Source organism: Zosterops lateralis, assembly GCF_965231275.1.
Source record: "Zosterops lateralis genome assembly, chromosome: 2".
NCBI lineage: Eukaryota > Metazoa > Chordata > Aves > Passeriformes > Zosteropidae > Zosterops > Zosterops lateralis.
The window spans coordinates 1,754,771-1,826,586 of NC_139763.1; the positions used below are offsets into that span (position 1 = coordinate 1,754,771).

The following is a 71,816-nucleotide window of genomic DNA, read 5'->3' on the forward strand; positions in this document are numbered from 1 at the left end:
CCCAGAGAGGGGCAGGGGATGTGCCCAGAGAGGGGCAGGGGATGTGCCCGGAGAGGGGCAGGGGATGTGCCCAGAGAGGGGCTGGGGATGTGCCCAGAGAGGGGCAGGGGATGTGCCCGGAGAGGGGCAGGGGATGTGCCCAGAGAGGGGCTGGGGATGTGCCCGGAGAGGGGCAGGGGCTGTGCCTGGAGAGGGGCAGGGGATGTGCCTAGAGAGGGGCAGGGGATGTGCCTGGAGAGGGGCAGGGGATGTGCCCGGAGAGGGGCAGGGGCTGTGCCTGGAGAGGGGCAGGGGATGTGCCTGGAGAGGGGCAGGGGCTGTGCCCAGAGAGGGGCTGGGGATGTGCCCAGGAGGGGCAGGGGATGTGCCTGGAGAAGGGCTGGGGATGTGCCTAGAGAGGGGCAGGGGATGTGCCTGGAGAGGGGCTGGGGATGTGCCCAGGAGGGGCAGGGGATGTGCCTGGAGAGGGGCAGGGGATGTGCCCAGGAGGGGCAGGGGATGTGCCGGGAGAGGGGCAGGGGATGTGCCCGGAGAGGGGCAGGGGATGTGCCCAGGAGGGGCAGGGGATGTGCCGGGAGAGGGGCAGGGGATGTGCCCGGAGAGGGGCAGGGGATGTGCCCAGGAGGGGCAGGGGATGTGCCGGGAGAGGGGCAGGGGATGTGCCCGGAGAGGGGCAGGGGATGTGCCCAGGAGGGGCAGGGGATGTGCCTAGAGAGGGGCTGGGGATATGCCCAGGAGGGGCAGGGGATGTGCCTGGAGAGGGGCTGGGGATATGCCCAGGAGGGGCAGGGGATGTGCCCAGGAGGGGCAGGGGATGTGCCCAGGAGGGGCAGGGGATGTGCCCGGAGAGGGGCTGGGGATGTGCCTGGAGAGGGGCAGGGGATGTGCCCAGACAAGGACAGGGGCTGTTCCCATTGCGGGACAGGAGTTGTACCCGCAGAAGGACAAGGGCTGTCCCCCGAGCAGAAGGACGGGGCAGGAGCTGTGCCCGTGGAGGTGCAGGAGCTGTGTCCGCACAAGGACAGGGGCTGTACCCGCACAGGGACAGGGGCTGTGCCCGCAGTGAGGGGCCGGGGCAGGGGCTGTACCAGAAGGACAGGGGCTGTACCCGCACTGAGGGGCCGGGGCAGGGGCTGTACCCGCACAGGGACAGGGGCTGTACCCGCACAGGGACAGGGGCTGTACCCGCACAAGGACAGGGGCAGGGGCTGTACCCGCAGTGAGGGGCCGGGGCAGGGGCTGTACCCGTGGAGGGGCAGGGGCTGTACCCGCACAGGGGCAGGGGCTGTACCCGCAGTGAGGGGCCGGGGCAGGGGCCGTCCCCAGGGGAGGAGCAGCAGCCCAGTCCCGGCCCCGCAGGCACCGCCCCGTCCCCCGGCCGTGCCCGGCTCCGCTCCGCAGCTCGGGCCGGTGTCCCGGGCAGCCCGGCATGGCGGAGAGCCCGGGGCGGCCTCCGGAGCCCGGCGATGTCCCTCGGAAAGGCGGCCAGGACGGGCGGGAGCCCCCGGACGGACCCGCGGAGCTGCCGGAGCCCCCCGGGGACAGCGGCCACCCCCAGGGCCCGGGGACACCCAGCGGGGCCGGCCCGGGGGACCAGGGGACGGTGATGGACCGGCCAGAGGGCTCCGCCAGGACACAGCCCCACGGGGAGGCGGCGGCACCGGCGGGGACACAGCCCGGGGGGACACAGCCCGAGGGGACAGCGGGGACAGAGCCTGAGGGGACAGAGCCTGAGGGGACAGAGCCTGAGGGGACAGCGGTGGCTCCGACGGGGACGGAGCCCGAAAAAGCGGCCCCAGGGGGGACGGAGCCCGAGGATGTGGCGGTGGCCCCGGCGGGGACGGAGCCGCAGGTGAGAGAGGCCGTGAGGGAGGAAAACCCGGCGGAGAGAGAGCCCCGGGGGACAGCGGGGACAGCCCTGGAGGGGACAGAGCCCAGAGAAGCAGAGGGGACAGTCCCGGTGGGGACAGAGCCCGGGAAAGCTCCGAGGGAAGAAGCCCCGGCGGGGACAGAGCCTGAGGGGACAGCGGTGACAGCCCCGGCGGGGACAGAGCCTGAGGGGACAGCGGTGACAGCCCCGGCGGGGACAGAGCCTGGAGAAGCAGAGGGGACAGTCCCGGTGGGGACAGAGCCCGGAGAAGCTCCGAGGGAAGAAGCCCCGGCGGGGACAGTCCCCGAAGATGCGGCACAAGAGGCGGGAACGGAGCCCCAGGACGCTGCGGGGACACCCCCAGAGGGGACAGGCCCCGGGGATGGAGTGCGGGGGGAAACCCCAGCGGGGACAGGCCCCGAGGATGAGGGGCAGGAGCCAGTCCCAGCTGAGGGGACAGTCACCAAGGGTGAGGGGCAGGAGCCGGTCCCAGCTGAGGGGACAGTCCCCAAGGGTGAGGTGCAGGAGCCAGTCCCAGCTGAGGGGACAGTCCCCAAGGATGAGGGGCAGGAGCCGGTCCCAGCTGAGGGGACAGTCCCCAAGGGTGAGGGGCAGGAGGAAACCCCGGCAGGGACAGTCCCTGAGGAGACGTTGGGGACAATCCCTAAGGATGAGGCGCAGGAGGCAGCCCCGGCTGATGGGACAGTCCCTGGGGAGGCTTTGGGGACAGTCCCCAAGGATCCGGTGCAGGAGGAAGCTCCAGCAGCCACAGTCCCCAAGGAGGAGGCGGAGGACGAAACTCCAGCAGTGACAATCCCCAAGGATGAGGCGCAGGGGGCAGCCCCGGCTGATGGGACAGTCCCCAAGGATGAGGCGCAGGAAGCAGCCCCGGCTGATGGGACAGTCCCCAGGGATGAAATGCAAGGGGCAGCCCCAGCAGCGTCAGTCCCCAAGGAGGAGGCTGAGGAGGAAACTCCAGCAGTGACAATCCCTAAGGATCCGGTGCAGGAGGAAGCTCCAGGTGATGTGACAGCCCCAGCCCCCGAGGATGCGGTGCCGGGGGCAGCCTCAGCAGCGACAGTCCCCAAGGAGGAGGAAACTCCAGCAGTGACAATCCCTAAGGATGCGGTGCCGGAGCCAGCCCAGGCAGGAACAGTCCCTAAGGATGCGATGCAGGAGGCAGCTCCAGCAGCGACAGTCCCCAAGGATCCGGTGCCAGAGGAAACCCCGGCTGATGGGACAATCCCTAAGGATGAAGTGCAAGGGGCAGCCCGGGCAGTGACAATCCCCAAGGACCCGGTGCCGGAGGAAACCCCGGCTGATGGGACAATCCCCAAGGATGCGGTGCAGGAAGAAGCCCCAGCACTGACAATCCCCAAGGATGAGGCGCAGGATGAAGCCCCGGCACTGACAGTCCCCAAAGACCCGGCGCAGGATGAAGCCCCAGCAGTGACAGTCCCCAAGGATAAGGCAGAGGAGGAATCTCCAGCAGTGACAGTCCCCAAGGATGAGGCAGAGGAGGAATCTCCAGCACTGACAATCCCCAAGGATGAGGCAGAGGAGGAATCTCCAGCAGTGACAATCCCCAAGGATGAGGCAGAGGAGGAATCTCCAGCACTGACAGTCCCCAAGGATGAGGCAGAGGAGGAATCTCCAGCAGTGACAATCCCCAAGGATGAGGCAGAGGAGGAATCTCCAGCACTGACAATCCCCAAGGATGAGGCAGAGGAGGAATCTCCAGCACTGACAATCCCCAAGGATGAGGCAGAGGAGGAATCTCCAGCACTGACAATCCCCAAGGATGAGGCAGAGGAGGATGCTGCTGTGCCAGTCCCCGCCGAGGGCTGTGCGGAGGATGCTCAGAGGAGCCGCGGGGCAGCACAGGGAGCCTCACCCTCCCCGGGGCTCCCCCCTGGCGGCCCCGGGGGCGAGGAGGAGGGGGAGACAGAGGCAGAGCCGGGCCCGGGAGCCCCAGCAGGGACAGGAGCCCCCGAGAGCCGCAGCCTGAACGGGGAGCGGCACCGGGAGCGGCACCGGGAGGACGGGGCGGAGGAGAAGGATGAGGATGAGGATGAGGATGAGAAACAAGAACACGACATCTCTCTCTTCGTTAAGGTAAGGCTGAGGGGAATCTCCGGGGGGAATCTCCTCCTCCAGTTGTGTCGAGGCGCATTTAATTAAATGTGGCTGACGTTTATTTTGGTTATTAACGCCCCAAAATGAACCTGCCCCCCCCCACTCCTCATCCCTTGTTCTCCTTGTGGGTTTTCAGAGCTCCAAAATGCAGGAAAAGGGGTTCTCATCACAAGGGCTGGGAGGGAAGAACCTGGGAAATGTTTCTAAATTGTTTAACACGAATTACGGGGGATATTTAGAGAATTGTCCTAAATTTTGGCAAGGCTGGGTTCACAGTCAGTAAAGAGCTTCCCTTGGACTTGTCCAGTTGGTGTTTGAAGGGAAGATTTGGGTTACAGGGAAATGGGAAAAAAAAATAAAATAAAATAAGGGGGTGGGAAACTAATTTCTTGTCCAGTTGGTTTGATGGGAAGATTTGGGTTACAGGAAAATGGGAAAAAAAAAAAAAAAAAAAAAAAAAAAAAAAAAAGGGGGGGGTGGGAAACTAAAACTAATTTCTGGTATTTTATTGAGTAGAGCTTTAGACCTTCCCATGCTGTGCCTGGAATCCCAGTAAAATCCCTGGGATTTGCCATGGGAGCAGCAGCCATCCACTGAGCCTTTATCAGATGGGGATTTTCCGTGTGTGGAAAGCAGCTGGAGGGGATTTTTTTCCCTCTTTTCCAGCCCCTCTGGACTAAAATGTGGATCAGGGTGGGATAAAGATAAAGCTGAGGAGATAAACCTGGGGAGGCAGGAGGGGTTTGGGATCTTCTCCTCATCCTGAGCTGGCTGGGGCTGCTTCTGCCAGCCAGAATTCACATGAAAATTAAAATTAAAATTAAAATTAAAATTAAAATTAAAATTAAACTTGGTGCTTTCCAGTCCATGGGAGAAAAACATTGGCCAAAATGAAAGGGCAGCCTGGAGGATAAAACCATTTGTTGTGACTCCAGGAAAATATTAGGATTCCAAATATTAGGACTCCAAATATTAGGATTAAGCCTGGGCTTTGGAAATATTTGGGAATTAATAAAGGCAGAAGGAGAAAGGAGGAGCATTTTTGTGACGGGTTTAATGTTGGTAATTTAGGAATGCCTAGAGAACAATCCAGCTGCTTTTCTAATTATTTCTGCATTACAAAGCTGGAGTATTTTACCTCACCTGGAGCTGGATTTTTGTACTTGGGATTGGATTCGTTTTTAGTTAGAGGTTGAGGAATGAGTTTCTCTAGGAAAAAAAAAAAAATAAATTAAAAAGTCAACTGCAGAGCTCAGGATCTCTACAGGCACCCAAATGGCCATGGTTGGATAGCTCAACACAAATCCAGAGAAATATCAAAATAAATCCCAAAATGGGGAGAAAATGCTTGAGAAAACAAGGCAGGAATAGTGCTGGAATAATTCCTGCTAGGGAATATTATCCCAGCTCAGGCCAACATTAAAATGTTTTGTGTTGTGTCAAGGATAACGTTCCAAGGAGCATCAGCCTCAGGAAGAAAAACAAAACATCAGAATTCCCCCGAGGCTTTCACTGGCTGCTCCCAGATTTCCATTTGCCCATGGAACGATATAATTTATTTTCTTTAGATAACAACGCCCATTATTGCAGGTATTTCAAAGGTAAACGTTCCCAAAGGTCATCCAGATGTCCTTTCCTTGGGAATTCTGTGTCCCTGGTGCCTTTGTGCTCTCTCTGCTCTTCAAGGGCTTTTTTTACTCTTCTGTAGCAAAAGGCTTTTATTGATCAGGAAACTTCTGTAAATGTCAGATTATTATTATGATTATCATTATTTATTTATTTATTTATTTATTATTATTTATTTTTTATTTTTATTTATTTTTTATTATTTATTTTATTTAGTTTTTAAATTTTTTACACTATTATTATTATGATTATCATTATTTATTTATTATTTATTATTATTATTATCGATTTTTGTTTTTTATTTAATTTTTATTATTTATTTTATTTATTTTTAAAATTCTTTACACTATTATTATTATGATTATCATTACTTATTTATTATTTATTTATTCGTTATTATTAATTTTTATTCTTTATTTAATTTTTTATTATTTATTTTATTTATTTTTTAATTTTTTACACTATTATTATGATTATCATTATTTATTTATTATTTATTTATTATTATTGATTTTTATTTTTTATTTAATTTTTTATTTTTTATTTAATTTATTTTAAATTTTTTTTACACTATTATTATTATGATTATCATTAATTATTATTTATTTAAATTTTTATTATTAAATTTTTTATTTAATTTTTTATTATTTATTTTATTTATTTTTTAAAATTTTTTACCACTTGAATGGACCTGAACCCTCACTAAAATCCACTCCCTTGATTTTAAGCAATAGAACATTTTATCTAAGACTCAACAACTCATTTCTAAATTGAAATCATTATCTAATTGTGTACAGATGGGAAACTCGACAGCATCACAACTGCAGATTTCAGAATTCCAGAGATTCCTGAGGATTCCTCTGTACCACAAACAACCCCCAAGGCCTTGCTCACCTCCCCAAACAACATTTCCTCCTCAGTTTTCAGGGTGAAATGGCTTTTAGTCAAAGCTGACCGTGAGCACAAGGCAATAGATTTTACCCAAGGAAAAGCAGGGGGGATTTATCCAGTTTGGTGACATCCTTGGTCTCTAAATCATTTTATCTCCATGCAGAGGATGATTTAATTCCCATCAGAGACTGAAATGACTTGTCTGCAGCAGAATTTTCCTTGCACCACTCCTGAGATATCCCTGAGTGATTTTACACAGAGCAGAGTTACAGAAAGGGCTGAAAAATGAGAAAATGAGACAGGAAAAGCTTTGCTGGGAGAACAGAAATGGGAAGAACTCAGATGATGAAGCAGCAACTGAATTTTGAGTGCTGTAGGTAAGAAATCCATGGGCAGCAGGAGCAGAATTCCCTGGAGCACCTGGATTTCCATCCAGGGGAGTCTGTGCTGCACCTGCTGCTTGGTGTAAACATTGCAATTGTCCTCACAGGGCTGTTGATGCTGAAAAATCTTGATTTTTCCTCCTCAGTCAGGGTGTGACTGGGGCAGGTGAGTGTTATACAGCCAATAGTTGTTGTGCTGGGCCCAAATCCAGGTGGGCAGATCTTTGTGGGGCCTTTTTTAGTGCAGATTCATCACAGGAGCTCAATATTTCAGTGAAATTAAAGATTTCTGTGTGCAGAGTTCCACCAGCTCCACACATTGGGTTCTGCTCCCTTCTCCTCACTCCCTGATTTTATCTTTCCTTTATATATCCTTTATAATCACTCCCTGATTTTCTCCTTCCTGAGCTCCACTCCTTGGGCCTTCTGCAGGATCTTGTCTCAGGTGCCACATGAAAAAAGGTTAAACCTTAACTTCAAAAAACCTATCAGGTTTTTTTGGTTGTTTGTTTGTTTGTGGGTTTTTTGTTTGTTTGTTTGTTGTTTTTTTTTTGGTTTGGGGTTTTTTTTGTGTTTTTTTTTTTTTTTTTTTTTTTGTTTGTTTTTTTTGGTTTTTTTTGTTTGGTTGGTTGGGGGGTTTTTTGTGGTTTTTTTTTTTTTTTTTTTTTTTTTTTTTTTTTTTTTTTACTTGCTCCCCTCCACCATTCCTTTGAGCATTTTCATTTGCATTGTCAGTGAGACCTTTCTGCTTTTTTTAATTGAGGAGTTATGAAACTTTTGGGCTGGGGACAAGGTGGGGACATCGAGCAGGAGTCCCACAGGGGGAACAATTCCTCTTCCCATTGCTGGAGTCTCCTTTGGTGTGGAAAAGCAAGAAAAAAGGGAGAATCCCTGCCTTCCCCTCTCTCAGGGCAGCAGAAGGGCTCAGAATTCCCTCCTGCTGCTCCCACACAGAGGATCCCTGGCCATGGGACTCCCTGCTGTTGGATATTGGGCAAGGGAGGAGGGAGACATTTCACAGAAATGGGTGAACAGCCAGTCCCAAACACTCCTGTGGGATTTGTCATCCTTCCGTGATTCTGATTTGGTTTTGGAAAGCAGAGGGGAGGAAGAGAGGGCCTAAGAAAGGAACAATCCTTCTGGAGCCCCCAAGAGGAGGGGGCAGCCGGGGGGTGGGTCAGGCTCTGCTCCCAGGGAACAGAGACAGGACAAGGGGGTTGGAATATGGAAATATGGAAAATTCCAGGTTCCCTAATGCAGCTTAAGAAGAACTGGCGTTACAAATTCCGTTCAGAGCTCTCCAGGTTGTTGGTTGTGCTGGGGGCACCGTGAGCAGCAGCTTTTTGGGGGTGGGAATGAGATGGGCTTTAAGGTCCCTTCCAACCTCAACCTTTCTGTGATTCTGTGATTTCAAGAATGGCTGAGGGAGCTGGGAAGGGGCTCAGCCTGGAGAAAAGGAGGCTCAGGGGGGACCTTCTACAACTCCCTGCCAGGAGGAGCAGTGAGGGGGTGTCAGGCTCTTCTGCCATGTCTCAAGAGGAAATGGCCCTAAATTGTACCGGAACAAAGTTTTTCCCTATAAAAATGGCCAAGCCTTGGGATGAGCTGCCCAGGGAGGTTTGGAGTCACTGTCTGGGGGAGTGTTCAGGAGGAGGCTGGAGGTGGCCCTTGGGGACAGGCTTTGGGCTGATGCTGGTGCTGCTGGGGTGGCACTGCCTGATCCTCAGGGGCTCTTCCCACCTTGGCCATTCCATGGAATCAAAGCCAAAGGCACCTGCACATCCACCAAATCTTCAGGGGGCCACAACTCCCAATTCATCTGCTCCCAGCCTCAGCCCCTTGAGGGCTGTCAGGAGTCTCCAGGATGGTCCCTCCCATCCAAAGCTCAGCTTCCTCCAAAGCCAAAGGGCTGAGATGAAGTTCAGCTGAGCTTTGGAGTGACAGGCTGGAGGTGGCCCTTGGGGACAGGCTTTGGGCTGGTGCTGGTGGCACTGGGGTGGCACTGGGTGACCCTGAGGGGCTCTTCCCACCTTGGTGATCCTGGGATTTAGACAACTTGACAGACCAACATCCTTTCCCAGACTGACATAAATCAACAGACAGAAATCAGTGATCAGAAAGTTGTTTTTGTATGATTTAGTCAGAATCATGGATTGGTTTGGGTTGGAAAGGAGCCTTAAAGCCCATCCCATTCCACCCCTGCCATGGCCAGGGACACCTTCCCCTATCCCAGGTTGTTCCAATTCCTGTCCAACCTGGCCCTGGACACTTCCAGGGATAAGGGAACCACAACCTCTTTGGGTAAATATTTCCTGGAATCACCTTTTGCCCGTGCTTTGGAAGTGCTAAATCTCCCTCAGGACTCTGTTCATTCTCAGGGCTGATCTCTGTGGTTTGACGGTTGGTTTTAGGGAAAAGAAAGAAAAAAAAGTAAAAAGGAAGGAGGAAAGGAAGGAAGGAGGGAAGGAAGGAAAGGAAGGAAAGGAAGGAAGGAAAGGAAGGAAGGAAGGAAGGAAAAGGAAGGAAGGAAGGAAGGAAGGAAGGAAGGAAGGAAAGAAAGAAAGAAAGAAAGAAAGAAAGAAAGAAAGAAAGAAAGAAAGAAAGAAAGAAAGAAAGAAAGAAAGAAAAAGAAAGAAAGAGGAAGGTGTTCAAAGCTTCCTGGCCCTATTCCTATTTTTATTCCCTCCCATCTGAGAGCCCACTAAAGCCCCACACCATGTGTTCTGCTGTAAGCACAAGCTTAAAGGCGCGTGCTGTGTAAGCCCTTCATTAACCAGGGAACCCTTTCCTGATCCAGGCCCAGGGCACTGCTGGGATTTGGTGCTGCCTGGAACCAGCAGAGTCTCCTGATGAGATCAGCCAGCTGCCCAAATTCCGCCCATGGGGCCTCTGCTCCTGAATTTTGTCTTTATAAAACCTGCTCTCACTGTGGTCAGCACAGAGCAGGGCCAGGGGTGGGAGTTTTCCTTGGCTCTTTCTGCTCTCAGTCCCTGAGTTTGTCTGAAATTTGTCACTGTTTGGGACACGAAAGAACCACACACTCACTGGTCAGGTTGAAGTGAGGAAAGAAGGGACAGTTTATTATGATTTGGAGTTTAAATAGGATTTGGAGTTTGATCAAGGATTGGAGGACAGGAGGAACACCTCTCTGACCTCAGTGGTCCAAAGTCCATTACAGAGAAATCCATTACAGAGAAATATGAAAACAATCTACATTGTTTTGAGAAACTCCAGAATACGTAAACAATCATCAGAAGGCTAAAAATTAGAGCGACAGAAATTAAACTTCAGTCCCTCAATTTTGTTGGGGAGCCTCAGCCTTCCCCAGGAGCTGCCCTGGGAATGTTCCTCTGGATGTGGGACATGATGATGGTGGGGCTGGCTGAGCTTCAAGGGCTCTTCCAAATATGATCATTTTGGGATTATCCTGCAGCTCTGCCAGGGAGTTTTCACTCTCTGTCTGTTGAATTTGAGGCTGGATTGATGTTTTCTGTAGAGGAATAACAAACCAGTCTAGAGAACTCATGGCATTCACAAATATAAAACATTACAATGTGGGGGGTGATTTTTCTGGGAAGTGATTTTGACCAATTACTTGGAAAATATAACTGTATTAAAACCAAATTATTAAAAACATCAGGGGAAACTGTGGAAAGGGCCTTTTTTAAATAAAAACTCGTAGTAGAAGGTGTCCCTGCCCATAGCAGGGGGTTGGAATGAGATGATCTTTAAGGTCCTTCCAACCCAAACCGTTCTCTGATTCCATCAGGGTGATTTTTATGGAAAAACCACCTGCCAGTGTTGTGTGGACTGTCCAAATCCAGATTTATGGCTCTCTGTGAGTTTAAATTCAGCAAAGCAGAGGTGATAATGGAAGTTCTCAGTATGCCCAGGATTTTTCAGGATGTTTTTTCCTGGTGATGCCACCTGGAATTGCAGTTTTATAGTTTTTAACCAGAGAGAGAGAGAGACCCCTCCTCTGCAGAGCTGGGAAAGGGAATCAGGCAGAGAATGGAAAAAATCAGATTTTATGAAGGGGAAGTGAATGCCCTGGGAAGGTGACCCAAAATCTCCTTGCTGAGATGATAAAATGTCCCTCTGTGATAAGGCCCTGCCTGCATTTCCATTTGCAATATCTGATTATTTCCTGATTAAAAAAAAAACCAAACAAACCTCAGCTCAAGGGACTCCATTCCAGTTGCTCTCAATGACAGCACTGTCTCAGCTCATTAATGAAAGATTTTATTTTAATTCCTTCCTAAAAATCCTGAGTTTCTCCAAGAAAACAGCTTGGCCAGCCTGGCACTGCTGAAGGACAAAGGTGGAATTTCCCTTTTTGTCTCATTTCTCTCCACAGGCTGAAATTTGAGCTCATGTAAGAATATTGCAAATATTCAGAAATGGAGTTGTCAAAGAGCAGAACAGGAGCAGTGAAAGAGAAGCTTTCCCTGTTCCCTGAGTTATTCAAATGGGGCAGCCACAAACAAGTTAAACATTGACTTTCAGCTTTCAGAATTCCCATTTGTGTCTTGGTCAATCATTGACATTTCCCCGGTGGTTGCTTTGGAAATGATTTTTAAAAGCTCTTAAAAAGCATTTTGTAAATATAAAAAAAAAAAAAAAATAAAATCAGTTTTTTTCATAATGGGGCAGATTATTATGGGAGGTGAAAAAAACCCCCCTCCCACTCTTTTAATATTTCACTTTTACCTCTTGATTTAAATTAGGAATATTGTTGGCAAAGTATTTTCTACCTGAGGCTGCACAAAAGAGCTTCTTTACCTGAGTATTTCTTATTGATTTATTTACTGGTTTCCAGCAGAAATCACAGGTATTTTATACATATAATTTCTATATATTGTTTTGTTTATATGTATTGTTCACCTGTTTGGTTTACAATACCATTGGTACACAATACCATTTATATTTATAATTTATAGATATGTATATGTATATATAAATGTATAATTTATAGATATAATTTATCATTTCAAATTTTTTACTGGATTTATTACGCATAATTTATATAAAAAATTTACACACATATAAACTCAATATATGTATCAATTTATACATATAATTTATATTATATATATAATTATATGAGTTTTATATATATTATATATGTTTTATATATTATATGTATTTATATATATTATGTGTATATATATATTATATATATTTTTATATATTATATGTATTTATATATATTCTATATATATTTATATATATTATATGTATTTATATATATTATAGGTATATATATTATAAATATATATTTATATAAATATATATATATTTAATATATATATTTTATATTATTTTATATAGCTTTTCATTATTTTTTAATACAGCTTTTATATTTAGCTCGAGCCAGCCCAACTGTGTTGCAGGGTCAGTACAAATGCAGTGTAAAACAGGATGTAGCACAAAAATACTCTTTAATCCGTTTTTCCCAGCCCCTATAACACATCCAGAAATATAAAAACCCTTTTGTTGAAGTAATTCCCTGTAAGAATTTCCGAAGGCTGTGAGGGTTTTTTGTCTCCAGGTCGAGCTGGCCCCTGGCCACGTTATTAAATGGGGATTAGGAATAGCAGGGAGGGATTTGAGCATAATTCCTGTAACAGGATAAATGGTAATAGCATTGGGGCTGCTCGTGACCTGGGACTGTTCCCAGGGACACAAACATCAGCCCTGAGGAATTCCCAGCCTGGGGAACTTTGGGAATGGCTCTTGGGACATCCAAACCACTGACCTGGAACTGGCTTTGCTCTGATTTCACCTGGGTTTGCTTAAAGGGCTCAGAGGCTCCTTCCACTCCTGACAAGGGTTTGAAAATAATCTTGAAAATTCAGACGAAAGATTGGATGAGGATTAAAGGGAGTGATCAGAGCAGGGCTTGTTGGGAAAGATGGGACAGGAAGGACTTATGAATACGATTTTATGGTAAGAAATACTGCAGATGTAAAAACCTGTGAGTGAAATAGGAATGAAAGCCAGTTTGGAGATGTGAGCACGGCAGGCAGGAAGACGGGGATGAGCTGGAGACAGGAAAACAAAAGACACAGGAATGTTGCCTTTCCACCTTGGCAGAGGCATCAGGGAACAAGGGCATGAGAAAGGAGTCTATAGAGTTTAGAATATAAAATGACATGGTGATGTAGCAGTTCTCACAGGCTGCAGGCAAAGTCTGTAGGTTTTGTATCTCACGCCGGTTGGTCACTGTAAATTAGAATATTCAACACAAAAAGAGATAGAATGGATTGGAACAAGGGGATCACTCTTCTCCTGGGTCTCCTACCCTCTCCTCTGGCCCTCTCACCCCTCTTCCCTCACCTCTCTTGGCCCATCCCCTCTCCTCTCTCTCACCTCTCTTGCTCCTGTTTTCTCCCCACGTTTTTCCCCTGCTCCTGCCCCGTTTTTCCCCCTGAGCTCTCTTCTCTCTCTCTCTCCCCATTCTCTCTTTAGGGCTTTGCTCCAGCCCAGGCTGGTGGCTGAAGGCAAAGCCCTCTTTACCCACCACCCTTGGAATAATAAACCCCCGTGTTTCTAGAACATCTCAGCTCTGCAGAGTTCCTTGTCCCCACCATCCACGGAAAAATTTCTACAAGGGCTGAGCTGGCCTGGGACACTCCCAGGGATGGGGCAGGCACAGCTTCTCTGGGAATTCCATTCCAGAGTCTGCCCATCCTCACAGGGAGGGATCTCCTCCTGAAAGAAGAAAACAATTCATTATCATTATCATAATGAAAAAACAAACCAATGCTGGCGACTCCAAGCAATGCTGGTTTGAGTGAGACACAAACCAAGGATAACTCAGAACAAAAATCAAAATTGCAAAATTGCAATTACCAGTGTAGGAGAATCCCAGAATCACAGAATGTGTAGGTTGGAAGAGACCTTCAAGATCATCAAGTCGAACCCAAAGAAAGATACTCCCAAATTGGGCAAGATTAATTTAAATTCTGCTGGTTAATTTACACTCTGCAGCTCAAGTTTTTCAGTCTTTCAGTCCACTATTTAATTTCCTTTTTTTTTTCTTTTTCATTTAATTGTCCCTGCACTGCCCCACACTCTGCTAAATAAATCCTGTGGCTACTGAAGTGGCTTTAAATGCAGGTCTGGTGTAGGGAGATACATTTGGGAAAAGAAACCTGCAATTTGCATTTTGCCTTTGTAATTTCATTGGATTTTAGGGATTTTTTTTTTAAAGACCTTTAGAGAGCCATGGCTGTGGCTGGAAATTCCTGTGACACCATGAGAGGCCTGGCCCAAGGCAACAGCAGAGTTGTAAAATCACAGAATTTGTTTATTTTCCTCTTTTAAATTTAATCTTTAATCTCTTAGCTGTAAATAACGTGAATATCAGCAAACCACAGCCTCTAAAAATGCAATACAAGACATCTCACATTTTAATTTTCACCTGCAGTCCTTTGGTTTTTGCTCACTTTACAGAATTATCATTTAATAGTTCATTTATCTATAACCTTTATCAGAACTGGAAGGGTGTAGAAATTACTGGGCAGATTTTCATATGAAAATCAAATTTAAATGGCTATTTGATCTGAGTAGCAGGACTGAGTTTGGGCCTTTTGTTTCTCATTATTTATACAGCATATGGCCAGAGGTAAAAAGTTGAGTGCCACAAAGTTGCTTCTTAATGAAGGAGAATTCCTCCCTCTGCAGCAAAAACACTTAATGACTTACAGGGTGATTAAGTTCATTTCTGCAATAATTACTTACCCAGCAGCCCACGGGCAGTAAATAAAGCAGGGAGAGAAGAAAAGAGGTTTTCTCTGCCCTCAGGTGGCTCTTGGCACACAGGGGAGAGAGGGAGCTGGATCCAGAGGGAAAATCCTTCCCTGGGAGGGTGGGGAGGCCTTGGAATAAAATTCCCAAAAAAGCTGTGGCTGCCCCTGGATCCCTGGAGTGCCCAAGGCCAGGTTGGACACTGGGGACAGTGGGAGGTGTCCCTGCCATGGCAGGGGTGGGAATGGATGAGTTTTAGGGTCCTTTCCAACCCAAACCATTCCATAATTCCATAATTATATGGAATTGAAGCCTCAGCCTCATCTTCCTCTCTGTTGTCTAGAGAAATTTAGAGTTTTCAGGTGGATGTCACCCCCCTTGAGCTGTGAGTAGTGAGCAGTACATATAAACAGGGCTGAGGGAGATATCCCATAAATATCCAACGCTTTTTAAATCCTGATCCTGCTCCTGTGGGGAGGCCTTGGAATAAAACTCCCAAAAAAGCTGTGGCTGCCCCTGGATCCCTGGCAGTGCCCAAGGCCAGGTTGGACACTGGGGACAGTGGGAGGTGTCCCTGCCATGGCAGGGGTGGGAATGGATGAATTTTAGGGTCCTTTCAAACCCAAACCATTCCATAATTTTATGGAATTAAAGCCTCAGCCTCATCTTCCTCTCTGTTGTCTAGGGAGATTTAGAATTTCCAGGCGGATGTCACCCCCCTTGAGCTGTGAGTACTGGTCAGTACATATAAACAGGGCTGAGGGAGATATCCCTTAAATATCCAACACTTTTTAAATCCTGCTCCTGAGGACCAGGAGCATTCAAAGAACAATTTCTAGTTGAGACCTTTTATTGAACACACGAGTCATGAAACCTAAAATAAAATAATGGCAGCAAATTGACTCCAACACTGCACGAAAGCAAGAATACCAAATTCCAGGAACCAAAACCAGAATGGGAAGAGTTAAAAAATGAATTGTTGGCTGTTAGGAGATAACCAATGGCCAGGATAAACCTGCCTGAAGAGGTGTCTTGTCTCTGCCTGGGCCAGCCCTGACACCTTGACAGGAAAGGGTTTGGTACCAGGATGAACCTCACCGACCCCTGTGAGTTCTTGTTTGCCCCAAGGAGTGAAGCAACGACAGCAGGAGAGAAAGAGGGAGGCTGTTCAGGGTTAACTGCTGGATTTATTCATCATTTATTTATTTATCTGCCCCAGCAGACACCCCTCTGCAGAAACAGCAGGAAAAAAGAGCTCAGGGGGGGAAAAAGGCAGGAAACCCCCCAAATTAACACCTTTTATTGGGGGGAGGAACTCAGGGATGGGTTTAACTGGGGACAAGTCAGGGGCTCTCCAGGTAAATGACACACATTGTAATAAATCAATAACTCGGGTGGGGAGACAGCTGAAGTCTTGTCCAATCACTTGGGGTTTTTCCTGGAACTTTCCAGACTTTTGGGAGAGACCCCAAAGTGACAGACAAGACCCAGGGGCTGGAAAACTTCTGATTGACACATAACTGGGGTTGGGGTAAAACCAAAAAGGGTGGGACACAGGTGACATGGGGACAAACCATTATAACTTATAAAAAATAATACAAAACAAGGAACAAATACATACATAAAACTGATAAAACCAAAACCACACCAGTACACCTGCCCAAGATTTAAAATGTGAGGGAGCAGTAGTTTCCTCCTTTGTGCAGGTGGGATCTCAGCCCCAAGGCCAGCCCCAGGTCAGAGCAGCCCTGCCCTGGCTCAGTTGATTCCCTGTTTGAGATAAACTCAGCCCTGAGCCAATTCTCCTGATCCCTGATCACCAACACCCAGCTCAGAGGAGCCCTGTGCTCTCTAAAGATGTGCCAGGTGTAAAGTTAATTCCTTTTATCACCTTCAGTGTCAAGTTAATTCATTTATCACCTTTACCTGCTCTCAGTTATTTTCATCCCCTTCCTCTTCTCCTTTAGGCCCAGTTTTGGCCAAAAGCCTTTAATCTACACAAGGTTTTATAAAAACACTCCCCAAAATCCTCTGGCATTTCCACACCCCTGCTAATGGTCTGTGAAGAGATTTTCTGTTTGGTCTTATCAGTGAGGAGCAGAATTTTCACTCCACGTTTGTTCAGTACTGAGCTCACAGTGCCTGGGTGCTGCTCTAAAGTTGTTTCTTTTTTTTTTTTTTTTCCTGTGTCCCCGAGGAGAAAGGAAAACTTGGTTTTCCCTCTTCCCTGGGAGGGTGATGAGGGCCTGGAATGGAATTCCCAGAGAAACTGTGGCTGCCCCATCCCTGGGAGAGCCCAAGGCCAACTTAAAAAAAAAATTTGGAGCAACCTGGGATAGTGGAAAGGGCTTATTTTGCTCTTAAGTGGAAAAAAATGAAGGGAAAAATCCTTTATTATTATTATTATTATTACATTATTATTATTATTATTATTATTATTACTATTATTATTATTATTATTATTTAACCTGAAGGACTGTCCAGCTGCTGTTTTCACACCTCTCTTGTTGAACTTCTTATTGGGGATGTCACACACAGCAAGTGAAGTGTCAACCCTGGAAGTAGCAAAAAAGCAATTTTTATCTGCAGAAATCACCAACCACATTTTAAACATTTTTTTTCCCTGTTATTTGGCTGAGAAAATAAACAGCAGATGAAATATCTGATTTTAATGTTGGCTATTGGTGGGTAGGCAGAGCTTTGGGGCTGCTGAAAAGCATTGAAATAAGAAGTGGCAAAATTTGTATTTTCTCCCTGAAAAATGGATTTTTAATTGCAGCTGCTGGACCTTAAAATTCAGCCTGGAATTACAATTCCAGCATCTCAAGAGCAACATTTCAAGCCCAGTAGGTGGCATCAAAAGGATTCTGTAAAATTCAGTGTTTGGGTGTTTGTTCCTCACCCCGAGGCCACAAAGTGAAAACAGAGAGAAAAATTCCAGGTGATCCCTTCCTGACAAAAAGCTTTGGATTGGATGTGATTTGACCCAAATATAACATAACATAAAAGGTTGATAAGTGCATTAGAGTTGCAAAAAATTAATTGCTATTTGAATTTTTATGGCTTTTTTTAAACAGCAAATTACTAGTGCCAGACAGAACTAATTTTGGCTTTTTAAAAGGTTTGATATAGCCATGATATAATTTTAATATATTTAATATATATATTTTAATATTGCTGAAACAGAAGTGAATTTGGTGGGGTTTTCAGTGTTTTGTTAGTGTAGAAATCTGCAGAAATGCTGTAAAGTCATCAAAAGTTTAAAAAAAATTACTTTGTGTTCTCCAGGAGTAGATGAGATATTTTGTTCATGGACTCACAGAGTGGTTTGAGTTGGGAGGGACCTTAAGGATCATCCAGTGCCACCCTTGTCACAGGCAGGGACACCTCCCACTGTCCCAGTGCTCCAACCTGGCCTTGGGCACTGCCAGGGATCCAAGGGCAGCATTGAGCCACCTTTTAAATTAAAGAAAAAATAAAATTGAATCTTAAATTTAATATAATTTTTATTTAAAAGAGGATATCTGTCACAGCACACTGCCAGAACACGGGTATGTCTTGAAAATAGACATTTAGGGTCTAGAAAACACCAGGAGAGGCTGAGGGAGCTGGAAAGGGGCTGAGCCTGGAGAAAAGGAGGCTCAGGGGGGACCCTGTGGCTCTGCACAAGTCCCTGCCAGGAGGGACAGGGAAAGGAGGAGAGGAAATGGCCTCAAATTGCAGCAGGGGAGGCTCAGGCTGGAGATTGGGCAAGGAAATTCCCCTGGCAGAGTGGTCAGGCCTTGGGATGAGCTGCCCAGGGAGGTTTGGAGTCACTGTCTGGGGGAGTGTTCAGGAGGAGGCTGGAGGTGGCCCTTGGGGACAGGCTTTGGGCTGATGCTGGTGCTGCTGGGGTGGCACTGCCTGATCCTCAGGGGCTCTTCCCACCTTGGCCATTCCATGGAATCAAAGCCAAAGGCACCTGCACATCCACCAAATCTTCAGGGGGCCACAACTCCCAATTCATCTGCTCCCAGCCTCAGCCCCTTGAGGGCTGTCAGGAGTCTCCAGGATGGTCCCTCCCATCCAAAGCTCAGCTTCCTCCAAAGCCAAAGGGCTGAGATGAAGTTCAGCTGAGCTTTGGAGTGACAGGCTGGAGGTGGCCCTTGGGGACAGGCTTTGGGCTGATGTTTATGCTGCTGGGGTGGCACTGGATGGTACTGAAATGTTCTTCCCAGCTCAGTAATTCTGGGATTCTGATCAGTCTGAGCTCCTTTTTATGAGCAAAACCCCCTCAGATTCTCCCCATCAGAGCTCACATCCCTGTGGGTGTCACTGAGCTCAGCCAAAGGCCTCTCCCCATCCCCTCCCTCTGTCTCTGAGCTCACCCAGGGTGGAGCTGGTGCCCTGTGGTGCCAAAAGCTCTCCCAGATCCCCAAGGCAGGGATTTTGCTGGTCCACAGCTGCTGCAGGGGGACAAACATCTCCCTGCATCCTCAGGAACACCCTTGGCCACCTCAGCTCTGCCCTGCCTGGCTCAGCTACCCAAAAATGCCTCAGCTGCTCTGATTTTCTTCACTCTCCAGCTCAGAGAACCCACAGGGAGCAGAGTACCCAGCACAGCCTGTGAGGCCCAGAGAGGTTGTGGATTCCCCATCCCTGGAAATTTGGATGGAATTTGGAGCAGCCTGGGACAGTGGAAGGTGTTCCTACCATGGCAGGGCTGGCACTGGGTGGGCTTTAAGATCCCTTTCAACCCAAACCAGCCTGGGCTGGTGTTTGGTGCACAGCTGGACAAGGGCAGCAGGGTTGTGGCAACTCCTCCACCTGCAGGGAAGGAGCTGGTGGGATCCAGCTCAGCTCCAGAAGCAGCTGCCTGCTCCTCCAGACAGGGCCCATCCCCAAAAGTGTCCCCAGGCTGCTGCTCCTGCCCTGGGCACAGCCTGGCAGAGGGTGGGGGTGCCCATTCCCAGCACCCAGGGGTCACTGTGAGACTCTTCCCTTTTTCCTTTGGAGTGGGGAACACCTGGCATCAGAAAGCAGGATGAGACCAAATGGAGCTGTTGTCATTTAGCTCTATTCTAAGCCATGCTGGTAGCATTTCAGGCTCATTTTTTTTACAAGACTCACAGCAGTTTTGTGTCTCCTGGCTGCTGGCAGCTGCAGGGCACTGCTCTGAGTAGGAGGAAAACCACAATGGCAGCTTTTCAGCAGCTCTCAGCTTTGCCACCTACGAAACAAGGCTTTCCTGACAGAAACAAAGCTTTTCTAACCCAGCAGTCCAGCTGTTCCAGCATTTTTGAGAGTCCTCATCCCCTGGCAGTGTTGGAGGCACTCCTGGTTTTCCCAGTTGGTTGTGGAGCAGAGAGCACAGGGATTTATCCAGGGGGATTCCTCAGGTTCAGAGAGGAATTTATCCAGACAATTTATCCAGTCCTTGCCATGCATCCCTCGAGCTCCTGCCTGCTCCAGGCCAGGCCCTTATTTCCAGCCATCGAGCTCTTTGTGAAGGTGAGCACTGTGTGTTTGTTTATGGAGGAGTTTTTTTTTTGCTGTATTTGAGATTTGTTTGATAGCATTGAGCAAGAGGAAAAGGACAAACAGAACTGGTTTGATTCATGTGTCTTGTTGGGTTACAAAGGCTGCAAATCTTAATGAATTAACCTGTTAACTGTGAGACACTTGGATTTTTATACTTCTGCCCCTGACATTTAATCTAAATTTTAAAGCTGTGCTTTAGGAGAATCATGTGAAGAGCTTAAAAATGAGACCCTTGATCTCTTGCAGGGTTATATGAAGTCTCACTCAGTAGCACCTCTGCAAGACTTTGCCCCATTTTAGCAAAGCCTCTTAACAAATTGCAATTTAAATTACCTGAGGGCAACACTTCTGTGGCCACCTTCTCCAGGGCTTCCACAGCCCTTTAGGTTGAAATTCTTAATTAATTGATTTCTTCTGCTTGTTCCCTTCAGTGCTTTAGACATGAGATCTCTTTTTAGGCTGGTAAATATTTCTCTGTTCCTTCCCTGGGGTCATAAACTGATTTAACTCATTTTAATCTTGCAGTGACTTTGTGCAGATTCATGTCCACGTAGACAAATGAGGCGGAGGCTGTTTCCTTTGGAGGGACTGCTGTGATTTATACACAGATGTGTTTATAATTTGTAATTTTTCCAATTGTAGGCTGGCAGTGACGGGGAAAGTATTGGGAACTGCCCATTCTCTCAGCGCCTCTTCATGATCCTGTGGCTCAAAGGTGTCATATTTAATGTCACAACCGTGGATCTGAAAAGGTGAGATCGGGACTTTTAATTCTGAGATTTTAACCTTGTAGCACAACTTTTCCAAAAGGGGGGTTTTAAAGGGTGACTCTTTTCTGCCAGGCTGGGAGAGCTGGGTGTGTCCAGCCTGGAGAAGAAACGGTTCTGAGGAGACCTTAGAGTCCCTTCCAATGCCTAAAGGGGCTCATAAAAAGGAGGAGAGAAGGACTTTTTATGGCTTTTTCTTTCCCAGAAAACCTGCGGACCTGCAGAACCTGGCCCCGGGCACCAACCCCCCGTTCATGACCTTTGATGGGGAAGTGAAAACCGATGTCAACAAGATTGAAGAATTCCTGGAGGAAAAGCTGGCGCCGCCCCGGTACCGCATTCCCACTCCCCCTGCACACAGAGGGGTTCCCCAGGGGCTGCTCCAACTCAGGGGGGACTTTAAAACACAGCTGGAACTCTGGGGGTGTCACTGGGTGTCCCCAGGTTGTCCCCAAATCAAGGCTGTGCTGCTCCCACTGCTGGGTCACTGCGAACTCACTGCTGGGTCATTCCCAGGGCATGGAATCCATCCTGTGGAAAACTGGCGCCTTTTCCCTGCTCTGATTTGGGATCATTTGAGGGATCATTCCCTCTTCACACCACACAAATAATTGTGTTTGCTGGGTGCAGGGAGGTGGGAGCTCAGGGTGACCTCACTGCTCTCTAAAACCACCTGAAGGATTCTGCAGTGAAGTGGGGTCATGTCACTGTAGGACACAAAAGAAAGACTCCAAATATTTCTTCAGAAGGCAAAGAGCATAGAAAAAAGGCTTTTATTTTCCAGTTCTTACTTCCTTTTATAAGGTGTTCCCATACAGACTGAACATGGTTGGTGAATAGGAATGACACCTCTCTGATCCCATTGGTTAAACCAGAGAAACAGCAAAACACCACCTGGAGAAAGATTGTTTTGAGAAAGGAGAGTTGTTTGCCAAGATTGTTTTGAGAAGAAACTTCCCTGAAAAATTTTTCCTTGGGAAAAAGTCAGCAGCTGCCAGCAGGCTGAAATCTCTCAGACCCAGAAATATCAGGCCCACAGGGTCAGGCTCCTCTGCCATGTCCCAAGTGAAGGGATGAGAGGAAATCAATTTACACCAAGGGAGGTTCAGATTGGAGATTGGAAAAATGTTCTCCCTTCAAGAGTGGTGGTCAGGCATTGGAATGAGTTGCCCAGGGTGGATCACCATGTCTGGAAGTGTTCCAGTCATCTGGGGGACGCGGTTTGGGGTGGGGATGGTGGGACTGGATGGTGCTGAAGGTGTTTTCCAGCCCTGGTGATTTTGGGGTTCTGTGAAGCCGAGGGCAGTGAATGCCTCGTGCACAGTGGACGTGCTGGGGCTCTTTCAGAGTGTCCACACGGGTCCATCAGGCTGCACATGGGGATCTGAGTTTTGGATTTGTCCTCCCCCACCCCAGCAGCTCTTCCCACCTCACCCCAAACCCCTCTGTCCCTCTGTTGTCCCAGCATTGTGTCCCCTACCCCACAGACCTTTTCTCCTCTGGGATATCAGTCCCCTCCCTGTGCTCCCTTCTCCCTGCAGCCAAACCTGACCTAAACCAGCAAAGTAGCTGCCTGTCTCCAATTTATTTTCCATTTTTATCCATGCCTGGCAGCTACAGCTCCTGGAATGGCTGCTGTCAGCTTGGGCTGGGCCAGGAGCCTGAGAGGAGCAGCAGCTGCTGCAAGTGGGGATTTTCCTTCCATTCCTCCTCATGGAAGGAGCCACATTCCATTCTCTGGAGGAGAAAGCCTGGAAGACACCCTGGGATGTTTGGGCAGGGTTTGCAGCAATAACAGTCATTTCCCATTGCTCTCAGGAAAAGATTATTTAGGTAGGGTAAAAAAGAAGTGATTTTTAGTTTAGGATGGTTCCCTTTGATTTCTGTGTGGCTGTGAGTGGTCACCCTACAAATAAATGAGTATTAATTAGTGGAGACAAAAATAAAGGATAATTGGGTCATTTCTTTTTGTTTGTCTGGACTCCTCAGGTATCCCAAACTTGCACCGAAGCACCCCGAGTCGAACTCTGCAGGAAATGACGTCTTTGCAAAATTCTCTGCGTTTATAAAGAACCCAAGAAAAGATGCAAATGAAAGTAAGTCCTGCAGTCCTGTCATCAGCCCTGGGAGGGAGAAACCAGACCTGTGCAGTTGTAAGACACTGCTGGAGAGGCCCCATTTCCAGCTCAGGTTAAACAGGGATGTTCCAGAGTGTGGAGGCTTTGGAAATCTGTGCCTGTTCCCTCCTTTAATCGAGGATTCCAAGAGTTGGTGAAAGCAGATACTGCTGTGCCCATGGGAGCACCAATTCCAGCCTCTCCTCATTCCTTCAGCTCTGGGGTCTGTGAGGCTGCACCTTCCCCACAGCTTTGCCAGAAGCACAGCCCTCTAAGATATTCCCTATTTCCATAAATAATGAGGGCTCCAGCCCCTTGGCACATCCTAAAGCAGGACCCTCATGAGCACCATGAATGGCCCTGGGCTGGAAGAAGGCAGGGTGAGATGAAATATTAGGCAGAAATCCTTTCCTGTGAGGGTGGTGAGGCCCTGTCACAGGTTGGTTGTGGTCTCCCCACCCCTGGCAGTGCCCAAGGCCAGGTTGGACATTGGGGCTTGGAGCAGCCTGGGACGGTGGAAAATGTCCCTGCCATGACAGGGGTGGCACTGGATGAACTTTGAGGTCTCTCCCAACCCAAACCATTCCAGGATTCTGTCTCTGTCCTTCAGCCTGTTCCCTGGGCTGGCTTTGAACACCAGGAGGTGGCATCGCAGGGACTTGCTGTTGTCACTCCAGCTGTGCTGCCCTGCCTTGGGCCAGCCTTGGCCCCAGGGCTCTCCTGTGTCAGTGTGAAGGCAGGGCCAAACCCCACCCCACAGAGGGGTTAGAGGAGCCATTCCTGGTAAAGCAGCCCCAGGATGGTTTTTCCCAGAACTCCCTTTAGCTCCTTAGAGCCCTTATCCCAGCATTAAGGTTTAAGCCTAGGATGAAGGAATTGCAGGAGTTGGCACAGCCAGATATCTGGGCTGGTTCCAGGAGACAGGATGCAGGAGTCGCTTGGTGTCACAGGGACCTTGGTACAGGCTTGAATGATCTTTTTATTGTCTTAACCCAGATTTGGAAAAATCTTTGCTTAAAGCCCTGAAGAAGCTGGACAACTATTTAAATAGCCCCTTGCCTGATGAAATCGATGCTTACAGCACGGAGGAGATCACTGTTTCCAGCCGGAAATTCCTGGATGGAGATGAGCTCACTTTAGCAGATTGCAACCTCCTACCAAAGCTCCACATAATCAAGGTTTGCCTTTGCTTTTTTAGCCTCCTGGAGAGAAAGGAAGCAGAGCAGCTGAACTCCTTTTCTAGATGGCAGAGGGATCCTTTCTCTATTCTGAGGACACACCCAGGGACACTGAGGCCATTTCCTTACAGCACAGCCAGGGTGATGATCCTCACTTTGGAGGTTGCAGGTCTGGAAGGGCTGTTCCATATCTGTGCTGTGACTGCAGTGGCTGAGCTTCTCACAGCCACAGGGCTGAAATGAGTGCTGGATCCAGGGCTGCACAGAAGTGCTCTCATCTGCATTTCACATGCAAAGTGCATAGCCCAGGAAGGTTAGGATGTATTGCCCATCCCAATTTCTGTCTCTCTCATGTTTAATTTCCAATTCTGACAGGGTGGCCTCCACCCACTGCCTCCCAGGCAAAGCTTCCTCTTGCAGGGCTGTGGAGCATCCACATACACCTTAAAGCTCCAGTGACCTGGGACTGGTGTTGTCACAGCCCAGAAAGCTGGAGAAGGATTTTTCACAAGGGCATGGAGTGACAGGACAAGAGGGGAATGGCCTTGAGCTGAAGGAGAGAAGGGTTAAATACAATATTGGGCATGAATTGTTCCCTGGCAGGGTGGGCAGGCCCTGGAAAAGAATTCCCAGAGCAGCTGTGGCTGCCCCTGGATCCCTGGCAGTGCCCAAGGCCAGGCTGGACATTGGGGACAGTGGGAGGTGTCCCTGCCATGGCAGGGGTGGAACAAGGTGATCTTTAAGGTCCTTCCATCCCAAACCATTCTGCGATTCTGTGATTCTACTCTGCAAGGCTCTGCAAGAGAAATGACCACACTGGAATTTCTTTGGTTTTCACACAAAAAAAATCACTTCAGGAAGTTTCCTGTTAGACTCCTGTTCTGTCAGAGGAAGAGGGATCCAATCACTTTCCAACACCTCCACAAGTGCAAACTTTGCCCAGGCACCTCCTGGCTGATCCTATTGCAGACAACAGCCAGGAATGAGCCTTTTCCCACCCTGCAGGCAGGGATTAGGGCTCAGCCAAGAGTTGTCTTCCCTGATCATTTGAAATTAAGGGGTTTCAGTCAAAATTTTCCTGTTTCAGTGAAAGTTTTCAAGTGTGGGCCAATTGATTCTCGTTGGATAATTCTGTTAGTTCTGGCTGAAGTCTGCTGGTTTAACCTGTATCTCTTCCAGTTTGTTCTACTGGTCCACATGTCTTTGCATCTCTTTAGCAAGATACAGGTATAAATATAGACACAAAATAAATCCTTTACAGGGAGTTCAGCAGCTTTCTTCATCCCATGGATTCTTTTTCTGTCTTTCTCTCTCTCTTTTTTCCCCTTGCTCACCAACAACACCAGACTCACACACTGGAAATGAAAAATGGGCATAAAGAGTAGGCTTGATGTTTGGGGTTTTTGCATATTACGTGTAATGATGTTTTTCTTCTTTTTCTTTTTCTTTTTTTCCTTTAATTAAAGGTCGTTGCAAAAAAGTATCGAAATTTTCATTTCCCACCTGAAATGACAGGGATTTCAAGATACTTGAAAAATGCATATGCAAGAGATGAATTTACAAACACGTGCCCTGCTGACCAGGAGATTGAATATGCATATTTGGATGTGGCAAAGAGAATGAAGTAACCAGAAGATGCCTCTGTTTATTGCTTCCGTGACAGGCAACAGCCAAGCTGGAAAAGCAAAAAACCAGCAGAGATTCTGTGGAGTGATTTTGAGTTCTGCTATTGGCCAATCCTTTTCTAATGATTGTATTGCATTATTTACTCCTTCTTAAATGATGTGTCTCTGTGTGTTTGTGTGTCTTGCACACTGCAAAGTCGGTTGTCCATTCCAAGGAAAAGGCATCCATCAATAGCAAAGATGTGTAGGATGTAGGGAAGCAGTGTAGGTCACACACTTACAGCAACACCACAGACTAAATCACTGCATTTTAAGAAGAAATAGGTCTGTTTGAACACCTTGAACCTTCTGCCTCTGGTCTGTGCTTCACAGTTATTGCCAAACTTCACCTTGGACTGGATGCCTTCTTTGTGCTTCACTGCCCTGACCCAGCAGCCCCTGATTCACCCAGGAGAGTTCAAACTTCAGGTGGGAGCACACCTGATGTCCCCCAAGCCTCTGTTCTGGGCAGGAGCCCCTCAGGGCAGCTCCACCAAGAGGAGGAGGAGAGGACCTAAGAAAGGAACAATCCTTCTGGAGCCCCTGACAGGAGGGGGCAGCCGGGGGGTGGGTCAGGCTCTGCTCCCAGGGAACAGAGACAGGACAAGGGGAAATGGCCTCAGGCTGTGCCAGGGGAGGCTCTGGCTGGACACCAGGAGCAATTTCCTCATGGAAAGGGTGCTCAGGCCTTGGCAAGAGCTGCCCAGGGAGTTTTGGAGTGTGCCCATCCCTGGAGGTGTCCAAGGGACACCTGGAGGAATTTTTCTGACCTAAACATAGGGAGGACTTGCCCCTTAAATAAATATGTGCGTTAAATACGGAATTAGAAGGTAGTTACTGATAGTAGATTGTAGTAGCTGAGCCATATTTTCAGGCTTTCATGATTATTTGTAATTTCATGACCCCCTTTGCCGCTGGGGCTGAGCACTCCCTGCTCCCGGGGCACTCCCTGGCACGGAGGGGGAAAAAACTTCAGTAACTCCGAGAGACAGGAAATTAAATCTGGAGACTCTTTCCCTGTGCCTTACAAACTTTTTTCAGAAAATACACAAATTCTTTAGTAATTTGAACGCTCTTCTATCTTGATTTGGTAATTTCCTGGGAAACTGGATGGGCACAAGGGGTGAGACTGTAAGAGACCTCTCACTCTCTCCTCAGGAAAGGCTCTAGGTTATTCTGCAATTGCAATCATTTCATCTCCTCATCTGAATCCTCCTCCTTGCTCTCTTGTAATGCCAGCATTGACCCTGCCACTGTCTCCTCTTGGTGCTCCCTGGTCCCAGCCAGCCAGACAAGGGTCTGGCGTTGTTTTTGGCCTTGTCCTTCCTTATTCATCACCGTCATCCTCTGCTGCACAGGGATCCAGGGACCTACGTCCTCCTTAGAGAGATATCGGGACTGCTGGTGTGCAATGGGACACGACACAAACAGGCTTCAGTCTCTTTAGGAGAAATAAATGAGATTTTTCAGTCTGTTTGGAAGAGGAAACTAGTTTCCATGCCACTTGTATGTGGTGATGGTGCCGCAGCCGAGCCCAGCCCTTGTTTACAACTTTTGACTCACCTGAATTTCTAATTATACCGTTTTAGCTTTTATTATGCCTTTTAAGAGCAGTGCAGAACACAGTAGTGAGATCAGAAGTGGTTTTCTATCCCAAGCAGGCCACAAAACACATTTCTTTATCCCATCTAGACAACACCCTGTGGCTTTAGTGTCACATCTCACACAACCGGGCCCTGTGGCGATGGTGCCGCAGGCGAGCCCAGCCCTTGTGGCCGCTGTCCCGGTGCGGGATTTGGAAGGGCAGGGACACAATGTGGAGCGGCGCGTGTCTTTGTGCTCCTTGTTTGTGCTGCGAGAGTCGGTGCCTGGGGCAGTGCCCCGAGCCGGGGGCAGCAGCCGGGCCCGGCCTTGTGGAAGCGCACGAGGCTCTGGGGGTGCCGCTTGTGCGGCTTGTGCAGGTGCTGAAGCATTGATTTAAAAGAATTAAAGACTTTAGTTAAAATGGATATTGCTGAGTTAAGGTAGCTAAGCTTCCCTTTTGTTAACAGAAGCCGGATTGAAGGAACTGATAAATCATAGAACCTGTCAAACTAGGCTTTTACATCCTGAATAATCGATAGACCCCATGAATACAACACAATCATAAATCAAACAGTCCTGGAAAAACAGGATTCAGCTGTTCCTCAAAGAGAGGAAGACCCATCTTTCTTCATCATTTTGGGACCCCACCCCATTAAAAAGACCACCGACCCATTTCAAAGAACAAGCCACCCATGCTTAATGGCTTTTTGGCTAATTACCATACAAAGCAGAGAATAGGATGTACCAGAGTTATGAATATGCATTTGTGTTTTGGGTCTTCAATACTCCTGGACATAAAAAGACTCTGTGATCATCTGTAAATTGCGGTGTGTATTTAGGAGCAATCCCACACACTGCCCGGCGTCATAATAAACATACACTTTCTAACTTTAAACTGTTAGAGAGTCTTTGTCCATCATAGTTGGATATTGGTATTAGATCAATATCCTTTTTTTTTTTTTTTTTAATAAATCAATGCCTGTGGATGATCCCGGCCTTGCGTGCTGGCTGGTATAAATAAAGTCGACTTTTGTAGGTAGAGTTCTGAATTATTTATGAAATCGATACAAGTTGATATGAAATGTTAATTAATATAAAGAATTGTTGTGTGTAGTCAATATCCTAAGTTATGAGGTGATAAGTTGTTAAGTTAAATGTACTGCGATGCAAGTGTGTAACCCCTGGGGTGGGTGGTGAGAATTCAGTGAGTTCAGTGCAGGGAACTTTCTAGAATGTTGCCTCATGAAGGGATGAGAGCGACCTCAACTATGATTGGAGAAGGAGCCGACCAGTAAGATCAAAGTATTTCAGAATGGTTGGTCAGGATTGCACCCCAGTATGGACCAACCAGCGGCCAGAAAAGAGACCAATCAGCGTAAGGATTGAAAAATGCACCAATCCCGCAGCTGAGAGACTCGAACCCCCGCGGGCGCCCAGCCCTGGCTCCTTCGGTGGGACATTGTGCTCAAAGAAGCTCCCGGTGTGCGCACACCGTGACTGTAACTGTGACTTGGCCAGCGGGCCTGAGGCTTAAGGTCTCATCCCCAGCTGTTTTGAAGTTTTAGTAAACAGGCTCCAAAGTTACCAGCCTTGTTTTAGCCTGTTGTTTTTGCCAGTGGCCCTGCCCCGCTCAGCCCCCCGTCCCCGGCCAAGGCGCCCAGGCTGCGCTGGTGGCCCTGGGTGTCATTGCTGCAGGCGCTGAGGAGCCCCGGTGGCCGGGCAGAGCCCTGAGGGACAGCCGTGGTCCCCGGCCTCCCGCAGCTCCTGGAGCCACTGCCCACGAGTCCCTGGCACGTCCGTGCGGCCAATTCCTCGTGGCCTGGGCAGCGCAGCCTGCAAACCCAGGGCTGTGCCCCGTGGGGCTGTGTTGCAATGGAACATGAACTAAAGATGCTTGACTCCAGTCAGGAGGCAGTAGAAATCATCAGGCTTTATTTACAATTCATTCAGCCCTTTTATAACATGCTGCACAAAAAGGCACCTTATTGGCCCATAGGACTGACACCTCTCCTATTGGCCAAGTAACAGAAATAGCAAACCACACCTGTTGTTATGGGAAATGAAAATATGGTTTACACAAGGTTGTTTTGAGAAAAAAAAAACAAACAACTGTTGCAAAGTTTCCCTTGAGAAGAGCGAGGTCCCCTCAAGCTCAGAAAATACCGAGCCCAGAGGGCTGGGGCTGCCGTGTGGGAGCGTGGCCAGAGCCCCCGAGGGCTCTGGGCACAGCAGGGGCCACCAGGCCACAAGTGCGGGCGCTGCCCCGTGCCAGTTCCTGCCTCCTGCGCTGGGGTTGGGGTGCCGGGGGTGGCCCTTTGTGACAGGAGCACTGGGTGTCGGGGCCCTTTGTGATGTGGGACATGGTGGTGGCCAGAGAGCCTTGTGACATCAGGGAGCCCCGCCCTGGCTCTGAGGGTATCCAAGGGTAACAGAGCCCTGGGGTGCCCAGTCCCAGGAGAGCCGTGCTCTGAGGAGGAAGCAGCTCCCGGAATCCATCCCTGATAGTAGAAGACGGAAATTACTCACAAGATGAGTAAGGAGAAAGAGAACCCCAACTCCCAGCCCACCCAAGGGCCCCTACTGAGCCTGCGGAGGAGGCCAAGAGGGAGTGATGAGGAAGGAAGGAGAGGCCAGTGGACGGACAGGGCCAGGAGCTTTGCCCTGCCAAGGGAGCCGTCTCCGTCCCACGCCTCCTCCTCCTCATCCTGCTCCTCGCGGATGCCCATCAAGCTCCCACCGGTGCAGCTCAGGCAGCCGCAGGCAGCGCCGCAGGGCAGCCGCAGCCAGGCCCTGTCCCTCCGTGGGGACAGGCTGCCACGGCTGCCACGGCTGCCAGCACTGCCCTGCCTGCTGAGCCCCAGGGACACTGAGAGCCGGGGCACAGAGCTGGGCAGCGCAGGGGAGAAGGGGCCGCAGCCCTGCAGCCCCTGTCCTGGGCAGCCATACAGCCCCGTGCCCAGGGTGTTCCTGCCCCCGCTCAGGGTGGCCCAGGAGGGCACAGCCCGTGTGTCCCCGAGCTGGCAGCTGCTGCCTGTGCCGCCCATCCCCTCGGGGGCTTGTGCTGTGGAGCGCAGCCTCAGGGATGTGGAAGTGGATAAACGGGGTGACGACAACGAGCTCTTCCAAGGGGACAGCAGGAGTGACCAGGAGTTGTCCCCAGTGGAAAAGGACATCGAGCTCTCTCCAGGGGACAGCAACACTGAGCCAGAGATGTCCCCTGTAGAAAAGGCCATTGTGGTCCCTTCAGGGGACAGCAGAAGTGACCAGGAGCTGTCTCCCATTCAAGAAGATCTCAAGGTCATTATAGGGGACAGCAGGACTGATGAGGAGCTTTCCCCAGTGCAAGAGGCCCTTGAGGTCATTGCAGGGGACAGCCCGAATGATGAAGAGCTGTCCTCACTGCAAGAGGCCAATGCGGTTGTTTCAGGGGACAGCACAAGTGACGAGAAGCTGTCCCCAGTGCCAGAGGCCATCGAGGTGGTTGCACAGGACAGCACAAGTGAACAGGAGCTGTCCTCAGTGCAAGAGGCCCTTGCAGTTATTTCAGGAGACAGCAGGATTGACGAGGAGCTGTCCCCAATGGAAGAGGACCTTGAGATTGTTGCAGGGGACAGCAGAAGTGGCCAGGAGCTGTCCTCAATGGAAGAGGCCATCGAGGTTGGTCCAGAGGACAGCACAAGTGACTGGGAGCTCTCTGAATTGGGAGAGGCCATCGAGCTCTTCCCAGGGGTAGACAGAAGCGACAAGGAGCTGTCCCCAAGGGAAGATGACAACAAACAGCTCTCCCTGCAGGAAGAACGTGAGGATGAAGAGCAGACAAGGAGGGCCATGCTTGGTGGTATGGACAGCTCGTCCCTTGAAATGCCATATCGGCCTCAAGTGTTGAGGCATCGGAAGGTGCAGGAATGGCTGGAACGCCATTTCCCCTGTGTGCCTCAAGTGTCAAGACATCAGAAGGTGCTGGTATGGCTGCACCGCAATTTCCCCAACAGGTATGGTACTGAGGGAGAGAACACAGGGGCCAGTCACCAAAGGCCATCCCAGAGGAAACCATGCCAGCTCAAGTTAGAAGCCCAAATGCAAAAGCTGGTGCAGGCCATGTCACCCCGTGCATCCAATGGGAAAGGCAAGGTGCTTTCCTTGTCAAGGAAGCCCCGCAGAGGCCAAGAGGTGTCCCAATGGGAAGCTGCCATCCAGGACATCTGGCACAGCCCCTTGGGCATGGAGTATGATGAGGAGCTCCTGGAGGGACTCAGCTGCTGTTCTGAGTTAGTTTATGCCCTGCCCAGAGCCTCTCCTGCCCTGAGGAGTCCCATGGGCACTTCCAGACCAACCAGAGCTGCTGAGGAGGAGGAGCCCTCCAAGCCTCTCGGTCTGCAGGACAAAAAGGCAGCAGCTCCTTCTGTCCTCAGTGAGGAGAGGACATCAGGAGGGACACCGAGCTCGCTGGCCGTGCTGCTCAATACTCCGGCCGGCAGCCAGGCTCAGCTGTACATCAGCCCCAAAGTGACCAGTGGGACCCGGACCAAGGCTGCACGGGAGCTCCAGTCAGTGCAGCAGCAGCAGGAGGCACAGGATGCCCCGGAACACCGGATTGCTGCAGAAAGGGAAGCAGTGGTCAGAGGCAAACGGGAAGGGAGCCCGTTGTCTGCCCCGCACAGCCCCCCCAGGCCCCGGCCCACCCAGCTGGGAGCCCAGGCCCTCCACGGGCAGCCGGCTGCCCCCGGGAAACGTCCCTCCCGCTTCAGGCGGGCGCTGCGGGCGCTGTTCTGCTGTTCCTGCCTGAGGCCACGGCCCGAGGAGTGAAAGTCAGGGCACCGAGAGCAGGGATTGCCCCCAGAGCCTCCCTCCCTGCAGGACCGCGGCTCACGCGGCGCTGCCAGCACTGCTGGGAGTTGGGTCACAAACAGGAAGAGGAAGACGACGACAAAGACAACGAAGAAGAGGAAGAAGATGATGAATAAAACAAGGAAGATGTGGACAAGGAGGATGAGGACGACGAAGACGGAGATGACGAAGATGAGCATGATGACGATGAAGAGAAGGACGACAGAGTCGAGGACGATGGAGATGAGGACAACGAAGATGGAGATGACGATGACGAGGACGACAATGATGACAAAGACAAGGACAACAAAGACGATGACGACGGAGATGATGAAGACGGAGATGATGAAGATGAGGATGACAACGACGAGGACGACGAAGACGAGGATGACAGAGATGATGAAGATGAGGATGACAAGGATGAGGATGATGAAGACAAGGATGACAAATACAACGGCAACGAGGACGACAAAGATGAGTACGAAGAAGAGGGCAGCAAGGATGACAAGGACGACAACAAAGACGAGGACAAAGAAGACGACAAAGAAGACGAGGACAAAGACAAAGAAGAAGATGATGACAAAGATTTAGAAAATGAAGACAAAGAAGATAAGGACGAATTCTTTAAAAATGCATAGAAGAATAGTAATAAGAATAAGAATTTTAAAAGTACATAGAAGTAGAAGAAGAGGAATAAGAATAGGAGTAGGATTTTTACAATATAGAAGTAGAAGAGTAATAAGAATACAAATTTGAACTTAAATATGCATAGAAGAAGAAAAATAAGAAGAATCTGAATTATAAAATACATGGAAGAAAAGAAGAGTAGTAAGAAGAAGGAGTATAAGAGTCGTTACGAATCCATAAATAAAGATGAAATCTAATGAATAAATACAATTTCCAAATAATTTGTGTTTATTAAATATTGTATATTTACATTACAGTCTATGATAGAAAAACATGAAGACACAAGATATTGTAATTACAAGATATTATTCCCAAGAAATTACCAAAGAAGAACGGAACGATTTGTTACTGAAGAATTTGTATATTTTTTCTAATAAGGCTTATAAGGCACAAGGAAGGAGTCTCCAGAGTTCATTTCCTGTCTCTTGGAGGTACTGAAGTCTTTTCCCCCTCCGTGCCAGGGAGTGCCCCGGGAGCAGGGAGTGCTCAGCCCCAGCGGCCGCGGGACAGTTCCCGGCTGGGCTGGGTTAGAAAGGCAGCACCGGTTTGGGGTGGGCCAGCAGCAAGGGCTGCTCCTCGCCAGGCTTGCTGTGCCTGTCCAGGTGCTGCCAAGGCTCTTCTCACCATTTGCACTTCTGTTTTGCACACAAGACATCCAGCAGAAGGGACTTGCAGCTGAGCCTGTGGCTAAAGCCTTGCAGCCTCTACTCCCCTGTCCTTGGCCAGGGCTCAGTGCTCAGCAGAAAGCAGCTCTGGAGTCTGTACAACTCCTACCCCGACAGAAAGGCTGGGGCTGGTAGGGCCTTGGCAGCTGATTACCTTGAGCTCTGTGTCTGTCTCCCTCCCTCTGACAGGTGTTTCCTCTTTCTTTCTCTCTCCCGACCTCACACTTCTTGTGCAGTCAAATCTGTGTTGTTGAATAAAATCCCTCTGTTGCCATCCTATGATCTCATTTGTCCCTTAACTGGGGCAGAGGCATCTCTCCCTCATGGCTTTGTGACACATGGGCAGGGACACCTTCCACTGTCCCAGATGGCTCCAAGCCCCATCCATGCTTTTTGTTGTTTTAGTGTAACTTTCACAGAATCCCAGTATTCTGAGGTTGGAAATGGCCTCCCAGGCACAGAGGCCAAGCTGTTCCCACCTTGTCACCCTGGCCAGAGCAGCGAGTGCCAAGTCCAGGTGTCCCTTGGACACCTCCAGGGATGGGCACTCCAAACCCCCCTGAGATGCTCTTCCAAGGCCTGACCACCCTCTGAGGCAGCAATTGCTCCTGGTGTCCAGCCCGAGCCTCCCCTGGCACAACTGAACGCTGCCTGCTCTTGTCGTGTCCCTTGTTGGTGGGATGGAGAGAGAGGAGAGAGAACGAGGAGGGACGGAGGGAGGGATGGAGGGGAGAACGGAGGGAGGGGAAGGAAGACGGGAGGGACGGGGCAAGGGGTGTGAATGAGGCAGGAACGGGGTAGGAAAAAGGACGGGGAGAGGGGGAGCGAGGCAGGCACGGAGGGAGGGAGGGCAGAGGAGGCGGAGGGCGGGAGGGAGGGACGGGAGGGAGGGAAAGGCTCCCGGCGGGCCCGCTCTCCGCCAGGGGGCGCCCGAGCGCCGCCACAGCCCTGAGGGGCGGGAAGAGGCTGTGAGGGGAGGAGCCCATGGCGGGGCTGTGAGGGGAGGAGCCCATGGCGGGGCTGTGAGGGGAGAAACCCATGGCGGGGCTGTGAGGAGCCCATGATGGGCTGTGAGGGGCAGAGCCATGGTGGGGCTGTGAGGAGAGGAGCCCATCCATGGCGGGGCTGTGAGGGGAGGAGCCCATGGTGGGCTGTGAGGGGCAGTGCCATGGTGGGGCTGTGAGGGAAGGAGCCCATGGCGGGGCTGTGAGGGGCAGTGCCATGGCGGGGCTGTGAGGAGAGGAGCCCATCCATGGTGGGGCTGTGAGGAGAGGAGCCCATGGCGGGGCTGTGAGGAGAGGAGCCCATGGCGGGGCTGTGAGGAGAGGAGCCCATGGCGGGGCTGTGAGGGGAGGAGCCCATGGCGGGGCTGTGAGGGGAGGAGCCCATGGCGGGGCTGTGAGGGGAGGAGCCCATGGCGGGGCTGTGAGGGGCAGTGCCATGGCGGGGCTGTGAGAAGAGGTGCTATGGTGGGGCTGTGGACGCTCATCACGGCTCAGGTGGGTTGGGAAGCTCTGGATCGAGGCTGCAGGGAGTGGCAGAAAAGACAAACCTCTCCCATTTCATGGTGCACTCTGTGATCGAAGTACTTGCTGTGAGAGTGGTGAGGACACGTCTCACCTCTGCCAAGCTGAACAAATTATTGTATAGCAGGGATTGATACTCAGCCGTTCCTGCTCCAAACTGAAACCAGTTCATCCCATTTCAGCCCAGCATTGCACATTTTTCATTCATGTAGGCAAACTCGAGGAGTGATAATATCCAAAACATGTCTCCATTGGAGGCACATGGGGCCAAAGGTTCTCTCACTGGGAAGCAGATGAGGGCACAGGGCTCTGCCAAGGGTCACAGGACAGTTCCAGTGAACTGTCCCAAAGGGAGTCAAAGAGTGTCCAGGGAAATGCTGCCTGTGGGAGGAAGCAGCTCCCTGGATGGCTCTGCAGCATGAAATGGCAGATGTGGATGAAGAGATGGACATAGAGAAGGAGAATCCCAGCTCCCAGGCTGCGCAAAGCAAACTGCTGAGCCTGTGGAGGGGCACACCAACAGTGAGTGATGAGGCCGGGAGGAGAGCCCAGAGCATGGAGGGGCCAAAACTTTTGTTCTGCCAAGAGAGCCATCTCCTTCCCTGCCTCCTTCTTTTCCTCATCCCGCTGCTCCTCACTGATGCCCATCAAGCTCCCACCGATGCACCTCAGGCAGCCAAAGGTGGGACCTAAAAACCTTGAACACCTCAAGGTCCCACCGGTGCAGCTCGGGCAGCCAAAGGTGGGACCCAAAATCCTCACAGATCTCAGACTTCCACTGGTGCAGCTCGGGCAGCCGCAGGCAGCGCCACAGGGCAGCCACAGCCAGGCCCTGTCCCTCCGTGGGGACAGGCTGCCACGGCTGCCAGCACTGCCCTGCCTGCTGAGCCCCAGGGACACTGAGAGCCGGGGCACAGAGCTGGGCAGCGCAGGGGAGAAGGGGCCGCAGCCCTGCAGCCCCTGTCCTGGGCAGCCATACAGCCCCGTGCCCAGGGTGTTCCTGCCCCCGCTCAGGGTGGCCCAGGAGGGCACAGCCCGTGTGTCCCCGAGCTGGCAGCTGCTGCCTTTGCCGCCCATCCCCTCGGGGGCTCGTGCTGTGGAGCGCAGCTTCAGGGATGTGGCAGTGGATAAACGGGGTGACGACAACGAGCTCTTCCAAAGGGACAGCAGGAGTGACCAGGAGCTGTCCCCAGTGGAAAAGGACATCGAGCTCTCTCCAGGGGACAGCAACAATGAGCCAGAGATGTCCCCTGTAGAAAAGACCATTGTGGTCACTTCAGGGGACAGCAGAAGTGACCAGGAGCTGTCTCCCATTCAAGAAGATCTCAAGGTCATTATAGGGGACAGCAGGACTGATGAGGAGCTTTCCCCAGTGCAAGAGGCCCTTGAGGTCATTGCAGGGGACAGTACAAGTGACAAGAAGCTGTCCCCAGTGCCAGAGGCCATCGAGGTGGTTGCACAGGACAGCACAAGTGAACAGGAGCTGTCCCCAGTGCAAGAGGCCCTTGAGGTTGTTTCAGGAGACAGCAGGATTGACGAGGAGCTGTCCCCAGTGCAAGAGGCCAATGAGGTTGTTGCAGGGGACAGCAGAAGTGACCAGGAGCTGTCCTCAGTGAAGAGATCCTTGAGGTGATTCCAGGGGACACCCCGAGTGACCAGAAGCTGTCCTCAGTTGAAGAGGGATTGGGGTGCACTGGGGTTGGGGTGCCGGGGTGGCCCTTTGTGACAGGGGCGCTGGGTGTCGGGGCCCTTTGTGATGCGGGACATGGTGGTGGCCAGAGAGCCTTGTGACATCAGGGAGCCCCGCCCTGGCTCTGAGGGTATCCAAGGGTCACAGAGCCCTGGGGTGCCCCGTCCCAAGAGAGCCAATCTCAGAGGAGGAAGCAGCTCCCTGTGTTTGTCTGTGCTGGACGCCGATAAAGGCTGATAGCGACAGACAGGGTTAGTGACAAAGACAAAGGGAACTCCAACTCCCGGTGCCCCAGCCCCTTGCCCAGCTGGCTGGAAGCCCCCAGCGGGCAGTGGTCTGGAGCAGTGGGCAGGTCAGCCCTGCCAGTGGCAGAGACTGAGGAGGAGGAGAAGCCCTTTGTTGACATGGATGATGAGTTTTCTGGGTGGGAAGATGACAGTGACGAGGAGCCTTCCCTGTGGGAAGATCTGTCACTGAGAGGGATAGACGAGGCAGAGGAAGTACAGACACTCCAAGAAATTTCCCGGTGGAGAGCCAGGTGGATGCGAGAGCTGTACCTTTGCCAGGTACGTGTGAGAGTTCAGGAAATTTCCCTGTACAGGGATGGGACACACCAACATCTCTATGAATGGAAGGAAACTGTCAGAGTCTGGGAGCTGTACCAGTGGGAAGAGGATGGTGAGCTATACCAAGAGGTGTGCAAATGGGAAGAATGTGTTACAACCCCAGAGGGGTCCCAATGGGAAATAGGTGTGAGAGGGCACAGCAGGAGTTGGGATGGGAAGATGAGAGATCACCTGAGCTGTTCCTACAGACAGATGTGAGTTTCTCAGAGAATTCCCAATGGGACAATGGCTGAGAGGTGTCCCAGAGGGAAGGTACCAAGAACTCTCCCCATGGGAAGATGTGCACTCCCACACCTCCCAGTAGACAGACAGGAGAGAGCTGGAATTGTCCCAAGTCAGAGACATCAGTGACCAGGACCTGTCCCAAGGACCAGATGATGGAGCCCAAAAGCTGCTCCGATGGGAAGGTGTGAGTGACCGAAAGCTGTCCCAATGGGAAGAACATGTGAGCAGCCAGGAGCTGTCCCAATGGAGAAATGAAATAATCTCCAAGCTCTGGGACAGACCAGTACCTTTCCTGCCCCACAGGATCCCATGGAGGCCGAGCTGGCAGCTGCTGCCCCGTCCGCAGCTGATTTGGAAGAGGAGGCTCCTGAGCCACTCACTCCTGAGGCAGATGAGGCAGCAATTCCTTCTGTTGCCAGTGATGAGGTGCCATCAACAGGGACACTGACCCCACCTAGTGTCCCCTTCAACACCCCGGAAGGCAGCCGGTCTTCACTGGACTGGGAGCAGAGCTTCACCAGGGAGACTCTGAGGCAGGCGCTGCTGGAGGTCCAGGCACTGAGGCAGCAGCAGAACGAAGCCAGTTCACTCCAAAAGCGGATGGCTGGAGAAAAAGAAGCAGCTACAGCTGGAAGGGAAGTGAGCTCAGGGCCTGCCATGCACAGCACCCACAGCCCCTTGCCTGGGACTACCACAGAGGGGGCAGCAGAGGCAGCGCCTGCCCTGCCCAGAGCCTCTTGTGCCCCACAGAGTCCTGCTGAGAAAAACATCAACAGGGAGATCCTGAGCTGGGCACTGCTGGAGGTCCAGGCACTGAGGCAGCAGCTGGCAGAAGTCGATGCCCCTCAGTATTGCCTGGCTGTAGAATTAGAATCAGCAGCCAAAGGCAAAAGGGAAGAGAGCCCAGTGCCTGCCCCGCAGAGCCCCCCCAGCCCCTGGCCTGCCCAGCTGGGAGCCCAGGACCCCAGGGAGCAGCAGGAGGAGGCAGAAGTGGGGTCAGTGCAGGCAGTGGGGGAGAGGAATGAGGACTCCAGTGAGGAAATGAAATGGTGGCAACATCTGGATGACCTGGAGCCTTTCCTGGTGACACACCCAGAGCAGTCACAGGCCGTGTCTGAGAGGGAAGAATATGTGGAACGAGAAATGTCCCCGAGAAAAGTCAGCACCTCCCGAGGCCGCTCTGGCTGGGAACAATACGTTGACAAATGGCTGTCTAAAGGAGATGTCAGCAGTGGTGAGGAAATTTCCGAGTGTGAGGAAAACATTGGCGGAGGTATGTCCAGAGGGAATGCCAGCGGATCCTCAGGACCCTCCAACTGGGAGAATGACAGCCACGAGGAGCTGGTGCAGGGGAACTTGGAAGACGCGACTCAGCACAGCATCAGGACCAAGGCCTTGCGCCCAGAAGATGATGAGTGGGATGATGTGAGTGTCCTCGAGCTGCCCCCAGAAGAGGAGAAAGTCCTAAAGTGGAGAGAGGACGGGCTCGCGGTGCCTGCTCCTGGTGAGGCCTGGGTGGAGGGCCCGGCAGAGGGGCCGTGCAGCCCAGGGCCAGTGCCTGCCCCGCACGGCCCCCCCAGCCCCCGGCCTGCCCAGCTGGGAGCCCAGGCCCTCCATGGGCAGCTGGCTGCCCCCAGGAAACGTCCCTCCCGCTTCAGGCGGGCACTGCGGGCCCTGCAGGGGCTGTTCTGCTCTTCCTGCCTGAGGCCACGGCCCAAGGAGTGAAAGAGACCAGGAAGAAGATGAAGAAGGTGAAGGCAAAGAAGATGAATAAAATGAATATGAAAAAGAACATGAAGATTATAAAGATGGTGAAGGTGAAGAAGAGAATGAAGATGAAGGTGACAAAGAAGATGAAGAAGGTGATGACTGTCTCAGTTTTGAGACAAGTTCAAGAGAGGACACTCCACAGTGAAATGTCTCCTCTAAAGGGATCCCCTTCTGGTAAATAGAAGATGAATACCAATAGAGGGACATGGCAAAAACCAAACCCAGCAGTTAATTATCAACAGAATGCTCACAGAACTCACCCCCTGCCCCACTCAGATTCAGCAGCACTGACCCAAAATTTTCTGCAAAATGAGGCAAACGTTCTGGAAATCCCTTCCTGACACTGAGTGCGAGATGATGCCGGATGTGACGCCGAGGGAAGTGGAGCTTCCACGGAGGAGTTTCATCCAGCAGGATCCCAGCCCTGGTGTCTCTCTGGCACTGAGCTCCTCTCTAGGGCAGGCGAAGCAGCTCGGCTGGAGTCTCTGGCTCTGCTTGCTGTGCCTTGGAGAAGACCAAGATAAGGACAAAGACAAAGTCAAGGACAAAGACAAAGAAGAAGATGAAGGTGACATATGAGATGAAGAAGATGGAGACAGTGAAGAAGATGAAGATGAAGAAGATGATGAAGAACAGGAAGAAGATGATGAAGACTAAGAAGACATAGAAGACATAGAAGACCTATTTAAGAATACATAGGAGAAGAATAGTAATAAGAATTAAAAAATAGTTAGAAGAAGAGTAATAGAGATAGGGATAGGAATAAGGATTTTAAAATATATAGAAGAAGCATAGCAATAAGAATTAAAAATATGTAGAAGAAGAAGAAGTAGACTAATAGGAGTAAGAATTTTAAAATATATATAAGAATAAGAATATAAAAATATGTAGAAGAAGCAAAGAAGAAGATTAGCAAGAAAAAGAATAGTGAGAAGAATAACAAAAAGAATAATTTAAGAATACAAAAATAATGAGAAAATTTAATGAAAAAATTAGGAAAAAATTATTTTTATTACATATTGTATATTTGTATTACAAATTATATAAAAACTATGATACAGACTATGATAGTCGATGATATAAAAACATGAATATACAATATGTTATAATTACAAACCATTAGAATGTCCCAACACTGTTCCAGTTCCAGAAGAATTTGTGTATTTTCTAATAAAGTTTGTAGCCAGCACAGCCCCACTCTGACGCTGCCCATGGCCAGGGAGCTGAGCTGTAGTGATGTGTTTTTGGTTTTAACAGTTTTATGTATGTATTTGTTCCTTGTTTTGTATTGTTTTTATAAGTTGTAATGGTTTGCCCCATATCACCTGTGTTCCACCCTTTTTGGTTTTACCCCAACCCCAGTTATGTGTCAATCATAAGTTATCCAGCCCCTGGGTCTTGTCTGTCACTTTGGGGTCTCTACCAAAAGTCTGGAAGGTTCCAGTAAGGACTCCAAGTGATTGGACAAGACTTTGGCTGTCTCCCCACCTGAGTTATTGATTTGTTACAATGTGTGTCATTTACCTGGAGAGCCTCTGATTTGTCCCCAGTTAAACCCATCCCTGAGTTCCTCCTCCCAATAAAAGGTGTTACTTTGAGGGATTTCCTGCTATTTTCCCCCCCAAGCTCTTTTTTCCTGCTGCTTCTGCTGAGGGGTGTCTGCTGGGGCAGATCCCCTGATGAATAAAGCCAGCAGTTAACCCTGAACAGCCTCCCTCTTTCTTTCAATGAGTGTGGCGACTCATGCACAAGGCTGCTAAAGAGGTAATTTTGGTGCAAACAGGAGGGGGGAGATGTTGGAGTCCAGGACATCCCTTTGGATGAGCTGGGACCCTGGAAAGGGAATTGGAGCCGGTCCAGGGGGGTTGGAGACCTTGGCACAGCCCAGGAAGACACTGAATTTGATTTTAGCCTATGGGAGAAACTTCCAGCACAAGAAGAGGAATTGCAAATCACCAGGAAGTGAAAATAGTAGTTTAGCACAGTAGAACATACAAAATTCAGTAGTTTTAGGATTCTTAGAATAGAGGTAAATGGGGAACAAGATGGTGGGATTTGGGTGGTACCTCGTGTCCCTCTCCTTCTCCCCTGCCCTCCATCCCCTGGGGTGGTGATGGCACAGGGCAGTGAGAGTGGGTTGGGTCAGAGCAGAAATGACCCTTTTAGTGTGAGCCCTGGGCATTGGTGTGAAATTGTAAATACCCCACCCGTGGTTATCTGTATAAATGTGAGGTGACCCCCATCAATGGTCAGTCCCCTCGTGTCCCAGCCCTGTCCAGACCTTGGCTGGGAGCAGAGAAAACTCTGTGATATCAAATAATAAACAACTCGAGAAACCAGAGAACAAGGCCTTGAAGACTCCACTTCTTTGTACCAACGTGACTCGGGGCTTTTAGAGGGCAAGGACTTTAAACAACCTGAATCTGGGGTGAGAAAACCAACCCGAGACTTTCCTGCTGTCGTTGCTTCACTCCTTTGGGCAAACAAGAACTCACAGGGATGGGTGAGGTTCATCCTGGTACCAAACCCTTTCCTGTCGAGGTTTCAGGGCTGGCCCAGGCAGAGACAAGACACCTCTACACCGAGCTGGGTTAGAAAGGCAGCACCGGTTTGGGGTGGGCCAGCAGCAAGGGCTGCTCCTCGCCAGGCTTGCTGTGCCTGTCCAGGTGCTGCCAAGGCTCTTCTCACCATTTGCACTTCTGTTTTGCACACAAGACATCCAGCAGAAGGGACTTGCAGCTGAGCCTGTGGCTAAAGCCTTGCAGCCTCTACTCCCCTGTCCTTGGCCAGGGCTCAGTGCTCAGCAGAAAGCAGCTCTGGAGTCTGTACAACTCCTACCCCGACAGAAAGGCTGGGGCTGGCAGGGGCCTTGGCAGCTGATTACCTCGAGCTCTGTGTCTGTCTCCCTCCCTCTGACAGGTGTTTCCTCTTTCTTTCCCGACCTCACATTCTTGTGCAGTCAAATCTGTGTTGTTGAATAAAATCCCTCTGTTGCCATCCTATGATCTCATTTGTCCCTTAACTGGGGCAGAGGCATCTCTCCCTCATGGCTTTGTGACACATGGGCAGGGACACCTTCCACTATCTCAGATGGCTCCAATCCCTATCCGTGTTTTTTGTTGCTTTAGGATAACTTTCACAGAATCCCAGGGTCACATCTCCAGGGACAAAACTCCTCCTCAGCTCCTGCAGCAGCTCCATGTGTGACAGCAAGGCCAGATCCCTCCAGCCCCGTGTGGTGACAGTGACATCCCGGTGAGGCCACGCTTGGGGTGGCTCTGCCGGGTCCTGCTCTGCCCTGTGACTCCGGAGCTGTGTCTCTGTGTTGGCGCTGGGTACACAGAGCGAGAAAGGGCTGAGGCAGCATCATCTCCTGGAGTCGAGCTCCATCTGCCGGGAAATCCAGCGAGTCACAGCAGAGAATATCCCGAGTTAGAAAGATCCTGAGTTAGGCACCCACCAGGATCATCCACCAGGGAGGTGACAGCAGGACCTGTCCCCTGAGCCACCCTGGGGCAGAGAGGCTGCAGGGACACAGCCAAGGGCAGAGGATTGGAGGAAGGTGAGGACTCATCTCCATGTTCAGCCTTTTGCCAGAGTTGTGGGCTCAGGGTTCAAAACACACACTGGGTCCAGCTCAGCTGGAACATGGAAATGTCCTTCTGGATTTCATGGAATGATGGAATATCCTGAGTGGGAATAAACCCACATCAATCCAATTCCTGTCCCTGCCCAGAGCCCCCAACAATCCCCCCTGGGCATCCCTGGCAGGGCTGTCCAAAGGCTCCTGGAGCTCTGGGGCTGTGCCCATTCCCTGGGGAGCCTGGGCAGTGCCTGAACCCTCTGGGGGAAGAGCCTTGCCCTAAAATCCCCCCTCAATCCCTCCTGGAACAGCTCCAGCCTCTCCCTGGGTGCTGTCAGGTCACAGGGAGCAGAGATCAGAGCTGGCCCATGGGAGGAGCTGTAACCCCAATGAATCTCCTCTCAATCTCCTTTTCTCCAGCTGGACAAGCCAAGATCCTTCAGCTGCTCCTTGTGTGGCCCCTCCAGACCCTTCCCCATCTCTGTATCCTCCTCTGGACACTCTCTAAGAACTTTTATGTCCTTCTCATGAGCCTTGTGGTGCCCAGAGCTGCCCCCAGGACTCGAGGAGAGGCTGCCCCAGCACGGAGCAGAGCTGTGACCTTTGTTCAGCTTAGAAAGACCCACTCCCATCCTCTGACCCAAATGGTTTTATCAATTCCATCTGTTCAGTTTGTGTTTAACATTTCCAGAGGGTGAGGGAACAGCCAAGGTTTTTTTTTTGTTTGTTCCCAGGGCCTTTGTCCATGACAGTCATGGCCTCTGCCTGTTTCCCCCATTAAGTCCCTCTCGTCTCTGACAGGGAAAAATGAATTCTTCTTCCATCCACCCCAGCTCAGCCACTCTCCAGGAAGACCTGAGTCAGATGTTTGGTACCTAAACCAAATACCTGAGCAAGGTGGGGAAGAGGGAGACAATTGCTGGAGGGAGAGACACACAGCTACTGAACCAGCCTAATGTAAACAAGATCTAAAGCAAGAGTTCAAAGTTATTAAAACTAGGGGAAAATGCCAAAGAAGGAAATTCTTCTCTGTTCAGTCACTCAGCTCTGGAGCCAATGAAACCTGCTTTGCTATCCCTGAAAGATGATTTATGGGCATGTTTTTAAAATGGGGAGACAACAATAACAACAACCGTGAACCTTTTCATCCACGGAGCTCAAAGGGCTCCTCAAAGATCAGTGTCACTTGTGCCAGGAGGAAACTGAGGCACAGGGAAGGGAGGGATTTTGCTCCAGGAAGTGGAGAAACCAGGGATAAACCCTGAGTTAGGTACAATCTGTGCTAAAATACATCACCCAGCAAACAGAAAGCTCCATCCACAGAGTGTGTGAGTGGTGGTGCAGATGAGAAAAGAGGCACCTGAGCAATTAAATTCAGAGAAATGCTGGGAGAAAATGAGGTTATTCTCCTCCTTGCCTCCATCAGCATCACAGGAGAGAATCTAATTCCTGGGATGGTTTAGCTCTGACATATTTATCTTATCAAGGATTAGAAAAAAAAACATTCAGGAGTTTTGGTTTTGGTTTGGTTCCTCCCCCCAAGGTTTTTACAACTGCAGAAACCACAATTTGGGGACTGTTCTTGCCTCTTTTTAATGGACAATTAAAAACCTCATTCTCTTAACAGAACTGGGATTTGTCTCCTAGAGCTTTTTTTTTTTTCTGTTTCCTAATTGCAATATCCACCTGGGAGGGATAAGAAATTGGAAATATAATTTTGCTTATTTAAAGATTTGGAATAAATTTGACCTCCTGCTTGGCTCCCAACTCCCTCTTCCCTCCCGTGCCACCAAAACCATCTTTGTATGGGAGACACATCTTAATATTCCTGTCAATATTACTGCAAAATATATAAAAAAATATCCCTCACAAAAGTGTCTAGAGGGGTTTTTCTCTTCCCCCACTCTTTCCTGAGTGTTCTTTAGTCCTGAAAGCTTTGAGGAAGTGGCAAAATTCACCACTTGAGTGGCTTATTTCTCATCTTTAGTGGAACCACACTGAATGAACTCTTGGAAACTTCTGGAATGGATTACGTGGTGTCTTAATGAAAATCAAAGGGCATGAAGGACTTCAGGATGTTGAAAATGTCCAGCTTGGCCAGTGGGACACTGAGAAAAGAGATCAATATTTTCTAGCAGAAGACCCAGGGAAGTTGGGCAGTGCACAAAGAGATCCCAAAAAATCAACTCAGATTAATGGGATCACCCTGGGAAAGGCAGGACTAAGAGATAAAACAGCTGCACCTTTAACCCTTTAGGGCTGCAAAATCATCCAGGTAACACTGTGGGGTCACAGCCACGGTCTGGACAACACTGAAAATCAACCAAAATCCCTGGATTTTGGCCTCTCACACCTGGGGCTGCTTGGAAATATTTGGGATTGTGAACTGCTGACTCACCCCAACCTTGTAGTGATGATTCCCACAAAGGGACAATCCTGGAAGGGCCCAGAGCATTCCCAGGGTTGGCAGGTTCTAACCTTTGGCAACAAAAATCTTTCAGCTTTCATAATTTCCAAATGAACAATTTTTCAGGACCACACTGGCTGTTTTTTTTTTTTTTTTTTTGTTTGTTTGTTTTTTTTTTTTTTGTTTTTTTTTTTTTTCATGTGCAGAAAATTTAGATTTTTTCATGCAGAAAGTTTTGATTTTTTTCCATTCTAAAATAGAACAACTTCCACTCATCCAGCCCCAAAATCACAATTCCCATGGGATGGACACATCCCTCAAATTTACCTGTGCTGGGCTGACATCTCTGTGCTCCTGGCTTACAGGAAGCTGGAGAAATATCAGACATGAGTGATTAGAATTTAAAAAAAAAAGGGAAAATTTTCTTTTCCCTCCTCCACAAATTTAGCCACAGTTTTATGGGGCAAAAAATGAAACTGGAAACGTTGTAAAATAACCTTGATTCAGAACGACTCAATTCAGAGAGGAAGTTTGCCACAGAGGCTTCGTCCAGGGATTTTCACTCAATTTTCAATTTCGGTGAAAATTCGTTGATTTTCAAGGAAATTTCAATTTCAGCAAAAATTCAGTGATTTCACTGAATTTCCAATTTCAGTTAAAATTCTCTGATTTTCAAGGAAATTTCAATTTTGGTGAAAATTCACTGATTTCACTGAATTTTCAATTTCAGCGAAAATTCGCCGATTTCACTGAATTTTCAATTTCAGTGAAAATTTGCTGATTTCATGGAATTTCCAATTTCAGTGAAAATCTGCTGATTTCACTGAATTTTCAATTTCAGTGAAAATTCACTGATTTAATTGAATTTCCAATTTCAGTGAAAATTCACTGATTTTACTGAATTTCCAATTTCGGCGAAAATCTGCTGATTTCACTGAGTTTTCAATTTCAGCAAAAATTCACTGATTTTACTGAATTTCCAATTTCAGCGAAAATTCTCTGATTTTCAAGGAAATTTCAGTTCCCTTCCCACCCAAACCATTCTGTGATTCCATGAACTCAGTCCTGAGAGGTTCTGCTGTGAGAAAACAGGGAAATAAATCCTGTTTAATAAAGGATTTTTATTAATAAAAAATAAACCCGGTGGTGTCGAGGAGCCCTTACAGATGTCAGAGAGCTCGTACAGATGTGCGAGTGTAAATTTGCCACTTAAACTTCCCCAGAAAAAAAAAGCTCCAGCTGTTCCTTTGTCAGAAATATTTGAAAATTAAACAACCAGAGGCGCTTTTGGCTCCAGGAAATAATTTTGGATCAGCAAGGAGCAGGTTCCTTCTCTTTTCTCTTTCTTCAAGAATGAAGTTTTTTTTCCAAAGCCTTCCCTGCTCCTCGAGCAACCTTTGCCTTTGAAATCTTCTGCATTAAATTTGCTCCAGAAAATTGTTTTATCCTCCCATCAAAAAAATAAAAAAAAATAAAACAAAACCCAAACAATTCCCAGACAGTGACTCGTGCTGACTAATCCAGTCTGGGGAGACTTTGAGGTGTCCCTTGTAACTTAAAACCGACAAACAAACTTCCTAATTCAGTAGCCAGACATTCCACTGGGGACTTGGAGGTTCTGAGCTTTTTATTTTTATTTTTTCCTCAGGGTTAAAACATGCTTTTTATCTGCTCTGTGCCTCCCTCTCCCCCCCAGAGGGTTGGGATGAGCTGGAATTTGGACATTCTTTTCCTGCCTACATTTAAAAGTTCAGCTCCACTGGGCATCCCAATGGCAAAGTTATTAAAAAGGGGAAAAATAGGGAGAAAAGGTGTTTTTCTTCCAGAGAAATAATTGAGATGTTCCCCCAAATCGTCTCGTAGCTCTGTAAGAAAATCAGTGTTGCAAAAAGATGCAGGGGAAAAATAATTATTTTTTTTTTTAATTGTATTTTTGGCCCTCTTTTACCCTGCAAAAGTAAAAAAGAAACTCAGCGTTGCAAAAAGATGCAGGGGAATAATAATAATAATAATAAAAAAAAAAAAAATAAAAACTGTATTTTTTGCCCTTTTTTACCCTGCAAGGCTAAAAAAGAAACTCAGCATTGCAAAAAGATGCAGGGGAAAAATAATAATAATAACAATAATAATAATAATAATCATATATTTGGCCCTTTTTTTACCCTGCAAGGGTAAAAAAAAACAACTCAGCGTTGCAAAAAGATGCAGGGAAAAAAAATAATTGTATTTTTGGCCCTTTTTTACTCTGCAAGGGTAAAAAAAGAAACTCAGTGTTGCAAAAAGTTGCAGGGGAGTAATAATAATAATAATAATAATAATAATAATAATAAAAAATAAATAAATAAAAATTGTATTTTTGGCCCTTTTTTACCCTGCAAGGATAAAAAAGAAACTCAGCGTTGCAAAAAGATGCAGGGGAATAATAATAATAATAATAATAAATAAAAATTGTATTTTTGGCCCTTTTTTACCCTGCAAAGGTAAAAAAGAAATTCAACGTTGCAAAAAGATGCAGGGGAAAAATAATAATAATAACAATAATAATAATAATAATCATATATTTGGCCCTTTTTTTACCCTGCAAGGGTAAAAAAAAACAACTCAGCGTTGCAAAAAGACGCAGGGAAAAAAAAATAATTGTATTTTTGGCCCTTTTTTACCCTGCAAGGGTAAAAAAAGAAACTCAGTGTTGCAAAAAGTTGCAGGGGAATAATAATAATAATAATAATAATAATAAATAAATAAATAAATAAATAAATATAAATTGTATTTTTGGCCCTTTTTTACCCTGCAAGGATAAAAAAGAAACTCAGCGTTGCAAAAAGATGCAGGGGAAAAATAATAATAATAATATAAAAACTGTATTTTTGGCCCTTTTTTACCCTGCAAGGGTAAAAAAGAAACGCAACGTTGCAAAAAGATGCAGGGCAATAATAATAATAATAATAATAAATAAATAAATAAAAATTGTATTTTTGGCCCTTTTTTACCCTGCAAAGGCTGAGTCAGATTTTAGTCATGTCTGGAAAGCACGGGAGGCTCACGGCCCGGCAGTGACAGATCTCTGAGCCCTGTCTGGGAGCAGATAATGCAGTTTATTCTCTGCTCCCTGAGCACACACACTGAGACAGGAGAACAGCATTGCAGGGAAAGGGGTTTTGCTGCTGCCCCGCGGATCCCAGAGGGTTCTGTGCCTGCTGGGAAAGGGGAGAAGCCGTGGGTACCCAAGGGAACACACCTGGGTTATTGATCCAAAGAATCCCCTGGGATTTGCAAAAGACCTGGGTTATTGATCCAAAAAATCCCTGAGGATTTGCAGAACAACTGGGTTATTGATCCAGAAAATCCCTGTGGAGTTGGACAAAAAACTGGGTTATTTATCCAGAAAATCCCTGTGGGGTTGGACACACACCTGGGTTATTTATCCAGAAAATCCCTGTGAGGTTGGACAAAAAACTGGGTTATTTATCCAGAAAATCCCTGTGGGGTTGGACACACACCTGGGTTATTTATCCAGAAAATCCCTGTGAGGTTGGACAAAAAACTGGGTTATTTATCCAGAAAATCCCTGTGGGGTTGGACACACACCTGGGTTATTTATCCAAAAAATCCCTGAGGATTTGCAAAACACCTGGGTTATTGATCCAAAAAATCTCAGTGGGGTTGGGCAAAAACCTGGGTTATTTATCAAAAAAATCTCTGTGGGGTTGGGCAAAAAACTGGGTTATTTATCCAGAAAAATCTCTGTGGGGTTGGACACATGCCTAGGTTATTTTTCCAGATTTGTGTGGAGCTGGACACACCCCTGGGTTATTTATCCAGAAAATCCCTGTGGGGCTGGACAAAAATCTGGGTTATTTTTCCAGATTTGTGTGAAGCTGGACACACAGCTGTGTTATTTTTCCAGGACACCTGTGTGGATTTGGACACACACCTGGGTTATTTAACCAGAAAATCCCTGTGGGGTTGGACAAAAACCTGGGTTATTAATCCAGGACACCTGTGTGCATTTGGACACACACCTGAGTTATTTTTCCAGAAAATCCCTGTGGGGTTGGACACACACTTGGGTTATTTTTCCAGAAAATCCCTGTGCGGTTGGGCAGAAACCTGGGTTATTTATCCAGAAAAAACTCTGTGGGGTTGGACACACACCTGGGTTATTTTTCCAGAAAATCCCTGTGGGGTTGGACACACACCTGGGTTATTTATCCAAAAAATCCCTGAGGATTTGCAAAACACCTGGGTTATTGATCTAAAAAATCTCTGTGGGGTTGGGCAAAAAACTGGGTTATTTATCCAGAAAAATCTCTGTGGGGTTGGACACATGCCTAGGTTATTTTTCCAGATTTGTGTGGAGCTGGACACACAGCTGGGTTATTTTTCCAGGACACCTGTGTGCATTTGGACATATACCTGGGTAATTTATCCAGAAAATCCCTGTGGGGTTGGACACACACCTGGGTTATTTATCCAGATTTGTGTGTAGCTGGACAAAACCCTGGGTTACTTATCCAGGACATCCTTGTGGGGTTCGACACACACCTGGATTATTTATCCAGAAAATCCCTGTGGGGTTCGACACACACCTGGATTATTTATCCAGAAAATCCCTGTGGGGTTGGACAAAAACCTGGGTTATTTATCCAGATTTGTGTGGAGCTGGACACACACCTGGGTTATTTTTCCAGGACACCTGTGTGGATTTGGACACACACCTGGGTTATTTAACCAGAAAATCCCTGTGGGGTTGGACAAAAACCTGGGTTATTTTTCCAGGACACCTGTGTGGATTTGGACACACACCTGGGTTATTTAACCAGAAAATCCCTGTGGGGTTGGACAAAAACCTGGGTTATTTTTCCAGGAGATTTGTGTGGAGCTGTACAAAAACCTGGGTTATTAATCCAGGACATCCCTATGGGGTGGGACACACACCTGGGTTATTTATGCAAAAAATCTCTGCGGGGTTGGACAAAAACCTGGGTTATTTATCCAGAAAATCCCTCTGGGGTGAGACACACACCTGGGTTATTAATCCAGGACACCTGTGTGCATTTGGACACACACCTGAGTTATTTATCCAGAAAATCCCTGTGGGGTTGGACACACACTTGGGTTATTTTTCCAGAAAATCCCTGTGCGGTTGGGCAGAAACCTGGGTTATTTATCCAGAAAAAACTCTGTGGGGTTGGACACACACCTGGGTTATTTATCCAGAAAATCCCTGTGGGGTTGGACAAAAACCTGGGTTATTTTTCCAGGAAATTTGTGTGGAGCTGGACACACCCCTGGGTTATTTATCCAAAAGATCCCTGTGGAGTTGGACACACCCCTGGGTTATTGATCCAGAAAATCCTTGTGAGGTTGGACACACACCTGGGTTATTTATCCAAAAAATCCCTGTGGGGTTGGACAAAAAACTGGGTTATTTTTCCAGATTTGTGTGGAGCTGGACACACACCTGGGTTATTTTTCCAGGAAACCTGTGTGCATTTGGACACACACCTGAGTTATTTATCCAGAAAAACCCTGTGGGGTTGGACAAAAAACTAGGTTATTTATCCAGAAAATCCCTGTGGGGCTGGACACACCCCTAGGTTATTTATCCAGGACACACCTGTGTGCATTTGGACATATACCTGGGTATTTATCAAAAAAATCCCTGTGGGGTTGGACAAAAACCTGGGTTATTTTTCCAGGACACCTGTGTGGATTTGGACACACACCTGGGTTATTTATCCAGCAAATCCCTGTGGGGTGGGACACACACCTGGGTTATTTTTCCAGGAGATTTGTGTGGAGCTGTACAAAAACCTGGGTTATTAATCCAGGACATCCCTATGAGGTGGGACACACACCTGGGTTATTTATGCAAAAAATCTCTGCGGGGTTGGACAAAAACCTGGGTTATTTATCCAGAAAATCCCTCTGGGGTGAGACACACACCTGGGTTATTTTTCCAGAAAATCCCTGTGGGGTTGGACAAAAACCTGGGTTATTTTTCCAGGACACTTGTGTGGATTTGGACACACACCTGGATTATTTTTCCAGAAAATCCCTGTGAGGTTGGACACACACCTGGGTTATTTTTTCAGGAGATTTGTGTCGAGCTGGACACACACCTGGGTTTTTTTGTTGTTTTTCCCAGGACATCTCTGTGGGGTTGAACACACACCTGAATTATTTTTTCCAGGACACTTGAGTGGAGCTGGAGGGTGCCTTGAGGGCTGATGGTGCTTAATGAGCCCTCAAACAGTGAGGCCTCTGTAATTAGAGCTCATTAAAGCTGGGTGTGAAGTGCCACAAGAAGTCAACAACGTTTTGCATTCACCCTCCTGTCACCACCTGCAGCCTCCAGCCTTGATCTTCATCACCTTCTGTGCCCTCTCCTCCTCCTCCCTCTGGAGCAGCCACACGGGGAGGGTTGAGTTGGATGTTCCCAGTTGCCCAAACTGGTGTGGTGGGGTCACCTCTGGGTCCCCAGGGGCTGCCCTGGCTCCCGTGGGCTCTCAGCTCCCCCTTTTCCAGCTGCCCCGGGCAGGGAGGGAGGCAGAGGGGCAGGAGAGGGAGCTCACCCAGCATTGAGGAACTGGCACTGCCATGGAGTGGCACAACCGCTCTGGAAATTGGGGGATTTGAGGGATTCTCCAGCTGCTGACAAGGAAGGAGGACATGGCCTTTCCCACAAGGACAGGCAGTGGGATCCATGGGTCTGCTCCAGGGTGGATCCATGGGTCTGCTCAGAGTGGGATTTATGGTTCTGCTCCACCTAGGATCCAAGGATCTTCTCAAAATGGGATCTATGGATCTGCTCCAAGGCGGATCTGTGCATTTGCTCAGAGTGGGATTTATGGATCTGCTCCAAGGTGGATTCACGGATCTGCTCCAAGTGGGATCCAAGGATCTGATAGAGTGGAATCCATGGATCTGCTCAGAGTGGGATCTGTGGATGTGCTCCAAGTGGGATCCACAGATCTGTTCAGAGTGGGATCCATGGATCTGCTCCAAGGGGGATTCACAGATCTGGTCCAAGTGGGATCCATGGGTCTTCTCAAAGTGTGATCCATGGATCTCCTCCAAGTGGGGCCCATGGATCTGCTCCAAGTGGGATCCATGGATCGGCTCAAAGTGGGATCCATGGATCTATGGATTGGCTCATAGTGGAATCCATTGATATGCTCCAAGGTGGATCCATGGATCTGCTCCAAGTGGGATCCAAGGATGTGCTCAGAGTGAGATCCCTGGGTCTGCTCAGAGTGAGATCCCTGGGTCTGCTCAGAGTGGGATCCATGGATCTGCTTAGAGTGGGATCTATTGATCTTCTCAAAGTGGGATCCATGGGGCTGCTCAGAGTGGGATCCATGGATCTTCTCGAAGTGGATCCATGGATCTGCTCCAAGGTGGATCCATGGATCTGCTCCAAGTGGGATCCCTGGGTCTGCTCCAAGTGGGATCCATGGATCTGCTCAAAGTGGGATCCACGGATCTGCTCAGAGTGGGATCCATGGGTCTTCTCAAAGTGTGATCCATGGATCTCCTCCAAGCAGGGCCCATGGATCTGCTCCAAGTGGGATCCATGGATTTGCTCCAAGTGGATTCCATGGATCTTCTCCAAGTGGGATCCATGGATCTGCCTTCCCCTCCTCTCCACAACCACATCTGCTCTGTTCCCTGCACAATCTCCAAAATCCTGCTCTGTTCCCTGCCCTGTCTTCAAAACCCAGCAGCGAAATATTTCTGCCGAGATGCCCTTGGGTGTCAGGTTTGTTTTTTTTTTTGGGTTTGTTTTGACTATCGCTATTTGTGGCTTCTTTTCCTGCCTGTCAAAACCAGAGACAAAATAAACGCTCACTGTCCACCTCGAGGGGAAAAGCTCTTGGGTTTCACGGGGTCAGGGGAGGAATCTCTTCAAAAATACGAGTGCAACGTTTTAGGGTCGTGCTGGAAGGAAATGTCAGAGCAGGATAAGCAAAAAACCACATCAGAGATGGAGGTGCCAACATTTGTCCCTCTAAAGAGTCAGTCACTGTTTTTTTTTTTTTTCTCTTAGTGTTTTTTAGCCTTGATTTTTAATAGATAACAGGGGATTATGGTTTGAGAGATGGAGGGTTATTTAAGAGCTGTCAGAGGAAAAAAATGCACTTTTGATATATTTGCTTTGTAGTTGGTTTTTCACTTCACTGAGAGGAGCAGCTGAAACCCAACCATTCTATATATTATATATATATATATAATAATTTTTAAAATATAAAAATATAATACATATATTATATATATATATATATAAAAAGATTTTTTAAATCTATATAATTATATATAAAATATTGGTCTGGAAATTTCCCTACCCACAGCAGGGATCTTTAAGGTCCCTTCCAACCATTCTGTGATTCCCTGATTTTTGTGGACAAGGACATTACTAAAAACTTCTTTAATATCATTCAATTTGTTGTGCAGGGCCAATATTAGAAGGTATTTTATCTATATCTACAGATATCTGCATACAGAGGCTTTCAAAATCAACTTTCAGTATATTTTGCTCATTTTGAAAGCTTGGTACACCCATAATAATGTCTCATTAATAATGTCTCATTAATAGTTCTGTTTCATTGTTTATTTAAAGAGAAAAAAAAACCCCTTTTTATCTTTAAATAAATAAATAAATTTATATATTTTTTTCTCTAAAGAGAAAAAAAAATTAAATTTTGAAGTAACGTGACCTTAAAATCTATTTTGATGCTTCTCAAGGAAGCTTCAAACCATCAGCAGCAAAAAGGGATCCAATCCAAGAAGGAAAAGACGAAGAAAAAAATAAGAGCTGTGGGTGAATCTGAAATACCGAAATTTAATTGAGAAGCCAGGGATAAAATGCAATTATTGGACTTCTGCAGATGCAAAATCTCATTTCGTGGAATCATGGAATGGTTTGGGTTGGGAGGGACCTCAAAGCCCAAAAAAAAAATGAGTATAAAAACCTATTTTTGATATGATTTTTTGATGTTATGACACACGCTCAGCACCCTCTTCCTGATGGCTCCTTTTTCCCTGAAAGGCTTTTTTATTTTTCTTTTCCAGCTAAAAGAAATGCACCAGGCTCACCTGCATACTTGTCAAACAGTTTTATTTGTCATTCACACTAATTATGATATTGAATTTACAGAGGAAACTGTGGTACAAAGAAAGAAAAAGAAAGAAAAAGAAAGAAAAAAACAAAGGAAGAAAAGTGTTCATTAGAACTACTGCAGCAGTCCAGCTGCTCTGGGTAGTTGTAATGAATTTTCCTGTGGTGCTGGACACAGCAAAAATTTACTCTGAGGTGGCATCTAGAAATTTCTGGGGAAAAAAAAAAAAAATCTATTCTCTTTTCCTATCTGGTTCCAAAAAATCAGCAGCCACCCCCTGCCCTCCCTTCCCAGGAAGAAAAATTCCTGGTAATTAACAACCCCTCCACAAAATAAAAAAAAATAAAATTCCCCAACCTGATGGTTTTTCCCCTTCATGAAAAGTTCAGCGTGAAAAAGAAAATGTTTTGTAAACAGAGCCAGAAAATGCTGAACAAATTCCCCTTTGGTGCCACTTTAATGGGGCTGTTTCCCCCCCTCAGCCTCACCACTTCACACTGAAATTTTGGTTTTAAAAAGGGCTGGAATTGTCCAACCCAAAAATACCACAAATAACCCACAGATTTTTTTTTTTAATTTATTTTTTTTTTTCTGCACGTTTGTTTCTCCCCTACCACAAAAAAAAAAACAAAAAAAAAAAAAGTGAAGGATGTTGGAGGATAAAGACCATGCTATAACTGTTTACAAAAGTGAATAAAATGTAGTTCCTCTTGAAGCCTAAAAAAAATAACTAAATTGGGAAAAGAAACAATTCTCACTACAGTATTTCAGCAAACACAAAGGTAAGTTCATTAAAAACACAGAGAAGAAAGAAAAAAAACAAAAAAAAAAAAAAAAAAAAAAAGAGAGAAAAATTGCAGAGTAATTACAAGCACTAAATATTTTTGCCTAGGAAGCTTTGGAAATTCTATTTACAGACATAAATACAAGTAACTCTGGGGATGCAACCCTTGAAGGAGAAAAATTCCTGGGACTGACCCAGAGAGGTGAATAAAAATTCCAAAGGGGAAAAAATGGTACAAGGCAGGAAAAACCAGGCAGAGTTTTGCTCTGAGGACAGAAAACTGATCCACTCCTCCCTGGATTTCCAACACACTCACCCAGGAGTGTTTTGAGCAGTAAAATTTGGGGATGTTTTGGCAAAAGGCTTTTTTTGGAGGAGAGGATTTTTCTCCTTCCTAAGCAAGAGAATTTGGCAGCGTTGTACAAATCAAACCCTTCACTCTCTGCGTCCTCTTCTCTCTGAATTTAAACTCTGAAATGGGTTTAAATGTTCTTGGAGAGGGAAATGTTTGTTCTCAGAGCCAGAAAAATTGACGTTAGGGATGTTTTGACGTGGACAAAGAGTTGTGAAAGGAGCACCCAAGTTGAGAGTAAGGACAGCCAGGAGCTGGATTTTGGATTTTGGGAGGGTGAGGTACCCAAAGCACTCTGCTGATGCAGCTCCAGAGCAGAAACACAAAAATTCTGTTTTTCTGACTCCATTCAGCTCCCAGGATGATAAAACGACATAAATATATACATATCATATCCATACAAAAATAAATAATTATACACTTTAATTTGGAGATGGGAGAAATGTTTTATCCAATTATTTTTTTCAGCCTGTTTAAGTGCTCTTAAAATACAAGAGGAAAGGTGTGAGGGCATTTTCACAGCTTTAGTGATGGCTACAAAACCAAATATTTGAGGAAACTGTGGTTTCTGATGAGTGAATAGACTGAAAGCCACAGTGATTAAACAGATTAATTGCCAGGGATAGATAATGAGCTTGGCTTTCCCTTTCCTCTGCAGTGCTGGACATACCCAGAGAGATTTGGCTCCAAAAATTTGGTTGCTGGCAATAAAAACATGGGAAACACTGGGAAAATCCAGTAAAGGGTCATTAAAGACACAGAGAAATGTGGTGGTGACCAGTTCTGGATTTCCTCATCCCATCCACACCAGGGAAAACCAAATTAAACCTCACCTTTAGGATGGGTGGAGACAAAGGAGAGGCACAGACATAAAAAATATTTGATTTAGGATCTGAGAGTTGCCAACTCCCTGTTCCTGTGAATCCCTGATTTTTTTTTAGCTTCCAGGGTGGGTGGGTTTCAATTCTGGGGGCTAAAAGGGCTGAAGAAGAAAAGAAAGGAGGTTGTGGAATCCTACAGGTCTGGGAATGTGGTGACCATGTTGACCTCACTTGGTGACCACACCAACCTCACCTTGGTGACCACATTGACCTCACCTTGGTGACCACACCAACCTCACCTTGGTGACCACACTGACCTCACCTTGGTGACCACACTGACCTCACCTTGGTGACCACACTGACCTCACCTTGGTGACCACATTGACCTCACCTTGGTGACCACACTGACCTCACCTTGGTGACCACATTGACCTCACCTTGGTGACCACACCGACCTCACCTTGGTGACCACACTGACCTCACCTTGGTGACCACACCAACCTCACCTTGGTGACCACACTGAGCTCACCTTGGTGACCACACTGACCTCACCTTGGTGACCACACCAACATCACCTTGGTGACCACACTGAGCTCACCTTGGTGACCACACCGACCTCACCTTGGTGACCACACCGACCTCACCTTGGTGACCACACTGAGCTCACCTTGGTGACCACACTGACCTCACCTTGGTGACCACACTGACCTCACCTTGGTGACCACATTGACCTCACTTGGTGACCACACTGACCTCACCTTGGTGACCACATTGACCTCACTTGGTGACCACACTGACCTCACTTGGTGACCACACTGACCTCACCTTGGTGACCACACCAACCTCACCTTGGTGACCACACTGAGCTCACCTTGGTGACCACACTGACCTCACCTTGGTGACCACATTGACCTCACCTTGGTGACCACACCGACCTCACCTTGGTGACCACACCAACCTCACCTTGGTGACCACACTGAGCTCACCTTGGTGACCACATTGACCTCACCTTGGTGACCACACCGACCTCACCTTGGTGACCACACGGAGCTCACCTTGGTGACCACACTGACCTCACCTTGGTGACCACACCAACCTCACCTTGGTGACCACACTGAGCTCACCTTGGTGACCACACTGACCTCACCTTGGTGACCACACTGACCTCACCTTGGTGACCACACTGAGCTCACCTTGGTGACCACACCAACCTCACCTTGGTGACCACACTGACCTCACCTTGGTGACCACACTGACCTCACCTTGGTGACCACACTGACCTCACCTTGGTGACCACATTGAGCTCACCTTGGTGACCACACCGACCTCACCTTGGTGACCACACTGACCTCACCTTGGTGACCACATTGACCTCACTTGGTGACCACACTGAGCTCACCTTGGTGACCACACCGACCTCACCTTGGTGACCACATTGACCTCACCTTGGTGACCACACCGACCTCACCTCTGCCACGGGGCTGAACTCATGGAATCATCAAATCATGGACTGATTTGGGCTGGGAGGGACCTTAAATCCCATCCAGTGGCTCCCTTGCCATGGCAGGGACACCTCCCACTGTCCCAGGCTGCTCCAAGTTCTGTCCAACCTGGCCTTGGGCATTTCCAGGGATAAAGAATCCACAATCTCTCTGGGCATCCTCTGCCAGGGCCCTCACAGGGATAAATTTATCCCAAATATCCCATCTAAACCTGCCCTCCTCCATCTTAATACCATCCCTCTTGTCCTACCACTCCAGGATTTTGTTAAAATTCCCTTTTTGGGGTCACCTGGCCCTTCCTGCTCCTCTCCCTGCTGCGTTTCCACTCCCAGCTCTGAGCACGTTGGTGGTCCAGTCACAAGGCAGATGTGAGAGCTGCAATCAATTATGGTTTTAATTGAGAGCTGTGATAAATCAGGGTTTGAATTGCTGCTGCTCAGTGATGGGGTTTGTTTTTTTTTAGGGTACTGAAGAGGTGAGAGTCCAACTCTGGAAATGCTACAACCAGGAGGGGTCTCTGTATTTCTGTATTCAGCAGTTTCAAAAAATATATTTCTGATAGGATCTGGATGTTTTCTGTCCTTTTTCAGAGCAAACCCTGGAAAATGATAAAGGCTATTCCATTAAATGAAAAGCACAAGGCCATGTGTTTTAACAGAAGCATTCTGGGCTTTTTTTTTTGCTGAGATCTCTTGAAACACTCCCTTATTTTCTGCACAAAAACGACCTCATTGACAATGGAAAATTCTTTGATTCTTCTCAATACCAAAGTGCTACTGCATCCAAATGAAACAAAGAAGCAAAATCATATATATATATATATATATATAAAGAGAAAACTTGAAAAACAAATGGTTTTAAATAAGTCCAGCTGTTTTGCTGCCTGCAGCCAAGGATCTTTTTAATTTTGAAACCCTTTTAACTTTTTTTTTTTTTCTTTTTAACATTTTTTTTTTCTTCAAAACATCAAACACTGATCTAAAGCCCTGCTTTCAAATACTCTCTCTCTCGAGTTGACCTGCAATTGTTTCTCTGCTTTGAGAGGTACATTAAATAACAATCAGCTCGTTTTGGGGGGGACGCACGCAACGTGTCAGCATCAGCAGTTTGGAGTTAAGGAGTAGTACAAGAGCTGCTTTCAGAGCGAACCCTCAATAAAATAGTGCCAAAAAAAAAAAAAACCACAACAAAACACGTTTACAGTGACATCTGATATGTTTGTGCTGGGACACAGATGGGCAGCAGTGAAAAAAAAAAAAAAAAAAAAAAAGCCTTGTAGATTTATTTACTGATTTATTTACTACAGGGCACAACATCAACTTTAAACATCCCTCCTCTTCTCCCAGGAGATGGGAATGGAAGGATTCTCCAGGCTCTGTTTTGTTTTTTTTTTTTTTTTTCTGGAGCTTTCCAGGTGAGATTGAGAGCCCCGTGCAGGATGGGACGTGGTGGATTTTGTGCTGCCCAGAAATCCTGGGAGAAAAATCTCACCCAGATCCCGTCAGGGCCAGGACTTCTCCCATTTCCATGGGAATCACAGAATGGGTTGGGTTGGAAGGGATCTTAAAGCTCATCCACTAAAAATTGCCACGGGCACCTTCCACTATCCCAGGGTGCTCCAACTTGGATTGGACACATCCAGGGGCAGCCACAGCAAATCTGGGAATTCTATTCTTCGCAAGGAATAATTCCTAATTCCCAAAATCCCATCCAATCCTGCCCTTTGGCAGTGGGAAGCTATTCCCCTGTGTCCTGTCCCTCCACAGGCAGGTATTTAATTAAAAAATATCAAATTTGCCTTAGGAAGTATCTACATCCTGATTCCTGATCCTGAGGGTCACCACTGGTGACAAAAAGTAGGAGGAGGAGGAGGGAGAGAGGTGACTCCAACCACTTGGAAAGGTCCAGAAATTCTCAGGGATTTTGGCGCCTTCCAGCAGGAATTGGGCACCTCAATGCCTCTGAGGATTTAAACTGAGTAAAATGAGAGTGAGATCATTGTAAACAATATTTTTAGGGAATTAGGAGGTCACTTTTGCCCATTTCCAGCCGTTTTTAATGTGAGAAATTTGACTTTTGGCTGCTTACCAAAAAAAGGTAATTGCTGATATCTTTTTTTTTTTTTTTAATATAGGCTTATTTAAATAATAATAGTATCAACAAATAAGAAAAGTCTAAATATCAAGCATAAATATCAATGAACTCATCAAAGAAATACAGTAGTTGAAAATGACCCAAGGCTGTAGCCGTTCTTTAAAAAAAAATAAAAAAAAAAAAAATCCAAGAGATAAAAAGTTAAATTAACTCATTGAAAAAAGGGGCTGATTCTTTCAGTTGACAAAGCAAGAAAGAAGCAAGCATGATTAAAACAACAAAAAAAAATAAAGCAAAAAATCTTTTTTTTTTTTCTTTGCAATTTATAAGGTGCCAAGAGAAATAAAACAAATTTAGATGCAAAGCAGGATGAGCTGCATCCTAAAAAAAAAAAAAAACAACACCAAAAAAACCAAACCGAAAAACACCAAAACAACAAAACCCAAAACAAACAAACAAACAAAAAAAAACAACCCAGTAATAAAATTTTCCGTATTCTTTGGAATATACAAACAAAACCAAGAAAAGAAAAGAGTGAAGTCCAACATATAAAATCCTCTCATTCACAGCATTGCTAAAACAGAAGCGTTCACAGTTTCCCTCTGGGAATCTTCCTATACTTCCTTACACTTAAAGACGTCCATAAGATGCAGTAAACTGACTAAGATTTATTTTTGGTTTCTTTTTTTTTTTTTTTGGGAGGGGAAATTTTTTTTTTTTTCCAGGTTTTAACTCTTAAAAATAGAAGTGAACCCAAACTCTCTTTTAGGGTTTGTGGAGACCTTCAAGGCTGGGCACGTTGGGAAGCCACAGGCCTTGGAATCAGGCTGGATAATGGAATCCATCCTGATGGTGACCACACCACCTCTCTGCCCCCAACCAACTGGGCCAATCCTCCTTTCCAGAAATTCCTTCTCTTTGCCAGGAATTCTTTACCAAAACCACTTGCCAAATCCAACCCTCTTGAGAAACTCCAACTCCGGAAAAGTTTCCTCCTGAAACTCCTGGATCAACGCGCGGCCCCACACGAAGGAAGTTTTCTGCGAATCCCTCCGTGAAAATGGGGAAAAAAAATCCCGTTAAGTCCTGACCCTTTTTTTTTTTTTCTTTTTTTTTTTTTTTTGAGCTGCTCTCCTCAATAAGGTCTCCACACGGCTTCCTCCAGCCTGGCCGTGCTGGCCATGTTGGTGGGCGAGTTGCTGTGGCTCCCTTCGGCCTCCACCACATCACTTTGACCAGGCAGGTTGGGGTTGAGCAGCGCCGAGCCCGTGGAGGCGTTGGTGCAGGGCGGGTGGATTCGGGGTGGAGAGCGATCCCCGCCAGAAATCATGGAAAACTGATAAGAGCCAGCAGAAGTGCCGTAATAAAGGTGATAAGAAGGCGATCCCGTCTGGAAAGGACCTCCCTGAGCCTGGGAGGAGCCGGGGTAAGGAGGAGGGAGGTAGGTGTGGTAGCGGGTGGCCGTGGACATGGCCGACATGCCGATGCCGATGCCGGAGCTGACCGGGGTCGGGGTGTAGGTGAAGGCTCCGGGGTAGTGCATGCGCGGGTCGGAGATGGACGGCAGCGCCGGGAAGGAGCGGTCGATGCCCACCCGGGGGTCGCTGAAGGCCGTCAGGTCCGACGCTCCTGGGAGATGGGGAAAGGGAGAAAAAAGGAGGAAAGGAGATGTTAATGAGGTTGGGGGGATGTGGGAGTTCATGAGAGTGAGGCAGACTTAGTTACAGAATCACAGAATGTGCAGGTTGGAAGAGACCTTCAAGATCATCGAGTCCAACCCAACCCCAACAGCTCAACTGGATCATGGCATCGAGTGCCACATCCAGTTTCCTTTTAAACACATCCAGGGATGGTGACTCCACCACCTCCCCGGGCAGACCATTCCAGTATTTAATCACTCTTTATGTGAAAAACTTCTTCCTGATATCCAACCTGTATTTCCCTTGACACACCTCCCACTGTCCCAGGCTGCTCCAACCCCAATGTCCAACCTGGGCTGGGACATTTCCTGGGATCCAGAGGCAGCCACAGCTCCCACTGTGCCCCTGTGAGGTGAGAGGAGCAGTTCTATGATAAAGAAGCTTTGCTCCCTGTGAGGTTTTTCCCTCTTTTTCCCAACCACTGGTTCTCCTAAACCCATTTTCCTGAGCATCCACCTGGCCTTGGGTGTCCTGACTGCCCTGGAGATGTTGGATTCTCCCTCCCTGCTCCCATGGGATCACAGAATCCCAGAATGTGTAGGTTGGAAGAGCCCTTCAAGATCATCGAGTCCAACCCAGCCCCAACACCTCAACTGGATCATGGCATCGAGTGCCACATCCAGTTTCCTTTTAAACACATCCAGGGATGGTGACTCCACCACCTCCCCGGGCAGACCATTCCAGTATTTAATCACTCTTTCTGTGAAAAACTTCTCCCTAATGTCCAACCTGTATTTCCCTTGGTGCAGCTCAAGGCTGTGTCCTCTCGTTCTGTCAGTGCTGCCTGGAGAGAGAGACCAACCCCACTGAGCACAGGCACCTTTCAGGGGGTTGTAGAGAGTGATGAGGTCACCTCAGAATCTCCTTTTCTCCAGGATAAACACCCCCAGCTCCCTCAGTCGTTCTTCTTATGACTTGTTTTCCAATCCCTTCACCAGCTTTGTTGCCTCCTCTGGACACGTTCAAGCATCTCAATGTCCTTCCTGAACTGAGGGGCCAGAGCTGGACACAGCACTCAATGTCCATCCTGAACTGAGACACCCAGAACTGGACACAGCACTCAATGTACATCCAGAGCTGGACACAGCACTCAATGTCCATCCTGAACTGGACACAGCACTCAATGTCCATCCTAAACTGGACACAGCACTCAATGTCCATCCTAAACTGAGGGGCCAGAACTGGACACAGCCCTCAATGTCCACCCTAAACTGGACACAGCACTCAATGTCCATCCTGAACTGGACACCCAGAACTGGACACAGCACTCACTTAGCACATCTAGTCTGGTGATTAGGATGCCGTGGCGAGGACAAACAGAACTTTGAGCTCATGAGAAGATGGGATTAAAAACCTGCTTATTGATTGAATCTTCTTCAATCAACCCCCTACGATGAAGATGTTGTAAAACGCGTGAGTTGTTTTGTATGATCTTTTAACCTAATTATTGTAGTAGAAATTATTAACCTTACTGAAATGGTATATAAGTTTTTTTGGAAAACCTGAGTAAAATCGAATTCTGATAATGGATTAGTCTTCCCATCTCTTCATCAATCGCTGATAGGGGAAGGAGCTCTGAGGGTGTTGAGGCCAAAGCTGTGAGCCCTCCCCACCTGTGCTGTGTCCAGGCTTTCCTTGGACACCTCCAGGGATGGGCACTCCAAAGCTCCCTGGGCAGCCCCTGCCAAGGCCTGAGCCCCCTTTCCATGGGGAAATTCCTGCTGCTGGCCAAGCTGAGCCTCCCCTGGCCCAGCCTGAGGCCGTTCCCTCTCCTCCTGTCCCTGTTCCCTGGGAGCAGAGCCCAACAGGGCTGTCCCCTCCTGGCAGGAGCTGAGGGAGCTGGGGGTGTTTATCCTGGAGAAAAGGAGACTCAAATATGACCTGATCACTCTCTACAACCCCCTGAAAGGTGCCTGTGCTCAGTGGGGTTGGTCTCTCTCCAGGCAGCACTGACAGAAGGAGAGGACACAGCCTCAGGCTGAGCCAAGGGAAATACAGGCTGGATATCAGGAAAAAGGTTTTCGTGGAATGAGTGATAAAATACTGGAATGGTTTGCCCAGGGAGGTGGTGCAGTCACCATCCCTGGATGTGTTTAAATAAAGACTGGATGTGGCACTCAGTGCTGTGGTTTAGTTGAGGTGTTGGGGTTGGGCTGGACTTGATCATCTTGAAAGTCTCTTCCAACCAATGATTCTGTGAGAGCTGTGCAGAGCCACAAGGTCCCCCTGAGCCTCCTTTTCTCCAGGCTCAGCCCCTTCCCAGCCCCTTCCCCAGCTCATCACAGAATCCCTGAGGTTGGAAAAGCCCTCCCAGAACATCCCAGCTGTGCCCACCTTGTCCCCCTGAGTGCCACCTCCAGGTGACACCTCCAGGGATGGGCACTCCAAAGCTCCCTGGGCAGCCCCTGCCAAGGCCTGAGCCCCCTTTCCATGGGGAAATTCCTGCTGCTGGCCAAGCTGAGCCTCCCCTGGCCCAGCCTCTCACTCTGAAATGTTCCACAGGAGAGTCAAATCCTGCTCTGCTCTGTGACATCCATGGAATTCCATCCAGCCCCATCCTCTCTTTCCCTGCCTGGATTAAACAAGAGGAGCAGATCCTCTTTAGGAAGGATCCTCGTCGTGACTCAGGTTAATGGAAGGTCTCATCCCCAGAGCTGGCAGCTCTGCCTGGTTAAGATAACAACAATAATAATTATGGAAAAAAAAAAAGAAGGACAACTTCTCCTGGCAGCCAAGGCGTGGAGTCTGCAGCAGAGGAGCCGTGTGCTGAAGGAAATATTCCTGAGGAGGAGCAGAGGGAAAACAAAGCCCTTGGCTCTCCCCGGATTCCAAGCTGGAGCAGACTGAGTCTGGGATTCTTGGAGCAGACACACTCCAGAGCCAAGCTCTGAAAGCTCATCAGCCCACCTTGATGAGCTGCTCTTAATTTCTTATTTTCTTCTGCTCTTTGCTTCCTTTAAGATTTGCCATCCTTTTTTTTTTTTTTTTTTTTTTTTTTTTTTTAAATTATTTTTTTTTCTGGAAAATTAATGGGAGCACATTTCATTCCCCTAAACCTCACTGCCTTTAGGTCTAACATGTGAAAACACAGGATGGAATGGAGCAGCAGGAGCCTGGGAGGAGCCAAGGTGATGGTGGCATCTGCCAGGTTTTTAATGTTGCTTCCACACCTCATTCCTGAGAAACTTCCCAAAACTGCCTGGGTACCTCATTAACCAGAGGAGGGTTCGTTCTGCCCTGGCAAAAAGCAGAGTAATGACATTTAACGTCAAGATGGTTCAAATATATCCCATATTGTTGTTTTTCTCTTGGAGACTTTAGTTGGGAGGGTCTAAAATCCTCCTCAATTTTGCTCTTTGTTCTGCCAAAGAGGAAATTTTTAGAGGCACCGAATGTGAGTGACAGAAAAAAATTTGTGACAGGTTTTCCCAGGAACGCTGAATGACATTTAATGTAAGGAATTAGAACAGGAGAGGAAGGATGTTGATGTGGGAACAAAACTTTTCTAAATTCCTTCAGAAGGTGTGGAGAAACTCTGCCAGCTCCAAGGAAAATCCCTGTGGCCATGGAGAAGGATCTGGGGGTCTTGATGGAAAACAAAGGGTCATCCTATTTTTTTTTTTATTATTTTTTTTACATTTTTGATTTCTAATTCTGTGTAGAATTAATAAAGAATTAATAAAGAAATAAAGAATGAGATTTTTTTACAGACTTTTTTTAAAAGGAAGAAATGGTTTGGGTTTTTTTTTTTCCATCTCTGAAAAGCTCCCTGTGTTTTCAGCCCTCTCCACAATGCAATTATCACCCAGACCTAACAAATAATTTAGATTTGGTGCGAGGCTTTCAAAGCAACCTCTACATGACAACAACAGAACAGGCTGGAGCACGTTCAAGAGGTTCCCTCTGATCTCAGAAGAAACCCTGAGCCTTCAAATGAGACCAAGATGTGGAGCTAAAGGAGGGAATTTTTATTTATTTTTTTTTTTTTTTTTTTTGCAAAAGCTCTATGCAAATCAGAATGATATGGCTCTCCCTCATTTATAGAAAATTCCTGCTGCACACACACATTGGTTCAAGATGTGCAGCTCAGGGACAGTAGAACTTGGTGGGATTGAGGTGACTTTCACTTGCATTTTTCTGGTGGTTTCTAAAGCTCTGCAGGGCGATTTAATGGACGCGGAAAATAAGAAAATCTAGTGCAACATTTAAAATGTCCAACCCCTGTCATCCTGCAGTCCATGTCCACCACAAACCTGCTCTGGGTTTAGAGGGAGGGAAGGAAAAAGAGCTGGAATATCTGTGCCATCCATTTCTTGGCAATTTTATAATTCCTCAACAATTTAATAGCTCCCCACACCTTCAAAGTGCTGCTTTTCTTGTTTTTTTTTTTTTTTTTTTTTTTTTTTTTCTCTTTTGGACAATGCTCTGTTGGGTTCCCAACCCCAGGAGCAACTTGGGATAGTGGAAAGTGGGGTGGGAATGAGATGAGCTTTAAGGTTCCTCCCACCTAAAATGAGTTTGGGATTCAGGCTGGACACCAGCAGGAATTTCCTCATGGAAAGGATGCTCAGGGCTTGGGAAGAGCTGCCCAGGGAGGTTTGGAGTGCCCATCCCTGGAGGTGTCCAAGGGACACCTGGAGGTGACACTCAGGGTGACAAGGTGGGGATGGGTCACAGCTTGGAGTCTGACCTTTGGGATCTTTCCCAACCTAATTAATTCTGTGATTGGTTAATCAACACGCAGCTCATTTATTAAAATTCTCTCTTTCTCTGCTCTTCCCATAAATCCCCCAAAACCTCGGAGCAGCCTTTGCCCAGAGAGCCCCTGAAGGGATGGGGTGGCACCTGGGCCCCAGTTTGTCACTTCCGTGTCCCTTTGTCATGGGGAGCCCAGGGTTGGGGACAGGGCCACCAGTTTGTCACTGGGGAAGTGTCCCTTTGTCATGGGGAGCCCAGGGTTGGGGACAGGGCCACCAGTTGGTCAGTGGGGAAATATCCCTTTGGTGTGGGGAGCCCAGGGGTGGAAACAGGGCCACCAATTTGTCACCAGGGAAGTGTCCTCTTGGTATGGGAGCAGCAGGAGTGGGGACAGGGCCACCAGTTTGTCACCAAGGCAGTGTCCCTTTGTCATGGGGAGCCCAAGGGTGGGGACAGGGCCACCAATTTGTGACCAGGGAAGGTCACTGTGGCTTGGGGACAGCAGGGGTGAGGACAGAGCCACCGATTTGTCACTGGGGAAGCATAACTTAGTCATGGAGAGCCCAGGGGTGGGGACAAGGCCATCAATTTGCCACTGGGGAAGTGACCCTAAGTGACCCAGGGGTGGGGACAGGGCCACCAATTTGTCACTGGGCAAGTGACCCTTTCCCTTGGGGACAGCAGGGGTGAGAACAAGACCATCAGTTTGTCACCAGGGCAGTGTCCCCTTGTCATGGGGAGCCCAGGGGTGGAAACAGGGCCACCAATTAAGAGTCCCTTTGGCTTGGGGACAGCAGAGTGGTGAGGACAGGGCCACCAATTTGTCACTGAGGGAGTGTCCCTTTGACTTGGGGAGCCCAGGAGTGGGGACAAGGGCCACCAGTTTGTGACCACGGAAGGTCCCCTTGACTTGGGGACAGCAGAGGTGGGGACAAGACCATCAATTTGCCACTGGGGAATTGACCCTAAGTGACCCAGAGGTGGGGACAGGGCCACCAGTTTGTGGCCAAGGAAGTGTCCCCTTTGCCTTGGGGAGCCCAGGAGTGGATACAGGGCCACCAATTAAGAGTCCCCTTGGCATGGGGACAGCAGGGATGAGGACAGAGCCACCAATTTGTCACCAGGGCAGTGTCCCCTTGTCATGGGGAGCCCAAGGGTGGGGACAAAGGCCACCAGTTTGTGGCCATGGAAGGTCCCCTTGCGTTGGGGACAGCAGAGGGGTGAGGACAAGGCCATTGATTTGCCACTGGGGAATTGACCCTAAGTGACCCAGGGGTGGGAACAAGGGCCACCAGTTGGTGACCACGGAAGGTCCCTTTGCCTTGGGGGCAGCAGGGGTGAGGACAGGGCCACCAATTTGTCACTGAGGGAGTGTCCCTTTGACTTGGGGAGCCCAAGGGTGGGGACAAAGACCACCAGTTTGTGGCCAAGGAAGGTCCCCTTGACTTGGGGGCAGCAGAGGTGGGGACAAGGCCATCAATTTGCCACTGGGGAAGTGTCCCTAAGTGACCCAGGCGTGGGGACATGGCCACCAGTTTGTGGCCAAGGAAGTGTCCCCTTTGCCTTGGGGAGCCCAGGAGTGGATACAGGGCCACCAATTAAGAGTCCCCTTGGCATGGGGACAGCAGGGATGAGGACAGAGCCACCAATTTGTCACCAGGGCAGTGTCCCCTTGTCATGGGGAGCCCAAGGGTGGGGACAAAGGCCACCAGTTTGTGGCCATGGAAGGTCCCCTTGACCTGGGGACAGCAGGGGTGGGGACAAGGCCATCAATTTACCACTGGGGAATTGACCCTAAGTGACCCAGGGATGGGGACAGGGCCACCAGTTTGTGGCCAAGGAAGGTCCCCTTGACTTGGGGAGCCCAGGGGTGGCGAGAGGCCACCAGAGGAGTGTCCCCGTGTCCCCGTGTCCTTACCCGAGAGGCGGCTGGAGAGCTCTGCTGTCAGGGAGCTCATGCCCCCAGCCCGGCCAGGTGAGATGGGCGTGGCCGGGTGCACGGTGGGCGTGGCGATGGAGCCCAGGTATTGATAGGACTGTTCATAGGACCAGGGCGGTGAGGGCTGCACCTGCCGGCTGTCTGCGGGCACAAACACACAAACACACACCGTGAGATCATCTGGAGGATAAAACCGGCCCAGACAGCCCGGGGATAAAAGGTTGGGATGGTCCTGTTGAGTGAATGTCAGTTCTGTAAAGCCCCCTGGGCAGGAGGGCTTCAAGTGAGTTCTTCTCTGTAATATTATTTGCCTTTTTTTTTTTTTTTTTTTTTTTTTTTTTTTTTTTTTTTTTTTTTTTTTTTTCTGCCTTGGGAGGCCTTTTTTTGTTGTTTCCCATTAATAGCAGGCAGGAAAAATTACACACCTAACTATACATAGAATCGCACACAGAATTGCACACAGAATTACACAGAGAACGACACAGAGAATTACACAGAGAATGACACAGAGAACTACACACAGAATTACACACAGTCACAATTAAAGAATTACAGAATCACACACAGAATTATATGCAGAATTAATTACACACAGAATCACACACACAATTACAGAACTACACACAGAATTACACACAGAACCATGCAGAACTACACACAGAATCACACAGTCACACAGAGAATCCCACTAAAATTACACACAGAATTACACACAGAATTACAGAATTACACACAGAATTAATTACACACAGAATTACACATAAAATTACACACAGAATCACGTACAGAATTACACACAGAACTACACACAGAATCACACACAATTACAGAATTACACATAAAATTACACAGAATCACATGCAGAATCACACACAGAATTACACACAGACTCACACAGAACTACACACAGAATTACACACAGAATTGCACAGAATTATAAACAGAATCACACAGAGAATTACACACAGAATCATACACAAAATCACACACAGAACTGCACACAGAATTACAGAATTACACACCGAATTACGCACAAAATTACAGAACTACACACAGAACTACACACATAATTACACATATAATTACACACAGAAATACACACAAAATTACACAGAGAACGACACACAGAATTACACACAATCATACACAGAACTACACACAGGACTACACACAGAATTAGACACAGAACTAAACACAGAATTACACACGGAATTAATTACACATAAAGTTACACACAGAATCACACACAGAATTACTCACAGAATTGCACTGGAATTACACACAGAACTACACACAGAATTATACAGAATTAGACACAGAATTACAGAATTACACACAGAACTAAACACAGAATCACACACAGAATCATACACAGAATCACACACAGAATTACACACAATTACGGAATCACAGACAGAATCACACATAAAATTACACACAGAATTACAGAATTACACACAGAATCATACACAGAAATACACACAGAATTACAGAACTACACACATAGAACTACACACAGAATCACACACAGAATCACACACAGAATCACACACAGAAATAGACACAAAATCACACACAGAATCACACACAGAATTGCAAAGAATTATACACAGAAATAGACACAAAATCACACACAGAATTGCACACAGAATTATACACAGAATCACACAGAGAATTACACACAGAACTACACACAGAACTACACACAATTACAGAATTACACACACAATTACACATATAATTACACACAAAATTACACACAAAATTACGCAGAGAACGACACACAGAATTACACATAAAATTACACACAGAAATACACACAGAATTACAGAACTACACACATAGAACTACACACAGAACTACACACAGAATTACACACAGAAATAGACACAAAATCACACACAGAATCACACACAGAATTGCACAGAATTATACACAGAAATAGACACAAAATCACACACAGAATTGCACACAGAATTAACTACACACAGAATCACACATAGAACTACACATAGAATTACACACAGAATTACACACAGAATTATACACAGAATCACACAGAGAATTACACACAGAACTACACACAATTACAGAATTACACACACAATTACACATATAATTACACACAAAATTACACAGAAAATTACGCAGAGAACGACACACAGAATTACACATAAAATTACACACAGAAATACACACAGAATTACAGAACTACACACATAGAACTACACACAGAACTACACACAGAATTACACACAGAATTATACACAGAATTACACACAGAATTGCACAGAATTATACACAGAATTACACACGGAATTACACACAGAACTACACACAGAACTACACTAGAATTACACACAGAACTACACTAGAATTACACAGTCACACACAGAATTACACAGAGAATTGCACACAGAACTACACACATAATTACACGCAAAATTACACACAGAATTACATGCAAAATTTCACAGAGAACGACACACAGAATTACACACAGAATTACAGAACTACACACAGAATTACACACAGAATTAATTACACACAGAATTACACATAAAATTACACATAATCACACACAATTATAAACAGTATCACACAATCACACACAGAATCACACACAGAACTGAACACAGAACTACACACAGAATTACACATAAAACTACACACAGAATCACACACAGAACTGAACACAGAACTGCACACAGAATTACACATAAAACTACACACAGAATCACACACAGAATTACAGAATCACACTAGAATCACACACAGAGTCACACACAGAATCACTCAGTTAAAAGACATCTCTAAGATCCTCAACCTTTAAGATCCAACCCATTCCCTAACACCAGAGTAAGAAGAGAGAAAAAACCAAATTAAAACTTCCAAGGAGAAAATTCCTCCTTAGTCTCTGGGGCTGTGTGTTCACAGATCTTTGAGCCAAAAAATCATCGTGCAGGACATCAAGGAAACCTCAGATTTTTTTCCCCATAATTTTTATTAAAATATTTTCTATTTTCTTCAGCTTTAAGAGCATCCTCCTGCAGCTCCTTTAAGATAATTGCCTTTATTGAAAAAAAAAAAACCCAAAAAACACAGATAAAACTGATACCAGCAAGGAAGGGAAACTTCCCAAGTCTGAGATGAGGACTTTGATCTCCCATCAGAAAACCCATCTGGAAAATATTCTTTTGTTGTTCTTTAAGGAGATGAGTTTTACATTTTGTTTGTCCCATCTGTTTACAAGGCAGGATTTATATATATATATTAAAAAAAAAAAAAACAACAAAAACAACCCTCCAGC

The 71,816-nt window shown here is 47.7% G+C and overlaps 2 protein-coding genes across 2 annotated transcripts in view; one reads left to right on the plus strand and one right to left on the minus strand.

Moving 5' to 3' along the window:
• Positions 1-1,429: 1,429 nt before the first annotated feature.
• On the plus strand, positions 1,430-26,020 carry CLIC6 (chloride intracellular channel 6; the record flags this gene model as incomplete). The annotated part of the gene is made up of 6 exons (XM_083854468.1): positions 1,430-3,985; positions 20,821-20,930; positions 21,151-21,276; positions 22,935-23,041; positions 24,059-24,240; positions 25,707-26,020. The coding sequence occupies 6 exons, from the start codon at positions 1,430-1,432 to the stop codon at positions 25,866-25,868; spliced, it is 3,243 nt and encodes a 1,080-aa protein (XP_083710594.1). The 3' UTR covers positions 25,869-26,020.
• Positions 26,021-59,882: 33,862 nt separating this feature from the next.
• The window catches only part of RUNX1 (RUNX family transcription factor 1), a 126,490-nt gene continuing 114,556 nt past the window's right edge, over positions 59,883-71,816 (minus strand). Inside the window, exons 5-6 of the mRNA XM_083884423.1 lie at positions 68,486-68,647; positions 59,883-61,798 (exon numbers count right to left, since the gene is read on the minus strand). Coding sequence (XP_083740549.1) covers positions 61,305-61,798; positions 68,486-68,647 — 656 coding nt within the window. The 3' untranslated portion in view covers positions 59,883-61,304. The remainder of the gene's footprint in view (positions 61,799-68,485; positions 68,648-71,816) is intronic.